Raw genomic sequence first — 71,487 nt, forward strand, 5'->3', positions numbered from 1 at the left:
ACAATCTTCAGCGCTGACCAGTTTTTGATGCTCCAGAGTACAAGGGCATTCAGTCTGTAACTCTGGCATGCAGAAGGAGTCTCACCAGTTGGCATGGGGATGTCTTGGCAAGAAGTTTTAGAGATGCAGAAGAGGGCACTGCAGAAATTGCAAGAGGTAGAGTGGAGACTCATAATGCCAGAGTCAGCATGCACCAAAAAGGCTGGTGAGGGTAAACACATGGATGAGTTGTGCTATAATCAAATTAAACCTGTACCCCCAGTGATGCGAAAGTGTTGAGTGATGAGATCTAAACAGCAGAGCCCATTCAATATGGATCCAGCCCATAAGGATATAAATATATGGATGAACTGCTAGCCTTGGAGCAAGTTAAAGGGAAGTAGATGCTGCAGTTACAGATCAAAGCAGCAGAAAACTCCTGACATTTTTTTTTTTAGATGGAAAACTTCAACCACTGTCCAGTAAACCGGTCAAACTGCCTGTAGGAAGAAAATTTAGAGAAATTATTTCTCACCACTTTAATGTTCTAAAATTAGCATGTCAAGAGGAGAGATTATTCTTGGCATAGAGTTAAAACACAGTAGATAATGTTACCTGAACCATTTTACTGACTGCAAAATAACTAAAATATGTTTGGTTTTGGTAGGGGTTTGGTTTTGGTACCAAAAAAGGACCTGCTAGCAGTCTATTTGAAAACAAAAGACATGTCAGCAAATGAACAGGAAAATATCCTGAAGGTTTAAAGGAAGAAAATTAAATCCTAGGAGGTAGCAAGAATACATCTTTTCATGAGATTGATAAGAAAATCACCAAGGCATTTATATTGCTGAACATAAAAATAAAATTTAAAAAAGAAGGATGAAACACAAAACCAAGAAACTAATGAACACAGCTGCCTGGCTTGGCTCAAGGGCCTCTTTGAACCAGTCAGAAGCCCTTCAGCACTTGGAAATCCAACCAAAGTGATACCAATAACAAGAAGGATAAAGTACAGCAAGGGAGAGGTAAGGAGTGAAAGAAAGAGGCTGAAAGGTTTTCCCAGAGAAGCTATACCTAAAATTCATAGAAGCTGCTTATGAACAAGAACTCAGCAGGGGAAAATGCAGTGTCTGTTGGATTGCTAAGGATTACAAGAAGTGATTGTTAGGCAGAGACAGAGAAAGCAGGAGCCATACAAGGGATCTCTATGTTATAACATGACTGTTTTTCTTCATAGATGGATACTTTTAGCATTTCAAGGAACAGTCTTTTACTGTCATATTTTAAATGGCTTTACAGATTACATGCCCATCTCCAAACACTTGGACGAAGTTTACCGAAACCAGTTATTACTTATTATGATTGTTGCATGCACATATTTCCAAGCAAAAAAATAATTACCATCATGTTTCCATGCAGAATATTTTTTAGCAATCTCAAAACATAATGGCACCAGACATACTGAATAGAGAAATGTATTTTTGATTATGTCTTGGTAATAATTGCCTTCACTGCTGCATATGAATTGAATATTTAAAATATCCTCACAAAAATAGCAATCCTTCAATAGGTATTATCCTCTTCCATAATGGAAGTACAGTGCTATATGCCAGGTTGGTTCAGTTAGGGGTTTTAATAAATGTTAGTCGGTTCTCTGTACCGCCATTTTCCCCCCACAATGGTTTGCTCCAAGTTGTCTAACACAGGAGCTCCTACATGTCCATCTTGTAGCCACTCCCGAATTCTTCTTGAAAGTTCTGTTTCAATCACCCCACCTTTGTATTCCCATTTGTCCCATAACACTGTACCCACCTCCGTCACGTTTCCATAGGTTGTTGTAATCCACGCCACTCCCCTGTTTTCTGTCCCTATTGGGAGAGGGGGATTCCCACCCCTGTCTGCCCGCCCCCTATTTAACCCAATGCTCTCTCTGTCCCAGCGACATTTTGTCCTCGCACTGTGCCTGGGAACAGCCACTCCAGCCACAGCGGCCATGTGGGAAATAAACATTCTCAGCCACACATGCAAGGTGTGCCTTCTCTCGTCCCTTTGCTTCCTCTCAGCATAAGGCTACGAAAGCTGTGTACCCATGCCAGAGCGCTTAGCCCTAGAGCCTCCGTGCATGCAGCAGCTTTGGTCTCACCAAAAGGCAGCGCCTAGCCAGGCACCCCAGCTGCCCGAAACTGGAGAAAAGAACAAAAGCCACAGTACAGGTCATAGAACACCTTCCTTTCCTCATTATTGATTCTGCTAGAAACCAGGTTGATAACTTCATTGTCACTGCAACATTTCTGAAATATTTTACAGGTGTCTAAAAACGCAGATATTAACTGCCGCTTTAAGCAATTGCTCACCAGCATATGACTAAGAACCCTCTCTCTAAGAACTCCAGATAAGGTGTTTGGCCTGAAATAAAAGTTTTTCCAGTTTCTTGGTAAGAGAGAAAACGAGAGTTCTTTATTGAAAGCATAGTAGCATATTTTACCTCATTAATAACTTCACTGCAGCATTAATTTGCTTAATTATTGCACTTAGAATTCAACATGGTAGCTAATTAATTCAAAGGCTGCAGAAAAAAAAAATCATAACACATACACAGCACTGTTTTGGGAGCACACTTTTTGGGAAAATATTTTTTTTTTGTTCTGTTTCATGAAACACTAAGTCTGTGGATACAGTAAGTTAAAAGTTATCTTTTTCATTATTTATTTTAATTCCTTTTCCCAGCTTTGCCCATTTAATCTTCTCTCCTGATGAATCTTCCTATAACAAATGGAGTTAATGCACCTCAACAGTGTACTATTGGGACTTCCAACTCCATTACCCACTTTTAAGATCTTGTTTGCTTCCTCTGAAAATCTTTCTGTCTATTTTACTGACAAAGGTCAAAAGGCACACTAAATTCTTAGGAGGTCATTTGAAAACAAGAGCTCACTTCTGTCCAAACAGCCTCAAAAGGGACAAAAAATTAAAAATCCAACACCAAAACACCACTTTCCATTTCCTTAAGTCTTTCATTTTAGTTGAAAAATAAAATCTCATTATATATGGATCATGTGTAATATTCTCAACATCAGAATCAGGAATGATATCCCAGTATAGCATCTTCTAAACTGCTTGCTTATCAGTTTAACCACAAGACAAAACCACCAGAAACCAGCTGATGCTCCAGACTACTCTGAGCTGACTGTCTCTCAGATGATGCTACAAAAGGTGCCCAGTAACTCAGGGGATTCTCACTGTGCTTCTACATTGATGCTCACAGAGGCATATGGTCCATAGCTGTGTTAACAGAAAATCTCAACTGAATACAGCTACATCAGGAAATAACCATATCCATCCCTGCTACTCTACCAGAAGAAAATAATTCTCTATTGGTAACAAGCTGGTACCACTGGGCTGATCACCATGCCCATGTTGCTGGGGCAGCTCACCTCCCACTACAGGCACTTTTCTGCCTTAGTCTCTTGCTGTCTTCATCCATTTGTACTTTGTCACCTACCAGCTTGGTGATTCCACAGAGGATTTCAAGGTGCTGGCCTCAACTGCCCACACTTTCATTCTCTTGGGTTGTTTGCATTTATTTAACAAGCTTGCTTACCATCACCTGTACTTTTTAATGAGAGATAACAGGAATGGGGATCGACAGAATCTGCTAAAGGTAATTTGGACCTTTTGAAGCCTGGTGTTGTAGCTAATGTTAGGCTGCAAAATGTTGTATTTAATGAGTCTCTCTGCTGTACTGGCAATATTTACATAAGGATCAGAGCAGTCCACTGGTGTAGGGGTAATTTTATTAGGGATTTTGGTGCCCCATTCAACATCTATTTAGCCCTGGAAGTATCTAAATTCAGTAGTCATTCTCTTTCCAGTTGAAAACATTCTCTCTCCAATGGAAAACATTCTAAAAAATTCAGAGTTCTGGTTCCTGGAAAGCCTAGATCTGCTCCAGGTGTAGGGAGCTCAGCCATACAGACTAACAAGATGCAGGCAAAATATACAACAAACTAAGTTCCCTGTGTAGCCCTCTCCAAGACTTACTGTCAAAGCACACCTAACAGTGGTGCAGTCCCAGTGCTCACAAAATGCTCCCTGAGGCATTCTACTTTTAAAAAGCATCTGGAAAAGGAGATGCTGAGGGTGGTACCCTTAATCTATAGAATAGCTTGAAGGTGCTTTTACAGAGGGTGACAGAATTACCTTGTTTTTTACAATTCCTATTCCCTCTTCCATCCCTTCTCCCTGGAATCATGCCTAAGGCTGTTTATTTTCCCTGCAATGTTCCTCCTCACCTCATAAGCCCATCACCTGGTAGTTGTGACCAACAGATTCAAACCCTCTCCATGAGAGCAGAGAACAAACCTGGGTCTATATTTTGGATAAGTGTCATAACCAGGAGGCCACATGCAAGAGACAGCTCCTTCATCATGTTCCAGATGTCTCTTGCAGAAAAATACTGAGACTTGCTCCATCCTTTAAGAAAAATAAAAATTGTTGTCTGAAAAGGTAAAGGGACCTGCTCCTTTACTGCAACCAGGAGGTGGGCATTTGGAGCTGCAGGCTGGGAGGGTTTTGAACTTGGCAGCCCTTTGCCACCCATTCCCAGCTCACAGGTTTGGTCAGCCCTGCAAGCCATGGAAATCCCTCTGAGAAACTAAGCCCATAGCCATGTTTGAGACCTTCAGCTTGGCAAGTGAAAGATGGGCAGCAGACCAGCCACATGGGATTGGAGCACTTCTTCCAGATCTTGCCTCTGTTTCTTGGGTACTGCAGTGCCCTGGGCTGGAAATTCTGTAGCATTCAGTGTCACATTCATTACAAATGTGATGCTTCTAAATTAAACATGAGGATGAATAATGAGAGCACACACACCATTATTTATCTGACTTTTTAAATCATTTTGCATATTTTATATATCAGACCACTTCAAGAACAGAATGAATCATAATTTTTTGTGTGGATAACTCAATCTGCATCACCAAATTTTCCAGTTCCTTCTGTGGGATAACCTGGTATCCAGGAAAGAATGGGGTAAATTTGGTACTACCTGGATGTCCCTGCTAAGAAGTAAGCAGCAAAAAGAGACAGTTTTGCCATTGAAATGGTAACTTTCCTTTGTGGCATTGATCCAGTTTGTGAATGAAGCTGATCAAATCCCTTTAGATGAAAACTATGGCTTGAGGCTATCTACAGTCACTTACAGATAGTCTGCTTTTGGGGCATCTTCCTTTTCTGCTGATTCTGAGGGAAGCTAATTCCCTGGTCACGGTTCTGTCCCAAGCTATAGCATCCCCAGCAAGTTCTTTATCAGGGGAATTACAGACTGGACACCCAGAGCAAGCAGAAAGCCAAAGCTGAGCTGAATTAGCAAAAGAGTTATTTAAGGAAACATCTCTAGCATCTGTTTTATTGAGCATATGTACTCTGCTCATTGCTGTGCACCATTAAGACTTCATGCAGAGATCATAAGGCACACGTGAGCACTACAGAAGCTCTGAGATTGCTATTTTTTCCCTTCTTTACTTTGCCTCATCAAGATTTCATTCAGGATCACTCTAGCCTAAAATTACCTCAGTAGTAAAACTAACCCCTCCCCCGATAATGTTCTGAAGGACAAGGAGGCTTTAAATACAGAGGGAGTTTTCAGAGTGACTAATACACAATGGGGACATGACCTTATTTCAGCTACAGGAGTCCGGCTAACTGAGGACAGATGCACCACGTTACACATGAAAACACATCTTTAACCACTGTTAGTAATGACAGGATCTAACAAGACAGGATGCTCTGTCCTCTGGCTGTGTTGATCCCAGCAGGAGAATGTCCCGAGTCAGCTTACCTTCCCACAGACTGAGGGAGGACATCCACTGGAAGAACAGTCACCTGCTCCACTATCCCATGTCCACTGGATAGCCATTTTCAGGAGCACCTTCACCAAACACAGAGACTCCTCCTTACCCTACCATTTGTGACGGATGGGACAGAGAAAAACCTGTGGAACAGTCCTCTGCCATATGCTTCTGGTCCCTGACTCTGCACACAAGGAGAACCTGGCAAGGAGCCGTTCTCCAGAGTATTCCCAGACGAAAGCATCCCATCTACATTATGTGGAGTCTGAACCAGAAGGGAAGAAATAACCCTGCTCGCTGCCTTATTTCTGGTGTTGACCCCCCAAAAGGCTCACAGGCCAGGAGGTTAATCTAAAATAACAAGAATGTTCAGAAGCTGGCAGCTGGATCTCCTCGGGGTTACAAAGGGCAGATCAGCCACTTGTTGCTTTCATTATCTGGATTACAATAAAAAGAGAGAAGAGAGGCTAAGAGGCAGTCACTTCCCTGCAGACTTCTTGCCCAGATGTTAAACCAGCTGGCTACGAATCCCACACAGAGGCTTTGCTACCAAAACCAGGGTTGACAACAGAAGATGGAAATACAGCCTCTACGTTTGCCTCTTCTGAAAAAACAGATCAAATTATCTGTATCACAGCCTGAATCTGCCACAGCAGATGCCACCTGGGATACTGCTCTGCAGAGTCACACATCCCCATTTGTAACATGTCCCTCAGGATTTAGAGAAGATCTTTGTCACATGCACCATCTCTTGCCAGTGGGCCTGGAAGGGCAGTTCCATGAGGATCACAAGCTGTGGGACCATGGGCCCCACACTTTGCCCAGAACTTCTGCAGCTCCATCCCTATGTGACCTCACAATGTCTTACACTTTACACTTCAAGCTGTTGCAGTGACCCTCCTCCTAAGATTTTTCATCCTTTTTCTGTTAAATACTCACCTTCCCATTTGTCCAGCACACGTTTCATGTTTGTTTCTAAAGTACACTGCTCATGACAAATGCACTTAGTCCACCAGGCGGGGCAGGAGAGGTAGCTCGAACAGACACCTGCATTGGAGAGAGAATAGATCTGCCTTCTGGTAATTCATCATATTCTCAGCCATATGCAAGAAATTCAGCAAATCCTCCTTTGGAAAACACCTTGTGTCTCTGAACTGAAGGGCTGGCACTCTGCACCCTGTTCAGCCACAAAATGCTCCTTGTTTCAAAAAAAAAAAAAAAAATTAAAAAAAAAAAACAAACACAACGAAAAAACACCCAGCAGTCTGCTGATAAAAAAAATTGATTTACATAACTATCAACAATCAACCTGATAACACAGAGCAGTCAAGACTGATAAGCAGAAACTGGGACATTTACCAGCTTCAGCATACTTGAAATCCTGTGTTGTCTCTTTAAAAACAATTAAAAACCATTCTGGATAAAATCTTTCAGAATGTTTTATTTCCACAAGAGAACAGATCTCTGTTCTTGAAAAAAAAAAAAAAAAGACTCACTAATATTAAAATATACTTAACCTGATAGAACAGAACGTCTCCTTTGAAGTTGCTTCAATCTTTTTAAATATCTAAAGGACCTAACCCACACAGGGCTTGCATGTTTTCAGCTTAAAAAAAAAATCAAAGTTTTCTCCCCATTTTTCCCCCATGTACACCCGCTTGCCAATTATGGGAATTAGAGAAAAAAAAAAAATCAGTGTATGAAAGAGGTAGAGCTTTTTACACTTTTGTAATTATACACAGGATTTAATCATTTGGGGAGAGGGAGTGCTTGGGGGGAGAGTAGAGTTTTATTCCAAGTGACTTTCATCCTGGACCAAGTGTCAGCCACCAGGTGATTTTTCACAGGGATTGCCACACTCCTCTGCTTAACAGCTCATCTCCAATTTGCTCGAACAATCAACAGCTCCTCATCTTCTGTATTAGTCTCTCTGTTTATCTGCCCAGCAATGAGCTCCAACTCCTGCAGCCAGAGAACAAGCCAAGAATAGCCAGATCCAGAGCTGCGAAAGATATTCTTCCAGCATCATCTGGCTCCTTGGCAGAGTCTGCGGGCAGCTGTACTCACAGCCCTGTCCCTGCCGCTGGGTATGTCATATGGCCATGCCATAGCGGTACTGGCTGAGCATCTCTGTCCTCCTGGACACAATTTTCCTTTGATTCACCTTGAATTCGAGAAACTCGTTATATGACCATTGTCTCAGATTTGATAAATAAGGGCTTTTTTTTTTTTTTTTTTAATGGCTGTCCATAAAAAATAACCAACACCTCTTGTTTCTGCTGTCATACTTTATAAATCTACATGCTGCCTTTCAGGACTATTCCCTTTGCCGTACAGGGTGTACTTCAGTGGCGCTTTTTCACAGCACACAAGCAGGATTTTTTCCAGCTGATTTGTAGCACAGGGGCTGGACTTCTTCACTGAGGGATAAACAAAAAGCCTGAAAAAAGAGGCATGGAGCAGAGGACAGGAGGGCTATCTCACAGCTGCTGTGGAGATTAGAGCTATATTAGTCAGTCCAGGATTTTCAAAATATATTTAACTCTTTTTTTTCAGGAAAACACACAAAAAAAAATTAAAATTAGTAAAATATTATCCCTTATTTAAAGGATGCAATCCTACACAGCTATTGCCTTGTGCTTTTCACTTCCTTCTTTCCTTCTTCCTCCTTTTCTTCCTTTCACAAGAAAGACCAGTAAAATCTCTGTGTATATTAGATACAAGCCTCATCTATAAAAATACTGTCTTAAAATATTACTCATATCACACTGTTGCACAGTCAAATTTCATAGGGAACAAAACACTAAATGCAACATAAATTACATCAGCATTACAACTTGGGCATAAATTATCTGAACTAAACAAAATCTGACCTTGCTTCTACTAGTTTGGCCAGTGTCTCCATTTTAGATGCTGCAGGCTATCCTTAAACATAAGTTTATCCTTTCAGTTGATTTTTACATTATAATTGATTTAATAAATCATGACATAACAAGCATTAAAATATAAGCATTTTAGACCTAAGGAACTAGCTGTCTGTCATCTTCAGCAGTAGATGTGACACAGCTGAACACTTCAATCAAAAAAACGAGAGTACTTCCATGGACTGCAACCGATTCAATTGCATACAGGCATTTATTTGTCTGCTTAAAGTTTCAATCCCGATAGTTTTTTCCTTTCTTATTGTATTTGTCTAAATCCAATTGTGAGTTCTTCAGGGCAGCAATCTGTCTCCTCATATGTTCATAATGCACCATGTACACCTATGGCACTCTGTAATAAGTAATTTCTGATCTGTTTAAGATTAGAGAGGGATTTCAGGTGAAATATTGTACATTGAAATAGGCAATGGGGACAGCTCACATCCTTAGGTCGGACATGGTCTTCAACACAGGATGGCAGCCAACATTCTATGCACAGTTTGAGCTTGCCCATGTGCAGCTATAAATGCATTTTGAGAGCCACCCTACAACCATCCTCCATGCCCTGACCCCATGCCCTTAAACAACACATTCTGCAGCATGGGAGCACTCTCCGTGAAATGCTTTGTGCTACGATACACATCTATTTATAAAGATTTATAAGGATATCTACTGTTTTTTCCAGGGTTACTCTCTGAGGGCAAGCCAGACATGCTGTGGAGTGACTGGAAAGACAGAGACTGCACTGTCTCAACAGGAGGTGGAAAGAAAGTGGGACAAGCCACAGAAGGGGGAGTAGAGGGAGAAGGTGAGAATTTATTATATTAATAGGATCACCTGGTGACTTGCTCAAGGGATGAACACATCCAGACCAGTCTGTTCCCCACTTAATGGCAGTTGGTTTGTGCAGGTGATATATCTAATGTGAGAGTCCAGCTGCCTGATGCATGCATGGATAAAGCTCCCAGCATGCTTAGGGTTACCATATTTATGATAGCAAGAAGACATGTGATAGCCTTCTGGAAGCAAGCAGCAGATCAGGCCTTTGCCTGCACCCCAGGACATGATGATGCCTATTGGTGGCTATCCTAAAATCCCCCATCTTCCAGAAACTCAGCCCTACACATGCCCTTGCTGCCCCCAAGGGCTTTTCCTCAGCCCTTCCCAGTCCAGATTCCTCAGCTTCCCACAAAGTGCCTATACCCAGCGTTTGTGATCCCAGACCTCTTAAACCATCTCAGAGCTCAAATTCCCCAGCTACTTTCAGACCTAGCCTGTCCCACTGCAGCTGCTGTCCCCAAAGCCAGCATTTTCACCATATCTTTCCCATCACTTTCCCCACCAAGACCTCAGCTCCCCAGGCTTCCCCAAACCCCATAACATTCCCCAGCCCTGCACCACAGACTTCCCATCTCACAGCTCACGCTCATCCCTCCAGGGTATACCCATATTTCCCCCCTTTCAAATAATCCCACCAAGTCCCTTTACCACCCAGTCCCCCACCTGGTCCTCCCTCTCCCACCTCTGCTCACAGCCTGAATATTCCCATCACCCCATCTCCCTCTCTATACAGAGAACCCTACCTGTCTGCATCCCTGCCATTTGTATCTGCCATACTGTTGACAGGCCCGATATCCCAGTGGGAGCAGACCTCCAGCTTCCAGCTTACCCTGCCAGATGAAACCCCACAGCTCCCTTTCCCTGCCCACTTCTTCTCCAAGAGTCAGTCTGAAGGAAATTCCCATCCATAAAGACTTCATTGGGATTGTAGGTGTCTGGAAGGGTTTTAGAAAAATAAAATCAATAGCTTTGATTTTTTTCATTTCAGGATTTCAAAAGGACCTAGCTACAGGCTGAACCCACTGCCCTCTGTGGAATGCTATTTTAATGGCAGCACAAGGAGATGTCTTGCCCAAGAACACACACAGAGCCCAAGACCTGAACCTTCAAACTCACAAGGCACACCTTAACCAAACTGTGCCTGTGTGTCATTTTTGGCTGCCCAAAATGCGTTCTACACAGTTCTGCTTTAAGGCTCACCTCAGTCTTCAGCCTTTTTTCACCCCAGAAGACTCTTTTCTTCCTGAAAAAGCTGCAGCCTCCAAATAAAACTTTGCTGCTATTTATTCTCTAAAGCCACATTCCCAAAGCAGCAAAGGAAGAAAGTCCCATGCAGAGGTTTCCTCCTCAAGGTGGGAAGAGAAAAGAAGGTTTACAGCTGCAGGGCAAAGGAGACCAAGAAGGTCACTGTATACCTGGAGGACAGTAACAAAAGAAGTCACCACCTGGGCAGCCAAAGTTTGTAACTTAATAAGCAATCACTGATCTAAATCTCCATCATGCCAGCTTGTGTCATTACAGGGCAAACAGGACAGGGTTTTTCCTCCACAGACCTATATATTTCCATGGCTATGACACCCAAGAGAACTGCTCTGGAAGTACATTGGTAAGACTGCAAAGTCAGGCACGTAAACTAGGAAATATGGGGCCTAAGGTGGTCTTTGCAACACCAGTCACACTGTGATGCAATCCTTATTTGCCCAGAGAAGTGTCACTTCTCCACCATTCTCCTACTCTGCTCCACAGACCCAAGAGCTTCAGTGGCATATTCTGGGTCCTTGCTCCTTGGTCATAATTTCCTCACATCACTCAAGCCCTGCTCAGGATGGGAGCAATAATTTACTCATAAACTTTTCTTTGGCCTTCCCTGCTCTTAAATTAGAGTGATTCACAGATGTTAATTATCTTATTTCCATAATGAACCTGTGGAAGGAAGGTGTATCATTAACTCTGCATTACAGCTGGTGAGCTGAGACACAGAGCTGTCAGTTAGTAGATTAATATCTGCTAATTTTGCACACCTAAGCTGAAACACTCAAGACTGGCTTTCCTTTCACTCTGTGGGACCTGACATCGCAAAATCCATGATGCTTTATTCACATCTCCTTGGACTTTAAGGCACAGATCCTGGAAAAGAGAAACTTCACCACCAGGTCTCCTGCAGTTGTCCCCAGAGTTGCAAACCTTAGGTCTATAATACAGACCATATCCTGTTTGAGGAAGCACGGAGCCAAGACCAGTATTGGGCTATCATGGCCAACCATTCTAGAAATCAAGAGCATTAGGGATGTTTTGCTAGAGGGTTTTGATGGCTCTTTCCTGATACCAGACAAATAGCTGGCTCTGATTCAAGTTTGTGGCAGACCAGGAAAAAAGAGGGGAAAGTTACCTGTTTAATCTCTAGTCAACTCCTACAGGCTGCACCATTTAAAATGTGTAGTCCAGTTTGATTGAATGCTCGCCGAAGTGGCACAAGGTGCCTGCCTGCATCTTCTTGCAAAATGTCAAATCCACAAATGAAACCATGAGAACTACATCATGATTTAGGGGGAAAAATAAAAAAGAAAAATAAAAAGGGAGAGCCTGGATATTTATCCCACAGGCAAAACAGCCATAAAGAAGCCTAGGATAAATTTACCCTAGTTTCTGTTCTGGGGATAACTAACCTGCTTCAGCTGAAACTTTCTCTTAGGAAGAACCTACAGCCTGAAGTCAACATCTAGGATTGAAAATTTCAGCTTATAATAGTTAATACATGGTGAAGAATAAGCTCTTGTAGACAGACATCTATCCACTGTAAGTATTGTTACTACAGGACATACATTGAGTCCCGAGTGTCTTTCCCCAACAGTGCCTGCTGCGTCTACCTCCACCGCCTTTGCCTGACTCAGCTGCCCCTTCCCAAGTCAAGACTTACATTGCCACCCACTCTGACACCAATTTCTCACCCTATTTTATCTGGGGTAAGATAGCACAGCAAACCAAATTCTGGGGAGTCACTAATCCAGAACCTTCAATCCAAGCTACAGCTCTCCTATACATACTTGCAGATCTATATATTTTGTACTTCTTACTGTCCTTATCTCCTGTGGGTCTGCCACAGGTTTTTTGACTGGTTAATGGCTTTATCCCCAAGCTGAGCACACAATCTCCAGTCACTAGTGAGCTGCATTTGGATGTGGAATATCATTCTCTTTGCAATGCCAGGGGTGTCTTGCACAAGCCTCCCTTACTCTTTTGATGGACTGTAGACAGCTTGCTCATTAGTTTAGTAAGACAGCTTGCTCATTAGATCAGACCTCAAGCATATCAGTCACACTCTCAAGCTCCTCATCACTTCACTTACACAGCTACAGTAATTAGATTTCACATTTCTTTACACTCTCATGGCATTGTTTTAGCCTACTGAGGAGGCACTCATATATAATACACATATATAATACACACATATAAATTATCTCCTGTAAATATCATATTCATTATCATATATAATACATGCATATACATACATAATGTTGCTGAGGCAAACTCAAACCTCTTCAGTTCTAAATGTTCAGGATGCTCCAAGAGCATCTCCAACTGCTTGTTTGTTAGTTTTAATTTTGGCAAGGCTTCACCCATCTGTGACCCTTTGCTTACAAACTGTGCCTGATTGCATCATTTCCTACTTTTCCCCCACCATGTACCTCTCTGGAAAAACAAAGCCTTCAGATCTGCTCACTATAGAGATGCAAATTCTTTTTGGCAGAAAAACGAATTTGATGTTTAGTACAGTAGCAAACAGAAAAATCACTTAAGCCGCCAGCCCTTATCTTTTGGGATCACATAGATTTTATGCCTCTTTTTTGGTCTAATTTGATGCATTTCTTTAGCACCTACTCTCTAAGCCTCCAGCTTTTATGTGAGATCATTGCATACATTTATTATGTCACTTAAGAAGTGATAATAATTTATTTAACTTTTCAGAACAGAATTCTTCAGACTTCGGGGGCAGATGATTTTTTTTCCTGGGGATCGTGTGTGGAATATGTGATGGTGTCTGTATTTCCAGATGCAAAAACCACAGACACAGGGTAGCAACATGTGCCTCTTTTTAAAGCGAGTTAAATAAGTGAAGGCACCAAATGGCTAAACTCAAAAAGGCAAACAGGTAATTCCCCACAAATTGTAAAAGGGCTATATCTTCAAAGAATATGTCTGCAGAAGTAAACTAAGCAGAGCCAGAGTACGGAGCATTTCATTCAGTGTTGTAAATGTAGCCATAGAGACTGCAGTGGTTTCCAAATTGCCTCCTTGTCTTGCTGTGATGCACATTCACAGGTGCAGGAGGGATGGGTGACATTTGGGGACTGACTGGCTAACTCCTAAAGATGGGCAAACATGCCCTTCAGGGTTGTGGTACACATGCATCCTTCAGCCACGGAAACAGTTCTAGTCCTCTCCACTCTGTCACCAGCTCCAGTCCCAGGTCACATCACCCCAGGCCAACATTCTGCCTCCTCAGCCAGACTCCTTCAGTGAAGCATATGTGGAGAATGAGCAAATGCCATGCATGAAAGACAAACTGAGTACAGGAACATTTCATAGGTCCGGAGTGAAATGAACAGGGCTAATGCCTTTATTAATGTTCAGCTCTTTATTAAAAAGATCAGCTGGGCAGGGGGCTCGACGCAGAGCTTGCCCCCACGGTCGTAGCTTTCCCAGGCAGCCGGAAGGAAGGCAGCGTGCAGAGTCGGTCACTGGAGTCCCGAGCAGCAGCTGTCCTTTCTCCTTTCCTTGTGGCACACCGGTGGCCCGAGGATGAGGAGGCGTGGTGTGCAGAGTCTGTTGCTGAAGTCCAGAACAACAGCTGTCCCCGCTCCTCCCAGGGTGGCAGCACCAGGGCTCCTGTCCCTATCTCCCTGCTTCTCAGAGCCTAATATAGTCTGTTCTCTCTTAGGTGATGGCAATGGTTAAAAGCCAGTCAGGGGATGTGTTTCCCTCTTCCTCAGCTAGGGCATTTGTCTAGACTCCTCTATTGTGTTCAGTTTTTGATTTATATTCCTTTTTATCTCCTAAAAATACTCCCATGATCCTAAGGGGTTTTTATTTGCATGTTAGTCCCAGAATGGCAGCATGGAGGGGTGGGAGGCCAGGTAGTTTAGAGAAAACAAACAGAGCAATTAGCTAATTAGCATTTCAATATCGGTACTTAGCTAGAGTTAGTAGTTTTATTTTAGTGTTGCTATGGGAACTAGGAAAGCCCTGCCCATGTCTCTGGGGAACACCTGGAAACTGTTCATAACACGGAGGTGCTGCAGAGGCGGATATGGTCCAAAAAAAAAAAAAAAAAAAAAAGTCACCCAGTGTCCTCAAATTGCAGTCTGATCTAATCCTGAGCAACACCCCAAACTCATGAAATGCAGCAGAATGCAGTAGCAGAAAACCTTAAAGCAAAAATCTTGGATGAAACGCTCAAGAGCACTCAAATGATTTAAGAATCAGATTTGCCAAGCTTCTGAAAAGCTTGCTTCTCTTCAACTTAGTAGGAATATCTAAAGTCTTTCCATCTCTCTTGTAATGGGATGTGTTTGCTCTCCATCCTCCTCTGTACAGCTTTGTGCTGTTTTCCTGACCTGCTCTGCCTGGAGCTGGCTGCATGTCAGGCAGCAACACCCTGGAAGACATCGAAGATAAAATCTATCACCCAACATGTTATGAACAGTTTCCACGTGTTACCCAGAGACGCGGGCAGGGCCTTCCTAGTTCCCATGGCAACACTAACAGAAACTACTAACTCTAGCTAAGTGCCCATATTGAAATGCTAATTAGCTAATTGCTCTGTTTGTTTTCTCTAAACTAGCTGGAGATACTGGCCTCCCACCCCTCCACACTGCCATTCTGGGACTAACATGCAAATAAAAACCCCTTAGGATCATGGGAGTATTTTTAGGAGATAAAAAGGAATAAAAATTAAAAACCGAACATAGTAGACGAGTCTAGACAAATGCCCTAGCTGAGGAAGAGGGAAACACATCCCCTGATTGACTTTTAACTGTCGCCATCACCTAAGAAAGAACAGACTATATTAGGCTCTGAGAAGCAGGGTGATAGAGAGACAGAGAGCCCTAGTGTTGCCACCACGGAAAGAGCGGGGACAGCTGTTGTTCTGGACTTCAGCAACAGACTCTGCACACCATGCCTCCTCATCCTTGGGCCACCGGTGTGCAAGAAAGGACAGCTGCTGCTTGGGACTCCAGTGACAGACTCTGCACGCCTCCTTCCTTTTGGCTGCCTGGGAAAGCTATGACCGTGGGGGCGAGCTCTGCGTTGAGCTGCCTGCACAGCTGATCTTTTTAATAAAGAGCTGAACATTAATAAAGGCATCAGCCCTGTTCATTTCACAACACATTAAGAGTGGGGCCAGAGAGGGACATTTAACACTGAGCCCTTCTGAACATTGGAAAGGGAGATGATCCCAAAACCAGGTGAAGGAGGGCAGCCTGATGGAACTCACTACCACTCCCCCCACATCATTCAGCTGCGGGGTGCTTCTCCTGGTGCTTCTCCTGGTGCTGGGCAGAATCCCATCCCTGGAAGTAGCCAGCTGAGGGAGGATGCTCGCAGTGTGCTCCTGCCCTGGCAGGTAGCCAAGTGCAGCAGCCGCCTGCATCTCAGCTCTTGCCCTGCTCTCACAGCCTCTTCAACAGAAGTGACACGAGGCACACTCTTGCTCACAGCCTGCTGCCGCTCAGGAGCTTGGGAGAAGAAGAGACTTAGTCCTTCACAGCTGGGGGCTCTGGCTTTGCAAGCTGAGGCATGATTAAGATGGAGGACAAGGGGAGAAGCAGGGGGGAGAAGGAGAGGAGAGATGGAGGAAGGGACTCCTGGCACATGTCTGAGTGCCTGATTCTCTGTCGCATTCTTCTCCCATGCTGCCTCTCACTGTAATCCTCTGAGAAACAACCAGGAGCAGACCGGGCCTAGAACCTGCAGGTGCCCTCAGCCTGGGAATCAGAAGCTGTGGCACCGTGCCCAAGCCTATTTACCCTGCTGCGATATTGGGCTAATTAGCTCCAGCACGGCATCACACTAATGCAACTTCTCTGTTTCCAGGACCTTAGCTTCCCAATGTCCTCTCCTATGCCACAGATGTATCAGTGGAGGGGGTGAGAAATCACATGTGCAGGGTGATACTGAAAACATACAGACAGCAGAGAAATAGGAAGGCTATTTTTATGGGCATAGTAAAAATATACTGGCATGTATGTAACTATCCTTGTGCTTGTATAAGGATATGGTCTTACTGGGAAGGGCTTCCAAAACTTTAGGAAGGTGGCAGAGACCAAAGAGTGACCAGGCCATACTTGTTTAGTGTGGCACTGGGTGGGTGACACTGGCTGGCCAGGGGCAGCAGAAGGACATGCAAAAGGGACTTTGCACGCCAAATAGCCAGGGAGCTGTTTCTCAGAGAAATCAGTGGAGCCTATCACAACCACCACACGTAAGTATTCACAGAGGACTGTCCATCTTTCTGGGAGCTAAGAGGTGTATTTCTTACACCCATTCATCATTTGTAAGAGTCTAAAATTCCAAACAGTCCTTCAAGGAGGAGAGTGTGAATGAGACCCAGGAGGAAACAAGGAACTGCTGGAGGAAAGCCAAATATATCAGTGCGGACACCTTCAAAGTGCTATGAAAGACATCCCAACCAGGCATGTAGCAGCAGCCATGGAGCAGGAGCAGCAATTCACAACAGCCAGGGAGAGAAGCTGTGCAACTCCCCTCTTTAATATCCCAGTGATCTGATCAGACCTCAAGCTACGGAGAAGGTAAGCACTTCTCCTAAAGGTCCAGACTGGGGACAGACATGAATAACTACTCTGCTACCTGCATTCCCTAAAACCAAAGGCACCAAGGCAAAATAGCCAAAGGGATGTGTATAATAAAGGTAGTTACTTCTGAGGGCATCTCTGATCTCCTATCAGTCCTCAGTAGTAGGCAAAGAGCAGAACTTGGGATGTCACCTGTCCAATGCACCCACATATGTAGACATGAGGGGTTGAACCTGAGAGAGCCTCAAGCCCTCAGTCAAGCTAAAATTGTCCAACTTCCACAGCATTCAATGACAATTGAATACCTAAATATACCAGACCTTGGTGGGGCTGAGCCTTCCTCCAGATGAGATACTTGAGAACTGAACATGAGAACCAGCTTCCTTGTTTAACAGCTTAAAAGCCTCATTTATCTCTTCTGGGGCAGAAAACATAGAGGGTAAAGAGAGCTGGAAAAAGGGCAGGCAGTGAGAGGGTGGGTAGAAGAGCAGAAAAGGAAAGGGACACCAAGGAGTAAGGTTATATGGGAACATAAACTGGGTAAGGAGGCAAAACCTCATATTCAGATATCTTGCTGGCAAGACAGACCAGGAAACACCCCCAAAAACCTGCAGTAGACCCTGCCTAAGGACAACATGGGGAGACCTTTAGGAATGCACTGCCCCGAGGATACCTCCAGGCAGCTTGCACGAGGCCCACGTTGTGTGGGGAATGCAGAAAACTGGTCTTTTGTTTCATGCCCCTTTGTTTTAACCTCTTGTATCAAAGACCCCAGCTGCTACTCTGGGAGAGGCTAGAAATTAATCCAATTAAAAAACAAATTCCCTTTGGAATCAAAACTGCTTGCCGGATGGGGGGTACAGGCACGCAATTTCTTTCTTCTGCAAAACAAACTCCTTCTTCTAACTGATGTTTCACAGAGGGGAGATGCAGGCAGGGTAGCATTTGAAGCAAATAAGCAAATTATCAGAATGATTTATAACCCTGGTCCCAACCTGCAGCTCATGGGAAGGTTTGCAGCCGTGTCTTCCTATAGCCCGCATGGTCGGAGACAGAAGCACAATGCCGCATGCTACCCTCCAACACAAACAGCCAGAGAGCAACAAAATCCTTCACTGCTTCGTTCCACTCCTTTGTTTTCCAGAGGTTTTGGTCAGCCTGGGCTTGTGGAGCTTGACAGGTTAACCCACACTTCCTTAGCTTCAGCAGAAATGATTAAACAAGGGGGATTGTTTAGACCCTGAAGCAGAAGGAATTCCTTTGTTTTTGTAGATCACTCCAAGGCAGCCAAGTCGTGGGGATGCCCAAGAAGGAGGCAGGCCTGAGCATGGAGATGAGTTTCCAGCGAGGGAGGGCCATGTCACTGCTATGCAGGCTAAGAGATAAGGGGTGAGGGGACATGTTGCACCTCAACTTCATGTCTAGAGAGAGGGTCAAACAGATCCTCTGGTATGTGGATGAGCAGGACCAGCTGGAGACCATCCAGGTAGCCTGGCTTCTCCTGAGAGGCAGGTATACCACCGTAGGGCTTGTGCCACGAGGGGGTGCCACCCCATCACTCCCAGGGCATGCACTCACCATACAGCCTATGTTGAGAGGGCCAGAGAGGGGCACTTTCAATAGCCAAGGCTTGATACCCTTAAGATCTCCTGGGAACAGGGAAGCACGTATATTGTGCAACAGGGAAGCACACTGCCCCGTGCTTGCATGAAGCTGCACACTCTCCCTCAAGGTACATGTGGTCCTGAGATACTAGATGGGAGTTCAATGGGAACCTTGCCTTCTCTCACACCTCTAAAACACAGGACCTTAAAGCTTATCTCCATGAACAGAGATCCCTGGGCAGGATCCCAGGCACCTGTTGAGAGGAGGGAAGTCTTACCCTGTTGCACTGGGACACCTGACACCTTGACACATATGTGAACCTACTGTGCTGTAAGTGATGGGGAAAAGCAGTTAAGTGTCATCGCTCAGCTGGAGGAGTGAAGAAGAGGATGAGATCCTGGGGTTTTGACACCCCTTGTAAGGCAATAACTACCTGGGGAGAGGGAAAAGCACCCACAAACTTTATTTCCAAGATCTGAATTGGGGAAAAAAAAAAAGAAGTTTAAAGCTGAAAAGGAGAAACCTGGAGTGATTTGCTGGCAATCACTTAACTTGACTGATATTGACAACAGGATGGTGGTCCAAGAGTGCTCCCCCTCCTTGGGAGCAACACATTACCCAAGATCCCAGGTTCACAGAGGTGCGTGGGGAAGCCTTGCTTTTTCCTTTGCCTGGCACCCATCTCTCGGAGCAGCTTTGATTTCTGTGTCTAAAGAGGTACAGAGAGCAGCTTGGCAGCAGAGATCAGACCTCTGGACAGCGCAAAACACCTCCTTCTTTGCACGCTCTGAGTCTCCGCAACAACACTAAGTGCAAGAGAGCTAGTAAATTATTAAAACAACCTTGCAACAGCTCCAGAGAAACCACTAGTGCCTCAGATTCAAAGGAAAAGCTGTGGTGTGAGAATCCCCATTAGTAACAATACGCACAGTTTGCAAGAACATATGTCCTCACATGGAGCAATTAACCAATCTGGGCTGTTTAACCACAATATTTCAAAAAAGTGATTTTAATGCAGCTGATCCGTATGTTTATTTTGAGCTGTAAAACAGGATTCTTCACTAGCCTTTCAGAACATTTCTGAGGTGGGCTCTATTGGGGAGAAGGCAGAGAGACTGATACATTGGGTTTTTTTTAAAAATCAAAGTCAAAACAGCAGAAAAAGAATAACCCAAGCAGGCAGAAAGTATATTTGAACTCTAAAACAAAATACACCCACACATTAAAAAAAAAAAAAAAAAAAAAAAAAAAAAAAAGAAAATGCGTGACGAGCAAGACCCCACTGTGTCCCTCTTAAAAATGGGTTTGAATAGAAAGCATGTGAAAGCAGGACTGGATAGATGGGAAAGGGAAGGATTTCCAAGCCTCCCCTTCTGATTCAGATACTTTCAGATACTTGAGGACACATTGAAAATGCAGCCCTTTTCACCCTTTTCTCCTGCAAAGTGCGTGGGAGGTCAACACAGGTCCTGGTTTATCGATTAATTGGCTTTTTTGTAAAGAATAAGAGCTCCTCGTGGAATAGCCATGCCTTTGCGGGGAGGGGGAGGTGGAGGGAAAGGTCTGGTCTCCTTCCCTGCTCGATCTAATCCTAATTAAAAATAAATTACATGCTGTATGGAACTTGAAATGGCAAAGATAATCTTGTTACACACGAGGGGCCAGCGGCCCCGTTCCCAGGCAGCCCGGTTCCAGTCTCTACACCTCGGACCTCTGCCCGGTGCAGACACCGGCCCGGCTCTGGGCGGCCCGGCCTGAAAGCTCCCCGCCCCGCCGGGCGGCCGCCTGCGGAGCTCCCGGGGGCAGGAGAAAAGAGCTCCGCGGAGGTTTGTTCGTATGGAAACCGCGCATTCGGGGAGCTTTTGTTGGCGGCGGAGCGTGCCCCCCTCCCCGCGTCCCCGCAGCCAGGGCCGAGGCGCGATTTAAATCCCATTTCCATAAGCCGGCGCTGCGGGCAGCCCGCCGCCCCCCGCTCGCGTGCCGCCCCGCGCAGCGCCCCACGCACCCCCGCACGCAGCCCGGGATGGAGCCCCCCGGGATGCGACAGCGCTCCGTGTGCTGAGCCGAGCGCTTTTATCCTAGGTTTTCAAAGGAAACCGGCGCGGGGTTGGACGAGACCGCATTCTGTTTGTCACCCTCCTCCTTTAAAATGAATCTCTTGGGTCCCCTGAGATATGGGGAGACGAGATATGGGGAGAGGAGAGGAGAGGAGGAGGAGGAGGAGGAGGAGGAGGAAGAAGAGGGAGAGGGAGAGGGAGAGGGAGAGGGAGAGGGAGAGGGAGAGGGAGAGGGAGAGGGAGAGGGAGAGGGAGAGGGAGAGGGAGAGGGAGAGGGAGAGGAGAGGAGAGGAGAGGAGAGGAGAGGAGAGGAGAGGAGAGGAGAGGAGAGGAGAGGAGAGGAGAGGAGAGGAGCAGTTGCCCCTCAGGACCCCTATCTTCCTCCCCGTCAGGTCTTCTCCCTGCGGGCCAAGGCCGGCAGCCGCCCTCCCCACGGCTTCTGAGGCACTGCGGGGCTGGGAGGCTGCAGCGGGCTCCGCGCAGGGCCTCGGTGCCTTGCGGGGCAGATGGTTTCGTTCCCCCCGGTTCGTGCCAGGTTTCAGCCTCATGCTGTTATTTTGTTCTTCTGGAACGAGACTGGTGTTGCTTCCCAGAGAGGCCCTATTAGGACAAAAAGAAAATCCTGTGAATAGGCATAACAGGACACCAGGAGGGATAGGTCTTAAATGTATTTTAATATGAGCAGAGCATTGTGTGTAATTCAGTGCTCATCATCGTTTAGTCAAAGAGTTATGGCAGTGATTGGGAATGAATAGAGGGACATAATGGATACATGTGGCGTTTGCTCATTATATTCAACTTAGTCCAACTCTTCTGTGGAAACTGTTCAACTTTCTCTCCCTTTAGCCTGTCATAGTGAAATAATACAGACATTGGTTCCTCGAATGGGATAGCCTGCCATGCTATTATATTTCTACAGCTAACGAGGGCTTCATAAGCCTTTGATACTGCCTGATCTTTGAAACCTTTCCAAATCTTCTCAAGCTTATGCTAAATCCTATTTGGAATTTTTTTTTTCTTTTTTCATCCTCGCCTGCTAGTGCCCCAGGCTTAAGAAACCCGGGCGGTGACATGCATACTAAAGCATGCGGGGACACCTCCTGAAAGGCGACTTACGGCGCTGATCACAGGCTCTCACGCGAGTGACACACCACTCCGGGCGCAGCTGAATGCCGCCCCCACCGCTTCCCCGCACCCCGCTAATGCGCGCCCGCCCCGCGCTCCCGCGGCACGCCGCGACACAGCGCGACATGCTACGGCACGGCATATCACGGCATGCCACGACACGACACCAGTCCCGACTTGTTGGCAGGATTAACAAACCCCACCGCGCACTGCATTCCGTGTTCCCCGCGCCACCTCCGCTGCCGCGCCTACGGAGAGAGGGAAGAGACGGGAGCGGGAGGAAAGGAGGGAGAAAATGAGAAATAAATAAATGGGGGAAAAGAAATAGCGACGGTGCGGGGGAAGGGGAAAAAAGGGAAAAAAAGAAAAGAAAACCCCCAGACCCCGTATAGCTAAGGAAAACAAAGGCGAGCGCCCCGCGACCCCGCTCCCGGCCCGGCCCGGGGAACGCCGGGTGCCGCCTGCCGCCCGCGCTGCGCCGCCTCCCATTGGCTCCGCCGCCTGCTCATTAGCATAGCGCCGTCTATGAAAGGCGGCGCGGCGGGGCGGGGGGCGCAGACCGTGGTGGAGTCATCCCGGTCCGTTCAGCTCGGGCCCGCGTTCATCCCGCCCGCTCTGCGCCGTCGGGCTGAGCCCCGCGCCGCTGCCATGAGCCCTCTGCGGCTGCTGGCCGCCGCCTGCCTGTTGGCCCTGTCCCGCTGCAGGACGGTGAGGTATCGCACCGACGAGGAGGGCGCGCCAGGCAAGGTGATCGGTACTCTGGCCGACGAGATGCCGGTGAAGGCGCCGGGGGAGATGAGCTTTCGCCTGATGCGGCAGTTCAGCAACAGTTCGCTGGTGCGGGTGCGGGAGGAGGACGGGCAGCTGAGCATCGGTGAAACGGGGCTGGACCGGGAGCGGCTGTGTGGCCAAGCCCCCCAGTGTGTCCTGGCCTTCGACGTGGTGAGCTGCTGGCGGGAGCGCTACCGCCTGGTTCACGTGGAGCTGGAGGTGCGTGACATCAATGACAATGCACCGCGCTTCCCCCATGCCCAGATGGCGCTGGAGGTTTCGGAGAGTGCTGCACCTGGCACTCGCCTCCCATTGGAGGTGGCTGTGGATGAGGACGTGGGCTCCAACTCCATCCAGAGCTTCCAGATCTCCCTCAATAGCCACTTTGGTGTGGAGGCACAGACACGGGCGGATGGGGCACGCTGTGCTGACCTGGTGCTGCTCCAGGAACTGGACCGTGAGCGTCAGCCCTCCTACACCCTGGAGCTGGTGGCCAAGGATGGTGGCAGTCCAGCACGCTCAGGCACAGCCACCGTGCATGTCCGTGTTCTTGATGCCAATGACAACAGTCCAACCTTTGCCCAGAGCTCAGTCACAGTGGAGTTGCCTGAGGATGCACCGCCTGGCTCCCTACTGCTCGATCTGGATGCTGCTGACCCTGATGAGGGCCCCAATGGTGAGGTGGTCTATGCCTTCAGCAGCCAGGTGCCCCCTGAGGCACGGCGGCTCTTCCGCCTTGACCCACGCTCGGGCCACCTCACATTGGAGGCTGCCGTGGACTACGAGCGCACCCGCACCTACGAGCTGGACGTGCATGCCCAGGACCGTGGGGCCAGCCCCCGTGCTGCCACCTGCACCGTTGTCGTGCGCCTCACCGATGTCAATGACAATGCTCCATGCATCAGCATCAGTGCCCTCCGTGGTGCTGCCACTGCTGCTGGCGTGGCCTACGTCAGTGAGGCGGCAGCCACTGAGAGCTTCGTGGCCCTTGTCAGCACCACAGACCGCGACTCAGGTGCCAACGGGCAGGTGCGCTGCAGCCTCCGTGGCCACGACCACTTCACCCTGCAGCAAGCCTACGAGGACAGCTACATGATTGTCACCACAGCAGCGCTGGACCGTGAGCGCATCCCTGAGTACAACCTCACTGTGGTAGCTGAGGACCTGGGCTCACCGCCCTTCAAGACTGTCCGCCAGTACACAGTGCGAGTGAGCGATGAGAATGATAACGCACCACTCTTCGCCAAGCCCCTCTACGAGGTGGCTGTACCAGAGAACAACCCCCCGGGCGCCTATATCACCACAGTGGTGGCTCATGACCCTGATCTTGGCCACAATGGTAAGGTCACCTACCGGCTTCTGGAGACACAGGTCATGGGGGCCCCCATCTCCACCTATGTCTCGGTGGACCCCACCACTGGAGCCATCTATGCCCTCAGGACATTCAACTATGAGATCCTCAAGCAGTTGGACCTGAGGATCCAGGCCACTGATGGTGGCTCCCCACAGCTCTCCAGCAGCACTACTGTCAGAGTGAGAATGGTGGACCAGAATGACAACCCTCCTATTATCATCCACCCAGTGCTCACCAATGGGACTGTGGAAATTGGTGTGTCCAGCAAGACCTCCCATGACTCCCTGGTGGCCCAAATCAAAGCTCAAGATGCAGATGATGGGGACAATGCTGAGCTCACCTTTGCCTTCCTGGAAGAGTCCCAGCAAGACCTCTTCACCATCAACCCAAGTACTGGGGACATTGTGCTGAGGGGTGACCTCTCTGAAGAGCTGGGACAGCTATTCAAGGTCATCCTCACTGTGACAGACAATGGCAGACCTCCCCTGGCCACAACTGCCACAGTCAACTTCCTGGTGACCGCCACTGCTCCATCCAGTATCCAAGACAGAGCCAAGCCCAGCTCCTGGGAAGGAAAGGCTTTGCAGTGGGACATCCCTCTGATTGTAATCATTGTCCTGGCAGGCAGCTGCACCCTCCTCCTGGTGGCTATAATCACTATTGCCACAACCTGCAACAGGCGCAAGAAGGGGAACAACATCAAAAACAACACTGCCCTGAAGGACCAAATAGACATCTCCCACCTGGAGAAGGGCCATCAGGAGGAGGGCAGCCAGAGGGGGAACATATTTGAGGTACGAACCTTTCCCAGCAAAACCTCTTTCACCAGCCCTGACCCCTCTCCAGCGGCTGAAGAGATCTCCACCACTGAGAGCGGCAGCGACAGCACTTGCCTCTACGAGGGTCAGAAGAGGCTGAGGGGACAGAGTGGGGAGGTAAGGTCCCACGCAGGGAAGTGGGGCAAAGGGTTGGGGGGTGTCTTGGAGGATGTGAATTGCAGAGGTGCAGTTAATGTTGGTTTACCTTTCACCACTTCCCTCTCTCATGTCTTTTTGATTTTCCTCCCCACCAGCAGGGTTTTGCTGCCACTCCAAGCTACAACAAGGAGCCTGCTCCCCCCGTGGCCATTTGGAAGGGACACTCCTTCAACACTATCTCCGGCCGGGAGGCAGAGAAGTTCAGTGGCAAGGACAGCGGCAAAGGCGACAGTGATTTTAACGACAGTGACTCAGATATCAGCGGAGATGCCCTGAAGAAAGATCTCATCACACACATGCAAAACGGTAAGGGCTCTGCCCCTGCTCCCCACTGGACCTCAGACAGAAAGATGGGTGGATGGGGAGGTGGATGAAGGGACCCATTCGTGGGGCACAGTGATCAGGCAGGGCAGCTGGAAGGGGAAGCCAGACACTGCATGGCTCAAACTGCCCATCTCCTTGTAGCAGGCTGTTAGGTGTTGGTTCCTCTCTGCACTGAGCACAAATTAGGATTTGCCAGAAGTGCTGTAGGATTGGATTTTTTTTTCCCAAAAAAAGGTTCCCTTAAAGCTAGAATTGCAAGGAGTGTCCCTAACAAAACAACATTACCTAACCAAGCCTGGATTTTTGTTGTGCTGTTAATTATCGCCTCCTCACTCCTACTGTCCATGCAATGAATCATCTTGTGACTGGTAACTCTAAGGATTGTGAACGGTGTGGATTTATTCCTGCAGTAGTGACAGGTTTCTCCTCCCCTCTCTCTAGGTCTGTGGGCATGCACAGCTGAATGCAAGATCCTGGGGCACTCTGACCGCTGCTGGAGCCCCTCCTGTGGCCGAGCCAACCCTCACCCCTCTCCATATCCTTCAGCACCCCTCTCCACCTTCTGCAAGAGCACATCCTTGCCCAGGGATTCCCTTCGCAGGGACAACTTTTATCAAGCCCAGCTGCCCAAAACAGTCGGGCTTCAGAGCGTCTATGAGAAGGTGCTGCACAGGGACTTTGACCGGACGATCACACTCCTGTCCCCACTGCACCCTGCACAGCTCCCCGACCTTCAGGAGATCGGGGTGCCCCTGTTCCCAGCCCCCTCGACTAGATACCTGGGCTCCCAGACTGAGACGACTGAGAAGGCGTAGCCCAGCGTGCTCCCCCTCGAGTGCACCCCTTCCTGCACACACAACTAGGTCATTCCTGAGAGCCTTTAAGTTATTGACCAGATCCAGTGTCATATGTGTAAATATGCAAGATGTGCCTTAAAAATGAAGTCATTTGGGAAAGATTTCCAATCAGATCAGTACTGTTTGATATTTGCAAACAAAAAAAATTGTTTGTAGTTAATGTAATTTTTATGAAATGTGCAGTATTTACATTTCTTTTCATGTTTTCTACATTGGGGTTTTTTTCTTTTGCTTTTGGTTTACCTATGGCTGCCATTTTTTGTAGTGTTTTTAACCTGTACATTGTGTAATGTAATGTTTGTACATAATGAAAATTTGTTATATTTTTATATAATAAATACTTAAAAATGGGAATTCTTGCCAAAGGAGCTGTCTGAAAGACACTGTAATAACAATTAATAATAATAATATCCTGAATATATAGAATCTTGTAAGGGAAATTCCTCTTTCACGGTGTAATAATAACCTAAGCAATCCAGTGTACTGAGAAGTTTGCCTTGCCAAATGTGACTTGTATTTCTTGAGTCTGTGGTCAGCTTAAGTGTTATTTAATTGCTTTTGGTTTCTGTAATCTGTATCACTGATAAACACTAATAAAGGTTTTGTGATGTTCAGAGGATTCTGTTCATGGATTTCATGCTTCAAGGCATAGAGGTCTTCACAGGTCAACAAAAGTATTTTGTGCTGGAAAATACAGTGGGAAGAAGCTACTTTTAGTCTTGCCCATCATTGGTCTCTGGCAATACCTCTTTAGAGCTAAACCTCCAGCTTTTAATGCTGGGTGGCAGGGAGGCTGGGGTGACAGAGCTAGCCTTTGCTTGTCACTGTCTGGTGTGAGCTTTTCCAGCTCGATCCTTCACCAGTGGGGAGCGGTGTAATTTTAGTGAAGCAAGTGAAGCTCTGTTCATCAGTGGAAATGCTCGTGCTGTGCTAATGTCTTTGCATCAGCAGCCACCCAAGCACTTTGCTTTCTGCTCTGTCTGAGACATTGAGTCAGGCTCTATGGGTATGTGCTCAAATGTTTACCTCTTGTTAAAGCAGCCTTACTAAAGGACAGTAGCTTGTGTTTATGTACATATATTTATACATCAAGGGAAAGGTGCATAAACAGGAATCAAAAATGTTCATTATATTGACATTTTCTATTGTACATATTTCTCTTCTCACTGAAATGACTGTCCTGGAAAAAAAAAATTATAGCTTTCAAATCAGAGCTTTGAAATTCCTTCCTATGAGGGTTTCAAGCTAAAAGTAGATATCAAATCCTTCTGCTGAAATTAGGTATAGAATAGCATTTAATGAAACAAAATGAAGTATGAAGGTTTCCTCCTGTGTTCAAAAAATGCTTACACCAGAAGTAACACTTCTACTGGAGTTTTAATATTTGATTGAAGTTTTCCAAAAGGGAGAACTGCTCCTTATATATGGACTGTATAATTTCACATTTTGTACAAATTAATAGTCCAAAAATCTGTATAAGGCAAAGTTTTGGGGTTTAATCATTAATTCTTTAACTGTTTATCTAATTGGTATGGTACATATCTACAGAATATGACTCACCAATATAAACTCAAGAAATATAAAACTTTCTTAGATATACGCAAAGCTCTATTTGGCTTTGTGTCTCAAAATGTAAGCAGAAAACATCTCACTTGTATGTCTCTTAACCAACAAAAATCCCCTTTCTCCCCCAGCTTCCAGCTTTCTCAAGCTCATGTAGCAAGAGTGGCAGAACCCAGTCAAGCTTTTATGTACATGGGGTCTGAGTTTTAACTGGGGCTTCATAAAAGCCACGGTGTGAAGATTTGTGGTGGGCAAAGAGTTTCAGAGATTGAACTTGAAGGGAATTTAAATTAGGCTAATGTAAGACTCAGTTGGGAAGCTACATTTGTGATATATCTCCTATGGTCAGGAAAACAGGTGAGCATTTTTGGTGATTCCTCTAAAGTCTGGTAGTAAAAATCATGATGCATCTAATGAACATAGAGGGTCATCTTGGTTAAATTTAGGGCTGAAGTTGTGGCTGAAGGATGGGTGCTGAGAAAAAGCTGGTAGCCTCCCTTCTGGCTAATCACCAGTGATGCAGAGCAGCAATGCTTGCATGGGAAGTAATTAGTCATAACTGAACTCAGGGAGGGAAGGCTCTCTGTCAAAAAAAGCAGGGCTGCCTGATAAGCTGGTTCTTCCTCATCTAGTTCAAAAGCCTGGATTACATACCCCAACACCTTCACAGCAGGTTCCTAGACTCCCCTGGCAGGGCCAGTAAGGGACGGTTCATCATACTGGGTTTTTGCATCAAATTCATGCTGTTTCCTGCAACAGAGTTCGTGTCCTTCTGGAAGTGGATTGATGCTCCTCACTGCCTGATCAGGAGTTTGGGCCACCCCAGTGCAAGGCAACCTTGAAATGGCAGGAAACTAAAGTCACTTGTTCCTTTTCCCGAAACAGCTTTCAGCAGCAAGCAGCTACAGTCTCATTGGGGTTTGGGATCTGTCTGTTCTGGCATCCCACATGCTGTAAAATGTGGGATTTTAGTATTAAATACCACTCAGTGTTTAAATCTGAGCCCATCATTTCACAGGGACTCTCTGGTTAGTGGAAAGATACAGACTTCTTCTGAGAGCTTCTCATCTTGGCCTGGGCAGGCAATGGGGACTGTTCAAGTGCATCACTGAAGCTCCTGATCTCCCCTTTTCTTGTAAAGACAAGGGGCAGCAGTCTAAACTCCTAGATGCACATAACTTTTAGATGCCTAAAATTAGATGAGGGAAGTCTCCAAGCTCCATCAGATAAGAGCACACAGTACCCAAAGAACAGCTGAATGCAGAGGGGAGTCCAAAACTTAGTTCCTGGGCTAAGTCCCTGGGATTTGCTCCATTGATGCTATTTCAGTGTGTATGTCCTAGTTTTATTCTTTTAGTTTTTGATTATCCGATTATCCTGAGATTTTTGCTAACATACTTCATAAATTAATACAGCATTCCTATCAGTTAAATTCCATTTATTTGCCAAGCACGGTGTGACATCAGCCCTATGTCACATGATGAGACTGTATGACCACAGAACATCTTGCTCACAAAGAGCTACCTTCTCCTGTCTGCCTTTCCCTGGCTCAGAGGGCAGAGGTGAGGAGGGGGTGCCAAGACACAGGAATGGAGACAGCACTCCTTCACTGAGCCAGCATTAATTCCATAGCCCAAACTGACTACAGCAGCAGGACATCACAGAAGCATTGACACTGAGCTTGAGCCTGCTTCTGCTGAAATCTCTGGTAGTCACCTACAATGGAGCCAAGTACCCTCAACACCCTCCACAGTCACTGGGGAGAAACAGGTACTTTTAGGGCATGAAACAGAGAAGTGGGTAATTCCCAGAGGCTCTTTTCCAGGTGTACCTTCACAGCCATTAATGCATAGCTGCAATATGTCTCCTGAGTGCCCCAATGATATTCTGGGACTGTGGGCTTGCATCTGACACCCTGGAGACCTTAGGCAGGCCTCCAAATCTGTTTGAACTCTCAATAATTTAAATTCACTTTCCCAAAGTCAAGTCTGTTTCACCCATGACAGTAATTGGTAAGTGATCTCTGTCTATCTCGACCCATGAGCTTTTCTCATCTGATTTTCCACCCCTGTTCTACTGAGGAGAAATGAGGAGGGGCTGAGTGAGAAATGTGGATGGGGTGAATGAGAAATGGGGAGGGGGTTTGGCTGCTGACCAAGATCTACCCACCACATGCACCAAGGAGACAAGATCTCAGAGATGCCTTCTCTGGTACTTCAGCCAAAACATTAGTGAAATTCCCACTGACCTGCTCTTCTGTCCTGTGCCACTTGAACGCCTTCAAGGATGCTTTATGTATTGAGATATGTGATGGACTCAAACACCACTGAGGTGCCTGATTCTGGTTCCTGCAGTGCATGCTGTAGGAGCAGGACTCCTCCTAAAACAGGGTGGCAGCACCCATGCTTATAAGTGGACGAGTCTGTGACCTCTGGGGTGGGGGTTTAATCCTGTGTCCTCAACACATGCAAGACGTGTTGAAAATGTGTCAAAAAATGCTGCTGGGACCACGCCCTGAAGGCAGAGAGACACCAAGTGGGGTTTAGCTGAAGATTCAAACAGATGTGACTTCTGTGGCCAGTGTGTAGAGTCTACATGAATGACAGGCATCTGCACTCCTGTAGCAGACAAGGAGAGCTAGTCAGGGGGGGCTAGGGGGGCTGACATCTCACAGTAGCCACCTGCATTCTCTTTTCACAATTGCTCTCTAGTCTCCCATAACTGTGTTGACTACCTCACCATTGTACATGACAGCAGACTAGGCACCTGTCCTAAACACAGGCACAGACCTGGATATAAAAATTCAGGTGAGTGCACTGTCGCCTAAAGGGATAGTCCATCATCTCTAGCTCCAGCTTCATTTTCCCTTGACTCCTTTGACAGCACCACCCAGGAAAGTCATCTACTCATGGAGAGATGTACCAGAGTAACAAAATCAGGTAGATTGCTGCACATTTAGCTCATCTAGATGTCAAGCATATGTTAGGAAGGGGGCAGAGAGAGAAAAGGGCCCCAGGGCCTGGAAAGAAGATAGGATTGTGTTTTTGAGCAGCAGCCAACAAAGTAGATCAGCCTATATGTAATGTAAAACCTCTGGAGGTTTCTAATCGATTTCAAGGTTGGTCAAGGAGAAAACATTTCCTTTTGGATAATTTGAAGGCTTAGCATCACTAGTGGTAATGCCCACTGACTCTTCAACTGTCACCTAAGCCCAAATTTAGCTTGAAGAATGTGGACTAATAACTGAAGTGTTACTTCCCACCACATACACCAAGGTCTTCAAGTGTTTGTTATTTAAACGGATGGATAGGAGAAGCTCCCTGGAGTTGGTTTCCCCCTCAGCAGTGATACAGAACCCTCCTGCTGGACACACAAAGTTGATTTCACACTCATGCCCATGATGCCCATAGAAAGGAAGCAGATGGCCACCAAGTTGAGAAATGCAATTACTTAAGAAGCCAGTGGGTTCATTCAGTTGATAATTATTAATTATTTTTGAGTGGGCATTAGAATCCTCAGGGTCACAGGCATGAGCACTCAGCCTGCAGCAGGCAAATCCCACTTGCCTGTCAGCTCCTGCTGCAGTGGATGGCTGGCCACTATGCCTAGAGGGTACTTTTTGAGTAAGGAGGACCCACCAGCCCCACATCTGAGGTAAGGAAGCAATCCTGTGCTGTGCTCTAGTCAAATACTGCTAAAAAATGCAGAGGTATTTGTGGCAACTTCATCTTTCAGATCTGAAAACTGTTCTAAGTTGTGTGTTTGCCTTAACCGACATTGGATGAACGTGCTGGAGGCCAGAAGTGGAGGCTGCCTCCTATCCATTCTCCTAAGTGGATGGCCGAGTGCCGGGTGACAGGAATTACATTTGTCCCTGCAGATGTCTGCTAGGCAGCCCATCTTTGCAGACCAGTATAGGCTACCCCGGACTGAGTCCCGCAGAGTAACCCTCAGTTAGCTGGTCAACGGGTGCCTGGATAGCGTAATTAAAATCTCCACCAGGAAGACAGAAGGACTCTTGAGCTGCTGGAATCCAAGCGGGTTTATTGAAGATTGATCAAAGGAGTAGGGAGGCAGAAATAGGAGCAGGGAGACAACCACACTCAGGGGAGGCAGACTCTGAGAGCCTGGGGAAGAAGGGGCCAGAGTATATAACTGGGGAGGGAAGGAGTAACTCGGGTACAAATGATCCAATGGGAAGAGGGTGTAAGGGATGGGGTAACATAAACTGGGCCAATGAGGGAAAAGGGAAGGAGTGGTTTAAAGAGGGAACCATTAGAAACAACGAAAACAGGGAAACTTTCCAGAACTTGGGGAGATGACTCTGGGGAAATGCCTTATGCTAAATGACTGTAGTTTCCCATGGCATTCCCACACTGTCCTCCCCATGGGCAAATCCCACAGGCCAGCTCCCAGGACCTTTTACCCCCCTGACTGCTGGCTGCAGCCTTCTACCAGGGTGTTGAGTTCTGACCCTGTCCTGGTTGGCTGCTCTGTGGATGATCACTGTACACAGCCTTGTACTCCACCCCCTCAGGATGGGGCAACTTACTGAAGAACAACCAGCCCAGAAGTCCCTGCAGACAAGTTCTCCTTTTTTTTTCCACAGGTTCATACTCTGTGTAGAAATACTCCTTTGTGGTTACAGCAACATAGCTTCGGGATAACTTAAATTTGGTCCTGCAAGAAGAGGTTAGTTTTGCAGGATGTCAGCAGAGGTCATGATGATAGAGAGCTCAGAGGGACAGAGAGACAAAAAGAAGAAAGGGCAACAATTTCCTTCCTTCACCTGGAAAACTCTTCTCCCATTCACAGTGAGAAGACAAAAAAAAGCAGGGAGTTTGGAAAGACAGGAGAGAGGGACCCACATGATGGCGGACTAAGCTGTCTAGAGGCTGCAAACACACAAAGGTTTGAGAGGATGATCCCAAGTTAAATAAGCAATTTCATTATGTACAGAGGATCCTCAGCTTAATTCATCCTCTTTTTCCATGCAAAACATGTCCACTGGACTTGGAAGAAATTCAAGAACCTTGACTTTCCAAAAGTCCTACATCAGGCACTAAAAGCAGATTCAGTGGACAACTAGCTAGAGAATAGCATGAAGAGGCACCTCTGCAAATCAAAATCTTAACATTGCTTTTGTCTACAAATTTCCTACCTGAATCTCCACATGTGGGAAAACAGTATACAGTGTATTTGGGGTGTGACCCCTAAGTGAGAGCATTCCATCCCCAGCTCTCTGCTGCAGCTCCTAGAAAATAATTCACCAAGGTCTACTCTCTCCCTAGAGTTTAATTTCACTTCTGTGCCAGACTTTCATCCTCCCTCCCTCCCTTGGGGGCTTGATCACTAAAGAAACGGGATCACTTCAGGGCGGGCAGCCTGCTGTGACTTTGCCTGTTGGAGTAATGTACAATTACAAGAGATCCAAGATACTTCTGAACACACAGCTTGGTAGCATCTTAATTAAAACAGAGCAATGCTACATCTACGCTTGACAAGGCCATAGATGAGAACATTTTATGAAGCTCTAGGAGGTAAAGGAACATGTTCAAGGCTATGCCACATATCTGTGAGAGAGCTGGGAGTAAATCCAAATGTGTTTTGTTTACATATCAGCATACAGCGTGACACATGCAATGAATCCAGGACAAGACCAGATGGATGCACCAGAGACCAGTGGCATGAGAAGGTAGAAAAAATTTCTTCCAGTCACTTCACTTGAAAGAGAAAGAGAGTCTTGCCTCTGTCCTCTCTCACCCACACCAGTAGCAAGCCATCACTGTCCAAATCACCTTTGTAGAAGTCGCCATGATCAGATGATAACAAAGAGGTTCAGTCGCTTCCAAATTCATGGCTCCTTTGGGCCCCAGGATGGCCGGGGTACTGCTTTGTTTTACCACCCTGGCACGACCTGGGTTTTCTTAGCAGTTATTTATTTTTATTTATTTAACTCTGTAAATTGATTATCCATGTAACAACTTTAATCAATTATCTGTGGCAAACAACTTCTCTGCAAGTTAATTTGCAAAGTTCTTCCCTGACCTAGCAATATCTGATTGCATCATATAAGAGCTTAACTTTGAAATGGCAACACATTTCATTAAAAATAACTAATAGCTGCAGGGTTTAAAGATGTAAATGTCAATTTTCTTAATGAGGAAAAAAAAAAAGGGCATGCAGACTCTACCTGTCTATATTCATTATACTGTGTCCACATGGGATGACTTACATTTGCAAAACTCAGGTTTAATTAACATGCTTATTTTTACATTGATATTTCTCATTATAATAAATTAAATGTTTAAACAGCCAGTACAAACATTTTGATCCAAGACAAAAATGTTTGCACAGTGCTAGTTGAAACATTTAATTTATTATAATCCTTTCCATAACAATTGCCTTAGAAGTTGATATCTTCGCTGTGAAAGGCAATTAGTATTATTTCCTCTGGTAATGTTTAATCCAAGACAATCAGAAGTGTAAGGCGTGAACGGAACGGGGCTGGAAGGGATGATGCTGGATGCGATAGCGCGGGAACCTGCCCCGGCCGCAGCCGCACTGGAGCCCGCAGCGGGTGCCAGCCCCACGCGGAGCTGCGCCCGGGCAGCCGCACTGCCACCGGCAGCCCACACATGGACCCATCCAAGCGCATCCATGATCCAGAGCGTGTTTGATAGTCCAGGGCGTCTACCCCATCCACCCCATTCACCTCTCCGCCGGCGCACCCAGGGCGGGCGGTCCCTCTGAACAGGACCTTCCAGTCAAGGTCTGCGCTCTTTTAAAGCCTCGCTCCGACATGTCCCAGTGAGATCAGGGGTGGATGCGGTGCCTGAGGCCGAGACGGAGCCGCAGCGCTCGCGGGGCACTGCCGGCGGGTCCCGCCAGGGGGCAGTGCGGGCCCGGCCCAGCCGCTGGGGCCATGTGGGGAAGCGCGGGAGCGGTGGGGCCGGGAGACGCCAGTGTCCCCTGCCCGGAAAACCGAGAGGCAGCGGGATGTGCTAAAATCGTAGTGTCTGGTGCGACTGAGGAGCTCTCTGGTGACCGAGCTCCTTATTTCCTCGGGGTTCCCGGCCTGGTTGCGAGGCAGGAGGCCTGAGCTCGGCGGCTGCGTTACACCCACGGCAGCAGGGCTGGGCTGCAGAGGGAGCGCCGGAGTGCCTCTGCTGTGAGGGCAGGCTGGGAGAGCCGGGCCTCCTCAGCCTGGACAAGAGAAAGCTCCAGGGTGACCTTGTAAGCACCTTCTTTTAGTTCCTTATAGCCCTTCTAAAGGGGCTACAAGAGAGCTGGGGAGGGACTTCTGACAAGGACATGTAGCGTCAGCACAAGTGAGAATGGCTTTAAACTGAAAGAGGCTGGGTACAGATTATATATTAGGAAGAGATGAGGGTAATGGGGCACTGGAACAGGTTGCCTACAGAGGTCGTAGATGCCCCATCCCATGAAGCAGGCCAGGTTGGATGGAGCTCTGAGCAACCTGGTCTAGAGGAAGGCATTCCTTCCCATGGCAGGGGAGTTGGAACCAGATAATCTTTCAAGTCCCTTCTGACCCCAACCATTTTATGGTTCTATGATTTCTAAAAAGCTTCTGATCCAGCTCCTGCATGGCCACGGTCCTGGTGAAATGAACAGGGCTAATGCCTTTATCAATGTTCAGCTCTTTATTAAAAAGAGCAGCTGGGCAGGCAGCTCAACGCAGAGCTCGCCCCCGCAGTCATAGCTTTCCCAGGCAGCCAAAAGGAAGGAGGCGCGCAGAGTCTGTCACTGGAGTCCTGAGCAGCAGCTGTCCTTTCGTCTTTCCTTGTGGCACACCGGTGGCCCGAGGATGAGGAGGCGTGGTGTGCAGAGTCTGTTGCTGAAGTCCAGAACAACAGCTGTCCCCACTCCTTCCGTGGTGGCAGCACCTGGGCTCTCTGTCACCCTGCTTCTCAGAGCCTAATATAGTCTGTTCTTTCTTAGGTGATGGCAACGGTTAAAAGTCAATCAGGGGATGTGTTTCCCTCTTCCTCAGCTAGGGCATTTGTCTAGACTCGTCTACTATGTTCAGTGTTTGATTTAGAGTCCTTTTTATCTCCTAAAAATACTCCCATGATCCTAAGGGGTTTTTATTTGCATGTTAGTCCCAGAATGGCAGCGTGGAGGGGTGGGAGGCCAGTTATCTCCAGGTAGTTTAGAGAAAACAAACAGAGCAATTAGCTAATTAGCATTTCAATATGGGTACTTAGCTAGAGTTAGTAGTTTTTTTAGTGTTGCCATGGGAACTAGGAAGGCCCTGCCCGCGTCTCTGGGTAACACGTGGAAACTGTTCATTACGCTGGGAGCAAGCTGGGTCAGGGAATCTCTCCTTTTCCCCTTGCTGTAACTTCACCAAAGGCAGTATTATTCCCCAAACAGATGCCAGCTGTCTGGGCTCTGTCAGCTTCCACTTGGGACTGGGACTGGGACATGATGCCCTGTGAGAAGTAGGGAAAGGAGAACATGTTAGGGCAGAACAGGGACTCTCCTGGGGCATGGGAAGGAGCAGGTGATGTTTCCCAGCCTGACTGGGAGCAGTGAGACAGCCTCCATCTGACTTTCCTAGGGTTTGTGCTCCCAGGAGACATCTCCTTCACCTCCTCAGGGGAAGTTTCCACCTCTGAGCTGGATCAGTGTCTGCAGAAAGAAATGAGCCAGGAGGCAAATTCCTCTTGAAGTAATCCAAGAAGAGAAGTCTTGTATAAGAGCTAAAGCCAAGACAGGGTGGTGCAATCAGGTGAGAAAAGCCCATGTGTTCAACCCCCCCAGCAGCCAGAGAAACACAAGGCAGGGAGCTGCCTGGGCTGGGAATAGGCACACAATGACCACCATGGGTCCCCAGTGTAAAGCCACTGCCATCCCCTGTCACCATCCCACCCTTGCACCCAGGAAAACTTCCACCCCAGCTTGGTGGCCTGGAACCACTGTCAAATAACCATGGCTGTACAGGGTATTTCAGGGATGCTAAAAAGTTAGTCTGCAAGTCACTCCTGTTTACTTGGTAATTCAAAAGTATATAATTTGAATTCATAAATAAAACCCTTTAGGGGATCTTATTACTCCGTGAAGAGCATTTGCAAAACACAAGTTGTCAATCACTTTAGCCAGCTGACAAGCTGGAAACCAGATGATGATACAGGCTGAGCCAAATCAGCAAAGGGGAAGAAAAATCTCTCCTGGATTTACCTCCCATGAATGATCAATGACAAATGACCAGTGATTTTTTTCAAGAAATGGGCATTAAAACATTCATGGACAAATCACCAAATCTCCCCAGACCACTGAATTAAGTTTAGGGGTTACTCATTGTCTGAAAAACGTCTGGCCAGAAGGCACCCATTTATGTTCCATTGCTTGCTGCCTGACAGATCTCTGGGCTCACAAAAATTCAGCAGATTAATAAGCTGATCCCACTGCTTAACTAATTGCAAAAAGCAAAAAAGTGATTTGAGTAGCAGTGCTATGGTCATTACAAAAATATCCACTGACTTTGGAAAATTGAGGGCACAACATTTTTACCTCAGAGGGCAGATTTATGTAGGCCACAAAGTGCCTTGGGTGTTTCTTAGAGTTTATTCATGTATTATTTCCTCCGAAATTCAGTATATTTTTCCAGCAGGCAAGAAAACTGGGGCTTCTGTGTACAAGTTTCATCTGCTCAAAATGTGAAAAATATAGATCCCCTTAACACATTCGGCTACAGTAGAAGCAAAGTGTAAAAGAAAAATTCCAAATATGTAGATTTAAAAATAAAAACACAGAACTCTCCTCCCTCAAAGAGATTTGAAGGAAAAAAAATCCAAATCTATCAGCTACAGATAGGTCTAGACTTTAATTGTGGAGCTGCCTAAGAAGAATTGTTGGCCTGAGGTCATTTTAATCAGGTTGCATGTCAGCTTGCAAAATCTCTAAATTAGCTTACAGCCTGGGGAGAGAAAGATGTTTTTCTTTCCTGAAGAACGCAAACAGATTGTTGTGACATGTTCTCAGTCATCATGACAGATCAGATCCCTGCTTTGCACTGCAAGCCGAGAAAGAAGGAAGCCTCTTCTCCAGCTCCTTCAGAGATATGGGCATCTCCCAGTTTGTCAGAGCTGGAGATGTAGTTTACAGAAATCCTTATGAAAGTGAGGTTTATATGCAAAGATTCTGATAAAAGAGATTGACCTTAATTGGGAAGCAAGTTTCTTTCACATTTTTTAACAACCTCCAGGCCTTGCTATCTGTCTGATGAAAGGGAAGTTCTGAAGAGAAACAATCTGTATTTATGCAGCAGAAACTATCATATCCTGAGCCACGCAGAGAATGACAAGGAACTGACTCATCCTTTTAAAAAAGGATTAATTTGCCATTTTCTTCCCGAGGTTGTAAAAAGCAAGGGTGTGGGTGGATTTCAAAACAGGCTGAGTACTTTAGTTGGATTTATAGTGAGCTCTGAGCCTGTGTGAGACACTGCATTGTGGTGTGGAGTAGCTGACCTGGGGTGATGGCCCTCCCAAGGTGTCCATAGCTTATGTGTCCAATTTAGTCCCTGAGCTGTAGCACATTTGGATACTTTTTTAAACTTTTTTTATTTCTCCATGTTCAGTTTTTCATCAGCATCAGTAGATGGTTCCAATGGGATCACTGGGGAAAGAGAAGCAGGAGAATGGGACCTGGGGCAGTGACTTGGTTTCATCTTGAAAGACTCCCAGAGGGAGAGGCAAATGACAGCTGGCTGGTAGTGGGACACGTCTCTTTGGCCCCCAAAGGTCTGCATCTGAGCCAGTACCCAGCAGTGTCTCATTCATAGGAGTGAAAGAAATGGGTGTCTCGAAATGGTGATTTCTCCAACTTCTATCTCCTTCTCTAAACTAGTTCAGGTACCCTATCTAAGGAAAGGGATCTGTCCTTGGTAGCTGCTGAGGGTTCAGTAGTGCCTGCTGCTGAGAAGAACTGCAGACAGAAGCCCAAGTCCTGCCTCGAGACCCTGGCATGCCACAAACAGGTGCATGCCTGGATAGAGATGGACTTGGGACCCCTTTGCCAAGCCAGGAGAAGATGCCACATGCAACAGGCACCTGTGCATTTGCCATGAAGGCATCATCCTGAGTAGCTGACATAGAATCATAGAATCATTTAGGTTGGAAAGACCTTTAAGATCATCAAGTCCAACCCTCAACCCAGCACTGCCAAGTGCATCACTAAACCGTGTCCCTGAGTGCTACATACATGTCTTTAAATACCTCCAGGCTGCCCACTTCCCTGGGCAGCTTTTTCCATGTTTGACAACCCTTTTCATGAAGACATTTTTCCTAATATCCAATCTAAACCTCTCCTGGAACAGCTTGAAGCCATTTCCCCTTGTCCTATTTCTTGTTACTTTGGAAAGGAGATCATCCCCCACCTCGCTGCATCTTCCTTGCAGGGAGCTGTAGAAAGTGGTAAGGTCTCCCCTGAGCCTCCTTTTCTCCAGGCTAAACAACCCCAGTGCCCTTAGACTCTCCTCATAAGTCTTGGTGCTCCAGACCCTACCCCCAGCTCCGTTGCCCTTCTCTGGACTCACTCCAGCCCCTCAATGTCTTTTTTGTAGTGAGGGGCCCAGAACTGGACAGAGGATTTGAGGTGTGGCCTGCACCAGTGCTGACTACTGGGGGCAATCCCTGTCCTGCTCCTGCTGGCCACACTATTTCTGATCCAGGCCGGGATGCCATTGACATTTTTGGCCCCCTGGGCACAGCTGGTTCATGTTCAGCTGCTGTTCACCAGCACCCCCAGGTCCTTTTCTGCTGGGCAGTTTTCCAGCCACTCTGCCTGTAGCGCTGGCTGGGGTTGTGACCCAAGGGCAGGACCCAGCACTTGGCCTCACTGTACTTCATACAATTGGTCTTGGCCTATCAATCCAGCCTGTACAGATCCCTCAGCAGAGTGTAAGACATAAGACCTTCAGGCCTTTAAAACTGGATGGGAAAAAGACAGTGGGAAAAAGACACTCCTGGTGTCAGGAGAAGAGCCTGTATTTCCCTGCTCCCACTCTTTCCTTAGGTGGCTTTGGAAGCCAAGAGAAATCACACCCATATGTCTCAGAGTAGAAGCTGCCAATTTATTTCTCCCAACAGCCTCCACATTGACAGCATAAAAATCTCCATCTTCCCTGTTGTAAGAGTTTGGGGAGTTATTTTTCTGTTTTCTGGCTCCCTGCCATCAGCCCTGGTGGGACCCAGGGCAAGGCAGCAGTGCCACGCAACTCAGATGTCAGGGATAGATCCCTGGGGTGAGAATCCCGCTGCAACTTCTCCAATTAGACAGCTTACCTCCTGCTTTGCCTCTGCTCTAGCCATTTCAGACCGAACATATTTTATTGTTCAGACTCCTAGTTAAACGGCTGGGAAGCTCTGGATCTAAGCACACGGAGATTACTGATTCAATAATAGAGTCAGGCACATTGGTTTTACATTGTTTTGCTAATAAAGCTGCAGAATAAAGCTGTTGACTCTTCTTTCATCAGCATCATCCTCATGAGGTTCTCCTGTGCCTTGGCTGATGATTAGAGCAGAGGACTGGGAACATGGGTCTGGAGTCCAGCCCTTATGAGCCTCCTATTCGGTGTGTTTCACTCAGGGCTCTTGACCTCTTTGCACCTCAGCCAACTCAGCTGTAAAACTGGCTGAAGGATGGATCTCGTGGAAACCATCCACCATGCCTCAGCTGAGCCTTGAGTCCAGATTCTGTGGGTAAATACAAAATAAAACTCAACAACAATTTGAATCTGTGGTGACCCAGCTCAAATGCCACAAGGATGTCAGGCCTTGCCAGTGTAAACAGTGCTCATTCTCTGGGGTCCCCTATTACAACATCAGAGCAAATCTAAGAGCTATCCCTACAATTTGTGCTGCAGTGAAGGAAAGCAGTGCTGCAGCCTCCAGCACACACAAGGCCACATAGTGCCAGCTCCAGTATCCAGGTACATCAGCACCTGCCACACCGAGCAGTGCTGGGAAAACTGGGTCCCATGTGCAGTCCCAGCTGACGGAAGCAAGGTCCCATTTACTCTCTAAATCTCTGAGCTGCCAGACAGGTGGCATCTCTTCCCTCATGGAGAAGTTGGCATGAACCATGCTGAGGACAGGAAAGCCTTAGTGCTTTCTCACACCATATCCAAAATGTTTCCAAACTGTCCCGCAGTCAGGATGGCACTTCTGTCAGCACCCATGGCTCAGTGCAACAGAAGGAGGTGAAAGGAGGTGCTGGCACAGCTTGTTTGCTGTGTAACACCTTCCAGGTATGACGGTGATGGTCAGGAGAAGCCCTGTCTCACCACCTCAGCCAGTCCAGTGCACACACACATCTACTCACATAAAACAGTGTTTTCTCTCAAAGTTGAGAGCAACTGAGAGCTTTTTCCCTCTTAAGTGGGAGGTTGCAGGGCAAACTTCTAGGTGGCATAAAGGAGCCAGAGCTTCCAAGCTGTCATTTAAAGGCAGGGAGCAATGAAGAAGAGAGAGGCACCATCCCTTGGGATTTCAGCAGTGTGGATTTCTGCTTTGCATGTGCCATTTGTCACAGTAGGCTTAGTAAAACTGAGCAGGAAACTGTTTCCAGACAGAGCAAGAGCACCTGGGATCCAGTTAATTTAGTTCTGTGGCAAGGCCATTTGCTCCCAAACCTGCTCTGCACCTTCTCATACAGTCCTGCACTGTGCAGCCATGTGGAGATGAGATTCCTGAACCACAAAGCTCTTCCTTGGACATCAACAAGAATCTCAGGTGTACTTCTCTGTCTGTCTTAATATTTATCCCACCTTGAACCATGCGGACATACCCAGCCAAGCACAGGCTTGGAAAAGGCTGAGTTTGAGAACTATCTTTCAAAGCCTTCTCCATATTAAGTACCTACACCTTATAATCTTAGCTGCCCCACAAAGTGTCCTTTAGTGACTGGTGTGAGGAAGAGGCTGGAATGAAGCATCCTCTGGAGCTGGGAAGGTGGTATTTGCACAGCATGATGGGATCAGTGCTGGTGGCTGGGTGTGAGCACAAACCTTCAGCGTACAATGGTGACCTGTGTTCTGGTGTAAGGATCCTTTTGCTGAGGATTTTCTATCCCTTGAGGAAAATATGTTAACAGGCTTTAAATAATTAAACAAACCACATTGCAGGCAAATCCAAGTTGATCTTTAACATGCGTTATCCTCAGAAGGCACTAGAAACCCTCAGTGCTTTACACCCTCCTCAGAGCTCTTCACACATTAACTAATTCATCACACAAGGGACCACCCAGCTGCATCTCGACCACAGAGCAAATGCTGTGCCAGTTACTTCCGCCTTTAAAACTGCGTCGCCACAGCTGGAGGCCAGGTTTCTTCAGCACCAACAAGCTGAGGCAGTGAGGCAACAAAGCTCTTTTCATCAGGCCAAGTTTACAAAGAAGACTTTTCTCCCACAAAGAGACTTGCTGATCCCAGATGGAAGGCGGGTTTCTCTTGTGGCCACAAGACACTCTGGGGCAGATGCAACCACCTCTTTGCAGGAAAGGGGAGTCATGTGCTGTAAGGACCACAAGTTTGGCTTTCCATGGGCAGAGGCCAGAAAATGAGCTAACTTTAACATCTCCTCTGGGCCACCAAGGCCATGGATGGTGGAGAGACATTCGCAGGAGAGACAGGAAGGCAGAACAGCTGCAAGGCAGTTCTGTCCACCTAGTATGATGCTACAGAACATATTTATCTGGCTCTGTGTAAGCTAATTGTTCTTATCCCCCAAACGAGCCCCAAAACTGCCCTGATGATAAGTCCTTGCTGTCCCTGACACACTACGCAAGGACAGGTAAACAGCTTGAGGCAGCAACCAGGAGGTCTGTCAGCCACGAGAAAGCCTGGCTGGTGAGGAGCAGGAAAAGTCCCTGCCCATCCCCAGCCCTCACCAGTGTTCCCCCAGCCAGGTGTGCTGGGCATTGCCCTTGCACTCACAGGACCCCATGGAGGACAAACTGGTGGACAAAGGGCACTGCCACACCTTCTCCAATCAGAAAGGTTTACTGTGGTGGTGTTTGCCACCCTCAGCTCTCCCCCATGCCATGCATGGCCCAGAGCAGATGGGCTATAACACATGGAGTTTAAATTATTTGACAGTTCTCCTTTTGGGATTTGGGAACACCATGGAAATGGCTGCTTGTGGTGCTGTGGGGCAAGCCCTGATAATGTGCTGGGCATTTTGGAGGTAGCTGCAGCTGTGAGCCCCAGAGCAGCCAGCTCTTCCCAGCAGCTCATAATTTCTTCTCCAAACTCACCTGGCCTCCAGGGCCACAGATTGCCGTTCCTCCCCCCATCCCTCACTCTTCCAAGCTGTCCAAGGTGAAAGGTCCACAGCTTTTTTCATGCAATTTCTCAAGCATTTGTTCCCCTCAGCAGTCCACACTGGACACATACAACAACCTTGCTGCCCCAGGCTTACCAAATAACATCTTTGAGATAGGAGATTTGGCCCCAGACAGGCCAAAATTGTTGTTCTTGCTAGTGCTTCATTTCATAAGGAAATTGGAGTCATAGCACTGTCTGCTGGACTTTCCAGCAGGAACTCACCCCTTTTATAATCCATGTTCCAACCTAAGCACAGAGGTCCTTAGAGGCAATGCAGCTGTCACAGCCTTCAGTGGGGAACAGAGGTCGTGGTACACCTTGATGGACGTGTTGTAATCTCATGGTCATTTCTGAGGGCCAGCAGGCTCAAGAAAAGGGTTGTGAAGACAAAAAGCCCCAAAGCACTAAAATTTCTCATGGTTCTTTCACTCTCTTAGGCTTAGTTTATGAAATCTGATGTGAGGAAGGCATTTTGGAAAAAAAAAATTTAAGTAAAAAGATCTAATCTGGGGGAAGAAGTATTATAGATTGACTAAAAAAAATCAAACAAACAAACAAACAAACAAAAAACCTGATCTAAGAGGCAAAATAATAGAACACAGAATAGGTGAATAAGGATTAAATCTGCTGGAATGAACTCCTTCAAAAGTCTCACAGAGGTGATGAAAGCAAAAAAAATGTTTAAAGTGTTATCAGAAAGATGAGTAAAATACACAGTTCAAGAGATTGGATTTGTAAAAAACATTCTGGTGCTGCAGACACTTGTGGGACAATCTCATTGGAAGTATTCTCTAAATCAGGTCATGAAATTATTAAGAGAGCAGCCCATAGATCGAAAAACAGAAATATAGTTGATTCATGGGTGCTTTTGGGTGAGGGAAAAAAAAAAAAAAAGGAAGCTAGGCTCTGCCTTTGCCACAAAGCAAAAAGAGACTTAGCAGATTTCTCATCAAAGTGTAAAGAAGCCTCTGGGAAAGAAAGAGATTGATGCTACCAAGTTGTTTAAGATAATAACAACCTCCAAAGCATGAAGCTGTGGTTGGAGGTTAAGAAAGACAGTAGCCTATGAGCAATTTGCACAGAACAGCTACAAAAGAGACCACATCGTTAAAGGCAAGAATGAAAGCAAGTAATGACAGCTAGTTATTTTATTTTATTTCTTTAATTCCAGGAAAACAGAAGACACAGCCACTAGCTAAATTAAGAAGAATAAGATGAAGACATATGAATAGATGGCAGCCAGCCCTGAGGAAAAACAAATCAGCCTTTAATGTCCTGGGGTGAGGAAGAGCAAACCATGACGGGCCATATGTCCTCGCCCAACCACAGGAGAGAAGAGGGAGGATTGGGATGAGCAGGATCCTGCACCAAGCATGCTTAAGGCCATCCTGGGGCCAGCTCAGCTGCACTGGATTGTCCTGCTGGAGATGCGTCCCAAGCAGGCAAACAGGGATGCTCATCCTCTCCAGAGAGTAGCATTAGAGCATGGACTTTGCAGGGCTTTCCAGTGAGAATTTCACAGCCTACCAGGAAAAGCAATGTATTTGGTGTTTAAAATTTCATGAGTTGCTGGTCAGAGAAGGGAGGACTATGTCAGCAGGGAAGGAGAGGAGGAAAAGCGAGCATCCCTGGAGCAGCAGTGTCCAGGGACACCACAGAGATGAGAGCCATGATGATGACAAACATATGTGGGTTTTCATCTTTTGGCCTCACTGCCAGCAAGAATCTTTAGAGTTTATCAAAATTCTTAGGCTGTCACAAGTTAAATAACTGGTTTTAGGAGCAGAGGAGCTGTGGGGTGGCTTCTGTGAGAAGCTGCCAGAAGCTTCCCCAGTGTCCAGCAGAGCCGATGACAGCCAGCTCCAAGACAGATGTGCTGCTGGCCTTGTCTGAGCCCATCAGGGACAGCAGTAGCACCTCTAGGGTAACACAGTTAAGAAAGGGGAGGAAAAGCTGGCAAAACAGCAACTGGAGACAGGAGTGAGAATATGTGAGAGAAACAGCCTTGCAGACACCAAGGTCAATGCAGGAGTAGGAGGGGGTCCTCCAGGAGCAGATGGATGCCAAAAGGAGGCTGTGACCATGTGGGAAGCCCATTCTGGAGCAGGCTCCTGGCAGCAGCTGTGGCCCTATGGAGAAAGAAGCCCAGCTAGAGCAGGTTTGCTGGCAGGACTTGTGACCCCATGGGGGACCCAGCCTGTTCCTGAAGAACTGCACCCTATAAAGGGACCCAGGCTGGAGCAGTTTGTGCAGAACTGCAGCCATGGGAAGTACTTGTGCTGGAGAAGCTCATGGAGGACTGTCTCCTGTGAGAGGGACCCCACACTGGAGCAGGGACAGAGTCTGAGGAATCCTTTCCCTGAGGAGGAAGGAGCAGCAGAGCCAACATGTGATGAACTGACCATAGACCCCATTACCTGCCCCCCTGCACCACTTCAGGAGAGAAGGGAAAGAAAATCGGGAGTAAGTTTGAGCCTGGAAAAAAGGATGTGGTGGGGGGAAAATGTTTTCAGGATTTGGTTTAACTTTTCATCATCCTATTTTGATTTGAATGGTACTAAATGAAACTAATTTCACCCTGTCCTTATCATGACCCATGAGCCTTTTGTTATATTTTCTCTCCCCTGTCCAGCCAAGGAGAGGAGTGATGGAGCTTTGGCAGGGATCTGGCATCCAGCCAGGGTCAGCCCACCACAATACCAAAGCTAACATTTTATTTTTCTCTAGGATTTTTTCCTCCAAGGACTTTGGTTATTATTGAAGAGACATGAAGTATGTGGAACCTGAATTGGCACCATGTTATGGTGGTGTAAAGCCATATAAAAGCAGAGCAGTGAATCAGCTGCCCAGTCTCAGTAACCCTCACACATTTTCATTCAGGCCATAATGAAGCTCAAACAAATATTTGGACCACTTAGAAAATGAAGATGAAATGCATAAGGCACCACAAGAGACTTTCAGAAAGGCACACAGCATGACCAAATCCTTCTCATTTTTAATATTTCTATTTCTTTTTCTAAACTTTTTCCTTAAACTTGAAAATAATGAGAAAATGTGCTTCCTTGAGACAAGCCAGTCCTATCAGCTAAACAGCTTCACATTCTTCGTAGCACTCCAAGTGCTCTGGAATGCTTTTCAGTCCGGAGGATAATAGTATTAGATGACCAGAAAGGCTGTCCTGTAAAAGACTGTTATTATGATTTCCAGTCTCAGAAGTTGGCTTAATCCAGCTGAGCACACACATGTGATTTAGAGAGGAGACTGAGCTCAGACACTGCTATCACCATCATCTTTATTGCAAATGAAAGGTTCAGCCAGTGAAAGGCAAGTCATGGTTTTTTTTGTCCTAAGCCCTGCAAACAGAAGCTGTTGCAATCATCTTTGCACTCTGCAGCCAGAGTCTGGAGCTGCTGAATGCGGAGCTGTTTGCACAGATTTGCATCTGTCTAAAAACTATTTTCTCTCTTGTCACCTAATCAATCAAACGGCAAAAGATGCACTCCCTTGCACCCTCCAAGGAAAACAGCTCTGTGCCCACACAAAAAGCAAAGCATGAGCATAGGGGTTAGCTAGAGGTGGTAAGCTGTGAACCCTGTAACAGGAGCAATTTTTTTCACTGCTTGAAATTTCATGCTGCTCTTCCTCTATCTATGGAACAAAAGAAGAAAAGGCAGTGATGCTCTGAATTGGGAAAAAATAATCTGGGATTGTTCCATGCATTAGAAAAATATGTTCGGAGGATTACTCGGGAAATTTGCACCTTGGCTTGAGGAGGAAATGCTGCAGAGCTTCTCTCCCAGGGTTTAGGCAGAACAGCTCCCTCCCAAAGGACTGGCTCTCCCACCCACACCTCCCCAGGCGAGCAGGATCCATCTCATACCACAGGCTGCCAAGGACCAGCAGCCAGGCACCAATCCCTGCAGGTCAACTTGCAGCTGGCACCACTGATTGGAATTGCTCAGATCTGCCCATGCCAAAACCTGTCAGGGGCACTGCTGCCCCATCTGTAGGGTGGAGGTGAGCCTTCCCACTCTATCTTTTTTGCTCCAGGGGGGATATTGCATTTCACCACACAGCACTGGAGTGAAGCCCCCTTTGTGAATATCCAGCACAGAATTCCACCTATTCATTCTTACACTGTCTTTGCTAACAGTCCTTATCAGGGCAGCCTCAGCCACACTTTTGCAAGACAAAACAGCTCGGCCTCCCTCTGTCCTTTCAGTCACCTCCCAAGGAGCCACTGGGCACTCAAATTCATGCCAGGATGGGAGGGACAGCAGCTTCCCCTCCTTAGTCCCAGGAAAGCAGCTCAAACAAGCTGAACCCCAGTGAGCAGCAGCTCTTCCTGGGCAAGCACTCCTTCCCTGGCACATTTTCCCATGCGAGAGAAGCACAAGGGCCTTAAAATAAATCTGTCTTTTTAAAAGACAATTTTAAAAATTAAAGTTTGAGATCAAAGGCTGGGATTCTCACATTTTGCCAAGATAGACATATCCATTCACGACATTTTTGGTGTAACAAAATACTTGCTAATGAAGAGAATCATAATCTTATTATTAGCCCGAACTACCACAGTATGTCATTCAAGAGCGGGTTGGAGTATGTCCTAATTTAGGAAGTGGCACAGTGGGTTTTGCATTTGATTTAATGAGCTGTGATTGTGTTTATTTTCAGCAGCAACTATGCCCATTAAATTTTGGTTGAAGGTCTGATTGTTAACGACAGTAATCAACGGAAAAAATGAATTTAGGTTGAAGGGGAGGAAAATGGGAACTATATGTCTCTGGGATTCAGTCCCCAAGCAAGCAAACACAAGGTGGTCAGGAGAGCCTAAGCTTTCTCTGCTTTTGCAGCGCCTGATGATGGGTTTTCAACTACTGGTTAACTCAGTTAAGGGGATTCAGACATGGAAAAACAAAGATTTTTGCTGTTATGGAATGGGGTGCAAAGGAGAGTCAGGTGCAGGCAATCAACAGTGGGGGCCAGATTTTCCTTTTGTGGGATGGTGGGACAAGGTCATCAGCTGGCTTCCACTATCAAGATCCCAAAAATTCTAAGATGGGGGGGACATGTCAGTTGTGTGTAACAACTGAACAACCTGCCAGATGAGCAAAATGGAGAAGAAAGGGGAAGAGAAATATAAATAGAGACACATACTTTGAAAAAAAAAAATATTACTGCAGCAGAGCTGGTTGGTGTAGGCCCTGCTCTGGAGTGAGATGAGGCCCCATGTGGCAGGGTCTCCCTGGACAATCCCCTCCCACTGCTGCCTGTCTGAGTAACTGGAGCTGGCCCACTGAGCAAGAAGGGCAAGGCAGGGCAGGACGGGGCACAACTCAGACCCACCCCCACATCACACTCCTATTGCAGCTGGTGTCTGAGTCTCGGTTTCCAGCCTTACGAAGGATGCTGTCCTTTGTGTTTGACACCATCAGCCCCAAAGGGGTCCAGCACAATTTATTTTCCAGCATCAAAGCATGCACACACAGACACATGCATGTGCATGTATGTTCAAGCAGGACATCCAAAAGGGGCATGAAGGAAACACAAACATGGACAGACACATGGATAGACACACATAGCCCTTAAAAGCTTGCCATGTACAATGGTCGTGCCCAGCCTGGACACGGGGCTCAGCCGGAGGCTGCTGGCTTGTCCCAGTCACCAAGGTGTTTTGCGGAGCAGTCACTGACCAGCAGCTTGTAATCTCCAGCACCTTTAAATTCCTGTGGCAAGTGTAAAAAATCAGTTAACACGTTGTTCTATTTTTTTTTTTTTTTTTATGACGGCCGTCTGTCTGACGGGGCACCCCTCTTCTCCGCCACGGCATGCGGGGGTGCATGTCCCCTACACCCCCGACCCCTGCTCGGAAGCTGGAGACGACACCCAGGGGCCGGTTGGAGGGGAAGGCGATGGGGCAGGCGGGCACAGCCCCAGGGAGCCCCGCCGGCTGCTGGGCAGCTCAAGGGGCTCATTGTGCCCGGGGCTGGGCGGTGCTGCCCTCCCCGCGGGCCGGGGCCGGGGCTGGGAGCGGGGCGGGCCGGGGCGGTGCAGCCCCGCCGGGGCCGGGGCCGCGGCCGAGCCCGGGCAGGTCTCCCTCCCGCGGCTGCCATGGCAGAGGGCTCCGAGAAGGTGCCGATCGCCCGAGTGGGGCCCGATGATGTGGAGCTGTGCCTGCCCCCCGTGAGGGCTGCCGGCAGGCACCGGGCGGGACAGGGTGGGTTCGGGACAAAGCGTGTGGGCATGAGTTGGGATGGAACGGGACCGAGCGAGTCGGGACGGGATGGTTTGGGACGGTACGGAACGGGTGGGGTCGGGACAGGTCGCGATGTAACGGGACGGATCGGGACAAAACGGGTCAGGTGGGATCGGGTCCGGCCGGGGGTCCCGGGGCGGGAGTCCCTGACCACTCCCACCCGCAGGCGTACGCGGCGGCCGCGCCCCCCGGGCCGGGGCCCTCCTGCTGCTGGCCGGGGCCATCGCCGCCTTCTACTTCTGGAAAGCCACGGAGCGGCAGGTGAGCGTGGCAGGCCGGGCCCCGGGGCGCGTCCGCGCCCGCGGCCGGATGGGCGGGGAGCTCTCACACTTACGGAGAGGCACGGGCTGGAAGTGCTTCTTGCGAGGTCTATAAAGAGGTCTTTAAGCAGACCTGTAGGTTTTTTTCCTTTCAGAAATCCCAAACACCTAAAAACCCAAACCCATATTTGCTGTCTTTGGTGGCTGTGTGGATGGAGCTTCCTGGAAGTACATTTATTAGCAAATACAAAACACATCTTTGGGAGCACAGACTCTACATTGATCTCTGCTCACAAATCCTCAGTGAACTCAAACCCCAACAAGTCCCCGGGGATTCACATCCTGGGCAAACTCCAGCTCTCAGGACAAAAAAAAAGCCATTGAAATGTGTAAATTCTTTTTTCATAGCATCTGCATTCTATGTCCAGATTCTACCTGGACCCTCAAGTATGTAATGATATAATTAACTCATTAACAGGCAGCGTTCGATGTGGCGCTTTGTATAACTGTGCATACACTTAGGTGTATGCAAAGAATGAAACCGAGAACCTGGTGATCTGTTGGGGAAGATGAAATAGGAAAGCCCTATAAATATGATTGCCTGGTAAAAGATTTAGAAAATACAGATATTGAGATGAGAACAAGATTTGAGATACCAAACCTTAATTACTGAGCAACTAGAAAACAATAGTTAGCCAGATTGAAAGCAACCCCCCCTTCTGATTAAACAATGCCCTTTACCTACAGATAGATCCAAAGGTCAAATGGAATGTTCTGTCTCACCCTCCAATGTATGGTTCATCCCACACCTGTAACCCTCCCCTGAAGTATCAGATATCTGTAACCCCATTGGCCCAAGTCCTGTTCCAGCCCACCTTGAAGCCCCCTGATAAGGTGTGGCCCAGGGACCGAACGCTCTCTTGGACCTTCCTCTTGGGACACTCACCTGGAACCCTCTCTCCCTCTCTCCCTCTGGGTCTGCCATGAGTTGCGTCTAGCAACTCCAAGCAGGACCCTTCACCCTTTATAATAAACCACATCTTCTAAGATCTGACTTCAGAGACCCCTCATCTCCATCCATCCAAACCGTCCTGGAACCCAGCATTCCCCGCAGTGATCAGTTAAAGACCCAAACTTCAGACCATTAGAACATGTTTACAGATTAACTTTCTGTTTACACAGAATTTGCGTAAACAGAAAGAAACGTATTTGAAACATGATGGTACACACATGAATGTAACGTTCTCCATAAATTAAATTAGTACCTTTGAATTTACTTTGGAAGAAGTTTTGTACTGCCTCTGGCCACACGCCAGCCCTCATCAAGGAGAGCCTTGTTCCAGGAGCCAGAGCAAAGGTGGCCCTGTGAGATACACCCCTACACGTAAGGATAATTCAGATAATCAGAAAGAAAATTACAAGGTTTTACTGCAAAAAGACAGGACACATCGCTGACCTCTTAAGACATGCTGCAAGAACCATGTGCTTCTCCAGGCTTTTGAAAAGGGAGAGGAATGCACATGGTGACATAAGCAGGGGACAGTGCTTTCAGGTCTGAGCAGGTAGGTGAATTTGTGGAGTACAGGACAATGCTTCCCTTTTTTAATGCTCCTGTCATCTAAATTCAGCCTTACAAAATATGTCACATTCATAGTTTCAATTAAGGTTCAAAGTTGCTCTCTAGGTGAAGATACTGGGAAAGCTGAGAGTTACTTTTCCAAGTTGCCTTCAAACTCAGAAAGCTGCACTTGAATCGCAAATGTTTAGGAAGCAACTGCAAAAATTATATCCAGAGTCATTCAATTAAAAAAAAAAAAAAAACTAATGCAATTTTTAAATTCTTGGGTTTATTTCATATCTTTAAATTCTTCTCTAACTGACAGGGGTCTCAAAATCTCAACTGTAGCTCAGCCTCTATCAGGGGGAGACCACATATACTGGTCAGGTGTTATGGCTGACACATTCAGCAGGAGTCCTACAAAGCAGAAATATGGGAGTGGCTGTGTATAACTGAGGAACCATAAATCTTTAGCACCTTAGACTTCCCTGAGTGAAGGTGAAAGAAGAAGAAATTCGTCTTTAGCTGCCAGTCTAAATTTTTCATTAAAATGCTGTAAAGGCTTTTTTAAGACCCAAAATAAACTGCTTATGCAGCACTTTTAGCAGAGCTGCACAGGAGAATCACAAAAACCCTCCACAGATTGTGGTCCTCCAGCAAATACAAACCACACTGTAGCTCTCCTCATTGAAAATAGGATAAGGGCAAATACGCTGACAAGGAAAATACGAGCCTATACAATTTCACATCCAATTTAAACAAAGTTCGCATCCATTACAAGCTGGGAAATGTGTTCATATTCAAGAGGAACCTGTTTTTCTGTGCCTCAGCAGAACATCCTAAGAGAAAAATAGGGGTTGGCCTTCTTCAGAGTAGGACATTCATGCCTGCTGTCCTTTGGGAATCATGCCAGCATAACAAGCATTTCCTAAAATGTCCTAGAAGAAGGTTTTTAGGTCAGAGTGAACATGGGTGTGGACTCACCCCACATTGTTTTTGAAGTAGAACTATAAGCACCCCCTGGAAGGGGAATCTCAGGTCTCTAGTCCTACCTGATGCTCAGAGCAGGGACAGCTGTGGGGTCAGAGATGGTTGCTCAAGGCTTTATCCAGCCAGGCTGTGAAAACTTCCAAGGATGGAGATCGAACAACCTCTCAGGGCTGGCTGCCCTACTGCCAGCCTGCCCCAATGCTGAAGGAGCGCAGTATTGGTTGTTGGAGGGTTATCAAATGCCTGCAGCAGCAAAATTTAGGAGCAAAGTAGGGATATGAGAGTCAGATTGACCCATTGCCTGGTGTAGAAGGAAGGCAATAAGTAATTACTGGCATGTGCTACCACTCTTTTATTGATTCCAGGTGTACAACGTTCACTATACTATTGTCGGAACCCAAGGTGTCCCTCAGACACTCTTGGATGTTCCGGGTCCAGGGCAGAAGCCTCTGAGACCCTGGCAGGCAGCCAGGAACCCCTGTGGTCTTGAGTTTGACCCATGGAACAATTTACCAACCTTGCAGGAAGAACAAGAAATCACAAAAGTTTAGATATTATAATAGAAGTAGTCACAAAGTGAAAGGTAGGATTTTTGAGTGCTGTACAGGGGGGTTTTAGGCCTTGTACAGAGGGGTCTGAGTTTTGTACATGGGGGTCAGAGGTTCTAAGATGGAGGGATTTGGGCGTGCCCTGTCCTCCTTCTTTCTTCTTCCTATTCCCCATGTTCTTGGTGGTGTTGGCACTCACAGATTGGTTTAGAGTAGAAAGTCACTGTTCAACATAGGTAATAGGCATTGGGGAAAAACTATAAACATCTAATACGTAATGTGTGATATAAAAGATGGCACCAGCCCCTCGAGAGAGGAAGAGAGACAGGGACAGAGACGGAGACAGAGAAGAAGACGAAGAGAGACGCAGAGAGAGACGCAGAGGGAGAAGGAGTCAGGGACAATGTCAGGGAGTCTGTGTGCCTTGAGATAACATGCAATAAACTGCCTTGAGACCACACGACTGAAGACTATTGAGTCTTTCTTTGAAGGCACGGGTTGGAGGAGAGACTTTACCACCACCCGGAGTCACCCCAATCTGGGGGAAGGCTCTGGCATACTATGAGCATTAATGGAAAAGTACAAGATGGATCAATGGAAATAGATGCTGGAAAAAACTTAGAGACATTCAAAACAGGAAGCAGGAGTGAAGAGGCTGTTGAAGTCCATGATTTTCAGATCGTAAGTAGTGCCACTCTTGTCCTTCATGTAACACACTCCAGCACTGGACTCTTAGGGACACCTTGTTCTGCTCTGACTTCTCTGCCCCGGTCAGTCTCAGGTTCCAGCCTCCAACCATCCACACAAGCATTTTTGCTCTCCTGGCTTGCTTTCACAAGGAGACAGGCAGTTTCCTCCAAAACAAAAATCTAAGTGCTTTTTGGAGATCAGCTGTGCCAGGCACCACTCCAGGAAGTGGTGTGGATTAGGCTGCATTAGGTTTGACTCCATGTAAATACGTTGCATTTTCAAACCACTGAGCAGAACTGTGACATGTGACCTTGGGGTCTTACTAGAAAAACATTCTGTCAGGCTGTGACGCAACCATCACATGATTTCAAGTGGTTTGAACTGGCAGAAACACCTCTCCCAAACATCCCTGTTTGAGGAGCATAGGCTCAATACAGTAAGCCAAGAAGAGACCACTCTACAGTGCTTGACTTGGGGAGCTTCCTCTGCCCTGAGGTCAAGGATGGGAGCTGCTTTCCACAGCTTGGCCTGGGTTCATCCCCATGGCAGAGGATGGAGGCATTTAGCACAGTTTATGTATACATGCACCAAATGCCAGGTGCTGGGCCACTTAAGCTGACAGCAAACACACTTGGGCACTCCAGCTCTGTGGCTGCTCAGCACAGAGCCTGGACTAACAGATGACAAACCTCAGCAGAGCTCAGCAGCTTGGATAGAGTAGGTCCCTGAGCTGCCCTGAGCTACTAAGGCACATCTATGTGATGCTGCAGAAACCCATCTACAGGGCCTGCAGTTAAATGTTCTCAGGGGCAAAACACTCAACTTCAGAGTTCAGCTCTCTGTAAGTCAAAGCAGCACCTAAAACAAAGATGCTGCTGCTAGGAAGCATCTCTGCTGCTGGAGCAGCCACGTTTCCCTTGCTGGATCTAGAAAGGCAAGGAAAACCAGCTCCTTGGCTTTTCAGCAAGAACAAACGCTGGACCTCAACTTTCCCAACAGTTGTGGTTCTGCCTTTATGCAACTCTCATTAGCATCACCATAGCATCATTAGCAGCTGAGTAAGAGCATCCACAGCAAACTCTTCTCATTTGCCTTTGACATTTCACACCTGTACAAAAGCACCAGTCCACTGGAGAGATGCTGAATTCATGTTTCCTCCACGTGTGTTGCTGGTGAGATACTGCCTGTCACCATCAGGTTATGAATCAGCTCCTAACACCAGCCAGCTCAAGGGACCTCCCAGGGATGGTGCCTGCTTGTAATTACAGAGGGCCAGGGACAACCTCAGCAAAGGGATGATGCCACTTGGGTTTTCAGCCAAGAATGCACACAAAGGAGAAAGCAACTGACGAGACGTGCTTCCAACAGACTGGTATTTACATTAGCAGTTTTGGATTGACTGGCACTGCTGGAATGACTGAATGGTCAGAGAAGGCTTGGATTTGGCAATATTAGGGTATTCCTAGAGCACCTGGTACACCATAGAGCTTTACATTCTAATGCACCCATCCTTGCATAGCCATCTCATCTCTCACTGCTTTTTGTAGTCATTTTGTTGTGAAGGGGGTGTATCCAGCTACACAGGACCTGCAGACACACAGGACATGGCTTAGGTGCCCCTCTACCATCCATCTCATGCTGCACTAGATCACAATGTGCTGAGTTGGAAGGGACCCACAAGGATCATCGAGTCCAACTCCTGGCACAGCACCATCCCGAAGTGTCACACCATGTGCCTGATAGCATTGTCCAAAAGCTTCTTGATATCTGTCAGGATTGGTGCTGTGACCACCTCCCTGGGGAGCCGTTCCAGTGTTCAACCACCCTCTTGAGTGAAGAACCTTTTCCTGATATCCAACCTGAACCTCCCCTGACACACAACCTCAGGCCGTTCCCTTGGGCCCTGTCACTGTCACCAGAGAGAAGAGATCAGTGCCTGCCCCTCCTCTTCCCCTCACAAGGAAGCTCTAACTGCAACAAGGTCTCCCCTCAGTCTCCTCCAGACTGAACAGACCAAGTGACCTCAGCTGCTCCTCATACGGCTTCCCCTCAAGGCCTTTCACCATGTCCTGTGCCCTCCCTTGGATACTCCCTAACAGTTTAATGTCTTTCATTGTGGCAGCCAAAACTGCACGTGAAGGCATCCATGATACCCCTTCAAGGCAGATGAGAGGGGTCATGCTGACACCCACACCCCTTTTTCTCCTGGCAGCTAGAGGCCAGGCAGAAAACCAGCACAACTTAAAGGGCACTAGGTAATTATATTTAGGTGATTGACTGGAGCTTGTGCAACCACATGAAAAACACAAAAGTTTTGCCATTTACAATGAGGTATCTAAATGTATAATGTAGAAGAGAGCTCTTTCATGGATACCCAAAACCTACAGTAGAAACATAGAAACTACAGACAATGGCAAAATGTTGATGCCCAAAGTTCTGGCACAGGGCTGGAAGGTACATCCCAGGACTTACAGGAGACTTGCTCCTTCTCTTGCTTAAAACTAGACATCTATGGTTTATGCAACTGCATTTCATCCTAGTAGGCCAGATGAAGTCCCACACACAGATTTCTGCACCAAACTGCCTGTCACAAACTTCCCTTTGCTGTCACAGTCACTTATTTGTACAAACTGAACTAAACTGCCCCCACATTTTTGTAAAACTGTGTCACAAGGGTGACACAGCTAGCACAATTTCAAGACTGCCTATGTTAGGTGCCAAGTTACAGTTCAAATCATGTCAACTAATTCCTTAACAGAGGTACTCCAAGTAGTCTACAGCCTGCATGGAAGCACTTACATAAAACACCCCCCCACTTTCAGAAATGAAGCAAAAACTTCCACACCAATTTGACCAAAATTGTGAAGTTAAAATGATGAAGGGAAGAGTGTTTTATTGCTTCTGGTTCTAAATAAGATTAACCTTCAGACTGAAAATTCAGTAGCAATTTTAGCAGAGCTGAGGCACTTTCTTGGAGGTGGTGAGGAGCAAGAGGGCTGTGCACAACCTCTTGCCTTCTGCTTTTGTAGGGCATAACTGGGATCCGTTTTGCTGAAGGAGAGAAGTGTTACATCAAAGCTCAGCCAAAAGCTCACATCCCTGAAATTGACACTATGGCTAAAGCAAGCCTCTCATCTGAGCTGGTAAAGGGTAGTTTGTTGGTTTTTTTAACTAATCTTTGTATAGAGAGAGCCTAAACAGAGGTACTTAAATACAAATAAATATGGCATTTGAAAGGCACTGTGGCTCATGGTAGGGTTGTTGAATGTAGGGTAGGATAGCAGAGGATTCATTGACTGGTTGCAAGGAGTCCCTGAAAGGTAAGGAAAACAAGATTGGTATCAGACACGTCACTGTGTCCAGGGACATTGTGAGAGGCTGCAGATTAGTGACTGGGGAAGCCACAGACTGATTTCTGCCAGATCCACAGGAGACCTCTGTGACGAGCACCAGGCTGTGCACAAGGCTGGAAGGGAGAGTATAGAAGAAGCAGCTGCTTTAGTCAATGCAAAGGAGGACTGTGGTAGATCCCAGGAGATTTCTATCAATGTTCTTGACCAGAAGCATGAACTCCATCATTCTAGTCAGTAAAAGGGAATTGTGGAAAACATGGCAAAAATTAAAATACCTCAGAAGAAATAATTTATTTTAAAAAATGTGACTTTGCCTTCATAGCATAAAACTTAATTTTACATGTTAACTAGAATTTGCATCACAACCAGCACAGAAGCTGCAGTTCTCACCCAGATACCACTAAACCTCACATTTGCCCAAAAAGCTTTATGTGCTCAAAGCCTGAGTTTCCCCAAGCTCAGACCCCCAAACTTATTGCCCACACAGGAGTGGCTCCAGTGACTTGAGTCCAGCTGAGCCTGGATGCTGCTGGGGGCTCGGTCACTGGCAGGAGAGCACAGGAGATCCACAGCCCCTTTCCCTGGGCTTGCTCTGCTCCTGGAAGAATAAAATCAATATACAATTAGTGGGGAATTAAGTCTGTTAAGGCTGCACCCCCCTGCATTGGTGCCGTGACTGCTGAACATCTGCTTTAAAATTAAGGGGAAAAAGATCTCTCCTAATAGAGTCAGAAAGGCTGACAAATGTTACAAAGCCTCCTGAAGCTGGTAGGATTTTCCCCATGATGGGAAGGAGAACTTGCAGGAGAAATTCCAGAGAGAGAGCTCCATCTTTCCTGCCTTGCCTTATTTTAAAGGCAGCTGGCCTTGACTTAATTAGCACTATTGCTTGAAGTCAAAGTTTGAATTTTTCAAAGTTTGTCTTTTTGTAAAAACAAAGTCACAGACCTGAAGACATTGTCCTAAATAATCAAAAAGTTATTTCTAATTCTACCTGGTGACAGTAAAACTATTTCCTTGTCCTGTTTTTTGTGCATCTTCTCCAAAGATGCATCACCTATGTCACTGTTGCAATGAATCACATGCACCAAGCAGCTTAGTGCTACCACTAAGACATTAACTTTTCCCTGTCACTCGATTTCCCAGGCCAGATGTACTACAGGAATGGCAAAGTAGTATTTATTTTTCTAGGCCAAGTCATCTCTCTGATATGGAAGTATTTAGGAGAAAGTATGCATGTGCTCTTTTCGTACAATGGGCATCATAGCACCACTACCTACAAAAATTGTTCAGTAAAATGAGTTTTATAGATACCCAAGTTCTGGCTGCTGACAAGTCAGGATCATTTCAAACAGAAACAAAGAATATTTTTATTTCTGAAAATTAGAGTCAGATATTTCTGATGTTGATAAAAGCTTAAGTGGGATAATATAAATAAAGAGCAGTAGACAGATTGGATAGCAAACTTAAATGACTTGAGACCTACAAAATAAATCAATAAACACTAAAGAAACAACTACTCAAGGGAATAAATTGATCTAGTCAGTTCTATAACAAGTCTTGATGACTTTTATGAAAGCATTTTAGAATTTTAACTTTGAAATCATGCTAGTTTTCATGATTCAAAAGGTAGTTTTCTTTTAATATTTCATCATTGCTATAAAATACTTACACATTTTATGTAAAATAATACTTTGAACTAACAACTTTAAAGAATCAATCACTGGCATTTTCCTACATTACTTTGAAGATATGAACCAAAAACCTTCAGGGTACACTTCAAAAAGGCAGGCTCCTTTAACTTGCACTTCAAGCTTTTGGTCAATTGAATTGCTTTTACCAAACAAGAGATTTAATCAGACCGATCACATTGACTTAAAACTGGAACCTGGAGCAGTTCTCAAGCTATAATCCTCTCTAAAACTTTTGAACAAGATTCCACCCCTCACCCCCCATACACACACTGTAAATATAATTATATATTGGGAGTATGTCAAATGAGAACAGGGCATAAGAAAAGATTAGGGACTTGGGTTTTGCTGGTATTTCATTGCTGCTTTGCTGAAGGTGGTAGAACTTTGGTTTCTACCACCTGAAACTCTGGTGCTTTGGGCTCAAAGACGTCTGACACCCAGCCCTCATGCATAGGGCAGAAGCCTTCCACGAGTAAGATGGGTGAAATCACAGCCCCAGCAAAGCTGACAGTGGCTTTGCCCTTCATTTCAGTGGAGGCAGCCTTTCCCCAGGCTTTCGCTCAGCAGGATTCCTTCACTTTCATGACGTAGAAGGATGCTCAGTATTAGTTGCAGCAGATAATTATACAGTTTGGTGCTCAAGAATTAACAGTGAATAGGCACATGACTGCTCACTGAGCAGCAAAGGATTTGTGCTCTTCTGTTTGCAGGAAGATGAAATCATGCCTGTGAGATTTGACAAAAACTCCCTTATCTGGGTGGCTGCAGATGAGCCTATCAAGCATAACAGCTTCCTAAGCCCCAAAATTTTAGAGCTTTGCAGGGATCTTCCAATTTTCTGGCTGCGACCAACATATCCCAAAGGTAACATTTATTTTATTTGTATGTTATCCCTCCCTTCATCTAAATGCCTTCCTTTCATCAGGTTTGCTACTGAACCTAGCACATCTGGGAAACCAGACTCCTTTCCTCCCTTGCCTGTGCCTTCCTGGGCTTGTGCCAAGATTGTGGGTTTGGAGTTTATCCCCTAGATATTTTCCATCCTTGTATTTACTCAGACAATTTGCATAGCCCAAGTGGGTGACATGCTAGGAGATGAAACAGTTCCAGAGAGGTCAGCCTCCTTCTAGAGAAGGACAAGACAACAGCTTACACTAGCCCCCTCAATGTGTAGGCAGCTGACACCAGGTAGCAGGAATACTGGCCAGGAATTTGGGACCATAGCCTGTCCTGTTTTCTACCCTGCTTCCCCAGAGGAATTCAGTGGAGTGGAAGGAAGATGCTTTAAGCCAGCCAGCTGGTGGATGGTGTGGATATTCTCAGCTCAGTCAGAGAGAAAGAGAAAGGTTTTCTAACCAGGCAAGAGCCTGGGAAACAGTTGAGAAAGAATGTAAATAATTCTCTAATCTATCTTGTTATTCACATTGTTTATAGATATGCTCTGCCACTGTGCATCATTCACTGCACACCAATGGTATGACATGTTTTTACTCTAAGACAAATGAAATTAGTCTTCTCGATGTTCTCTATATATAGAGTGGTATATTTGAAATAAATCAGAGCTCATTTTCTTTGCCTTCTGATCTGAAGTTCTCTGTTCCCGTCCTGCTCGACAGCGACAGATGAGACCCTGGGGCAGTCCCAACTCTGAACTTGGGGCCCATAGGAAAGCTTAGCAAAGGTGTTCAGGAGTCACCATGATGGCGACTCCTCCAGGTAACTTCCAGGCTTAGCAGGAGAGAAGGCTCAAAAATATTTATCCCTCCTTGGTCCAGTTAGTATCAGAACACTTGGGTGGGACAACATGTGTGAAAAAAACAATGACCACATTTTAGAGCACCTGTGGAACCAAGCTACCAGTATTTTCCACTTCCCTTCATGATCTTGCATATCCCACTGGGCAACAAAAGGTAAGTATCAAAACTGTCCAGAACCAGATATCCTTGAGAGCAGGGCACCATCCCGTCATGAAAGCATTTTTAAAAATAAGTGAGATGTGTACAGCTGGTCTTGCTAGTGCTGTAAACTGCTGCTGGGTTAGTATCAGTGACTACAGGCAGGGTCAAAAAGCCCCCAGCAAATCTCCTCACGCACATTTTGCCTCAAGGAGAGAGGAGGGAGAGGGGAAAAGCAATCACACTGCTTTGGACTGGCATTGGCTGCAGACACAACATAGGAAGGCAAGCAGCTCCCATGGCAATGCACTTCAAGTTTGCCAAAGCACAGTTTTGGCTTTCTCTCTGCCCTCCATCCTCTATTTTTTTAGTATTTAAAGAAATCGCTGAAATATTAGGTAACTACAATGACACACCCAAGGTAAGATTGTCACTTGGTCATAATTTCTTCAGATAACCAAAGGAGAGAAATTAAGAGCAACAAGCACCAATCAGAACCAAACTTTGATGAGGAAGACTTGGAAGCTGCTTCTGAAGAAGTAAACCCCAGATCATGCACTGTGCAGCTGACTCAAGAGCTTGGCCACCAGACTAATGAAACCAGGCCAATGGGACAAGAAACTGATCAAACATTTAATCCAGACAACCCATACAACGTAAGTGTTTGCACTGTAATCTTCCTTCAGAGCCTGGGACTGTGTTGGACAGGTAACACTGGTAATATGGGACTGTCTTTTTTTAATCTGCACAGTCTTTGCTTGTTCAGCTTTTCTAGGAAATAATAGACTGGTAAAACACCTAAGAAGCTCAAAAATGTCTTCCCTCCCTCCTCTTCTCCCAGTTTTGGATTTCAGTCTGAAACAAGCACAAGTGCTTGAGGTCACAAGGTTAAGGCAAGTTGATGCCAAGTTGCTTGTTGAGATTTCCACATCCATATGGAAACAGCACTGAAGATCTGACAAGGGTAGCACCTTGTAGAAACAAACCAAAGCTGGTGTTGATCAGACAGCTGAGACCCATCATTTACTATGTGAAGAGAGTCCAGTAGCTAGAAACTGCTACAGGGGAACACAGCAGAAGTGTCGGGGTGCAAAGAGATAAAGGTTCAGCCAAATAAATTTCTTTCTCAGCCTCTTCTCTATGAGGGTAAGCAATCCTAGACTAGCAATAACCTGACAGAGAAGAATCTGTTATGAGACATCAGCAGTGGGTGGAGAATGACTGTCATAAAACTTGTTCTCACCCTTCAAGAAGCAGCAGCCCCCAGAAAGAGCAGAGGAGCCACCCTGCTGTGTCCCAGCACCTCTGCCACACTGCAGGAATGCTGACTGTGCAGGAGGCACCTTCCAGTCTGCTGCACCAGCGCCAGACAATTTATACCCACAATTTGGTGCGGCAGGAGTAAGTCATTTTAATACAACACTGTCACAAGATAAATGCCTCCTGCTTTGGAAGTAAGTCCCAGCTTTGACTTGACATTTATGCAACAGCAGGAGATCATTATACTGTGACAGCATTCTGCCAAGTTGACATCCCTTAATTAAACTTAAATTAATCACTCCAAATAAAGTGGATCTAAATCGACTCTCTCACGAGGTCAGTAAAACAGCAGTGGCACTGGAATGTAGCTTCTCCTCACAGCCACTAACGTGACCATCTCTATGAGGTCTGAGCTGCCCTGCCTCTGGAGGCACAACAACTGCTAGAGGTCTGCTCTTCCTGCCAGGGTGCAGCCGGGTCAAATGGAGAATGGCCAGACAGATGCAGCCATCAGACTTCCCTCAGCCTGCAGGGCGGGGTTCACCTTCACCAACAGCTACTGCATGGTGCCTATCACCAGGCTTTCTTAGAGACCGAGTCATTGGACTGACAAGCATCATTAATTATGCTCCAGGCCTTTCCTGAAGGATGAAATGAATCTTCCCCTAGAGCTATTTACTCACTGTAAGCGGAGCCTGGACAATGAGCTCAGGTGGTGTTCATGGTGCAGGTATCTGAATTCAAGGATGATGAATCCTGACCAAGAAAACATATTCCCTGCTCTCAGGACTGGGAAGGAGTTGCTGGGGTCCCTAAAAACACCCAGCTGTCACTGTCACTAGGGTCCTGCACAAGCCCAGACAAGGGGTGGCACCTTTCTGTGTCACTTTTTTTTTGTTGTGCTGCTACTTTTCGAAAATGAATGACAAATGCTCAGGTAAAAAGCTGACTGGTACTTCAGCATTTGTGCATTACTGCTGCTTTTCTTGAAGTAACACCAATGGGCAAAGAACAATCCAAGTTACCAAAAGCAGAATATCTGGTTACCTTTTTTTCCCCATAAATGAGGAAAGGAATTTCGAAGGGTAAAGGCTTTTAGGTATTTTGTGCATGCTTTGCTCCATTTAACTCCTTACTGTCAGCTACAGAACAGGCACAATTCTCACTGTCCACAATGCACCTAAGTGTGGCAGGGTGGGAGGGAAGGAACCAGACTCAGAGATGAGAGCCAAATCCTCAGAAAACTGCAGGGGACCAGAGGAATAGTTTCCTAAAAGTGCTGTAAAAAAGTATTAAATTACAGAATCTAAAACTAATCATAAAAATCACATCATATATTTCAGGAATTCTCACCTACATGAAAGATTCAGGTAGCTATCTTGAAATCTTTTCCATCACTAATATTTAAAGTTTGGGAGGAGCTTACTGTTATTGGAGCTTTTGCAAGGACTGTAGAATAAAAACAATGAAGTTAGAGCTGCCTGTTGTTCTTTCCATTTTACAACAGTGATTGCACCAATTCTACACTTCTGCCAAAGAGAGCAAGTCAAAAGAAAAAATAATAAAGCAAGATGCATGGGACACTTAGTGGGAGTTTTGTCAATTTCCACAGCTCAAGACTGCAGGTTTTACCCTTGTGGGGTTAACGGGAACATGGATGTATTCTGCTATTCAATGAGAATGAGAGCACTGGGATGAGATTTAGTATTTTTCATTCCAGCAGCTGGAAGGTGAAGGGATGGCTTTTGACCCCATGCTGGATCACCTGGGAGTGTGCTGCATTGAGTGCCGGCGAAGTTACACCCAGTGCCAGCAGATCTGCGAGCCCCTCATGGGCTACCACCTGTGGCCTTACAACTACCAGGCCTGCCGCACCGCCTGCTGGATCATCATGCCCTGCAGCTGGTGGGTTGCTCGTATCATGGGCGTTATGTGAGAAAATCCCTTGACCAAAACAAACTAAACTGGAGCCTTGACAAAATAAGCAGGAATACAATGAATTGGTAAAAGACTAAAGCAGCGGTACCGATCCTGCCTTACAAAATCAGAGCTTGTTTTTCTGCACCAAAAGCAAGGTCAGATATTTGAACTGCAAATTAAAATCTCAAGTTAATATTCTATTAGCTTTACAAGAGGCAAGGGTATATTAGCACTTGCTGAATTAAAAAACTGAGACATCCCAAAAAAAGACAATATTACACTTTGCTTACAATTGGTTTAGCAGTCCAGAAGCTTGCCCATATATCTAAATAAAGCCTTTCAAAACAAACCTCTCTCTTTCCAAGCTATATGTGAAAATTTACACCCAATTAAGCAACTAGCTCAACTTGTACACTTGGGAGTGCCTTTAATCCATGTAGCTTACTTAAATAAATCACAACTTAAGTTGCTCCCTGTTGCTATTCAGAGTTGCCAAGTCATTATAAATGGTTATAAACCAATTACAGCATACCTTTCCCACAAAGCTGCTCCAGGGGACACGGGAAAGCAAACATTGTGTTAAATCAGAAACAAACAGCAGGAAAAGTAGCTGTGGAAGGGATTGTGAGTGGCTGCAGAATCCAAACCCTTCGCACATCCCAACATCAAAGAAGCCCCAGCATCAAGAACCCTGTATCCATGATACCACTGTGGTGTCTAACAAGTATCTGCTATCCAGCTACTACAGCAAAAGTATTTACATGCAGTTGAAGACCAAGGAGTCTCAAGACCCTTCAGAATCTACAACAGCCTCTGTTATTTATAAATCCTTGAACTAGACACTTTTGACACAAGATTACAACCCCTCTTTATTTCAGATGGATAGCAGCCATTCACACCAGTTCCTTTAGCTTTGCTGAAGCTCACATCCCTTCCCCACAAGAGAAACCATTTAGTGGAAGGGAGGGGGAAAAAAAAAGAAAAGCTTTTTTTTTTCCCCCCTCTCCTTTCTCACCTCACCCTTTTTGCTAAGGCAAACTCTGCACTTACTGGGATTAATCCCATTACACATTAAACCTCTAAGGAAGGTACTAAGCTGGAACACTCAAAGGTGGAACAACTTAGTATTTCTAGCCTTGAAAAACAAAAATAGTGGTATTACACTGTCTTTATCCATACTATGTATCTTGAACCTTACCTCCAAGTTTATGGAACCATCTACATCAACTTTATTAACAAAATGGCTCAGCTTTTCTTGAAGTCTGCTTCCTGGAGCATTAATTTTTGTGACTAAACAGCTCTTGAGACGTTGCAAGCCCAGTAATGTTATTAATACTGCGTGACACACAGAAAAGAGGAATGAATTTGACATAATTGTGGCTTAAGGAAAATAAAGACAACCTCATGTGGAATGCTAAACTGCATATCTAAAAAGCAAAGTGTTGAATGAAAATGAGAGCAGAATTCAGTAGTTTGTTCTATTGTAGCTTTTTAATATAATATTCACCTTCCCTTAATCTGAAGGACAGACTTGCTTTGAAATATTTAAATTATAAACTTCTTAAAGGGGGATTTCAAGGCCTGTTAAATTTGAATTTCTGCTTTTTAAACTGAAAATTACCTGATCATTATGTTGTTTTAGAAGTACATCTATCATATGCTTAGAAAAGTCAGTTTTCCTTTTTTTTTTTTTTTACTGCAGATTAAACAAACACATTAGGAAAACCCCAGTTGCTTTCTGTGCTTTTTTCAATGTAGAAAGTGTAACAATTCTTTCACCTACTTGTTCAAGAACTGTCTGAAGAAGAAAAGAAGGGCATCAGCAAGTGAAACACTAGAGGCAAAGAGAGAGAAATGTGACTGTCTGTATGTCTGAACAAGACTGTTGCTCCGTTTTGCATCTTGAGGCAACCTGTCACCTGCTTCTGTGTCCCCCAATAAAACAAACGGCCTCCTTCTGAAGAAACAAAAACAACTTTCTTGTGGGTGATTTCCATGTCTACACATACTTAACAAAATAAATTTTTAACAAAAGCTTGTAATCATTTGCTATCTATAGGCAGTCACAAAGCATGTAAGAAGTAAAAAAAAAACCATCCTGCTCATGGATATAGAGCTGTCACATATGGCATGTATGTCTCAAGAACATGTCTGTACACACCATGCCACAAAAGCCACAGTGAGGATAATATTTATCTATTTCCAAGGGGTAGGCAACAAAATGCCTTCTCCATCTCAAGCTTCAAGCAAGCAAATTCCTATTTACCTTCATGTTGGATGCAAAGAGAGAAAAGTAAATATCTCGTGCTGCAGCAAGGTTGGAAAAAACTAAACTTTCCTTCAAAATCTGATTTTGACAGAAAAGTTCTGAGGGAACACAGGGATGTCAGTAAAACCAAAAAGCCAACAGTATGAAAATATGCTGTGATATTCCCTGCTTTTGTGGCTTAGACTCCAGCTCTAACCATCCACAGCGATCCTTTCAGTACTGACTGTGCTTGTGAAGGACCAGCTGCTGGATTTCTGCAATTGCCTTCACTGCGCACAGAAGCCAGCTGCTCTGCTGCTTCGTTTTTCGCCTACTGTGAATCGCACACTACTGAAGCTGAGCCAGGCTATTCAGCTTTGCTGCTTTTCAGCATCTGTGCTCCACTTATGCACTGTGACATCTCTGGAGGTTGTTTGCCTTCACCAGGCTGGCATGTGCAACATGCTACAAAGAGCTGGGCAGGAGTGGGCAGAGAGCACGGCCATCTGACAGAAGTTTGCAGGTTGCCCAGGAAAGTGCAGTGTCCTTAGAATGTCCAGCAAATCCAATTTCTTGGCAAAATCGGGGTAAGTGAGCACTGCTGGTAGGCTTTCTCCTTCCAAAATGTAGTGGAAAAGCTTTTCGCTAAGATGTAGACGACTAGAGAGGCAGAACACGGCGCTCCGGAGCTGGCCAAAGGGAAGCGCCGGTTGCTGGCGTCTTTCGGCAGAAGTGTCGCTCCAGAGCGCACCGCTGCCGTTCCAGTCTTCTGTGCGCGAAGTAGCCGCTTCTCCGCCTCCGGCAGCCAGAGATCGCGGTAGCTTGCAAGAGGCGAAGAACGAAGCCGCAAAGAAGCAGGCTTGTGTGCAAAGCTGGCAGACTGCTGGAGGATGGTGGCTGCCACTCTCCTGCCTGCTGAATTCACTCTTGGCATGCGAATGGAAGGCCTTCCAGGACAACTTTCCTGGGTTTTTACGTAGTCCTGATGCTTGACTCCTTGGAAATTTCTGCTCGTCCCCTGAGGCTCCCAGATGCAGAGAACACGATGGCAGCTGCTGAAAAGAAGGGCTGCAGTGAGTTTGTCAAGAAAGAAGAACATAGGCCGCTGACTGTGCTTGTGAAGGGGCAGCTGCTGGATTTTTGCGATTGAGTTATTCAGTGCAAACTGCAAGGCTTCATTCTCTTTAAGCAGGTGCTCTAACATTGCTTTTTTCAGTTGGCCCGATTGCAGTCCAATTGGCATGTCAATGCAGTCAAAATCGCACCCTGCCAACTTCCGGATCCGAGTTCTTGCTTTTCGGATCAGTTTTGGCACCAGCTCCTGTGGCTTTGTCATTCTTTTGGACCTGTTGTGACTGAGGAGTACCCATTCTACAATTAAGAGTGGGTCTCCCAGGTCCCAGTCCTCCTTTCTTTTGTCCCTAGCTTCTCATTGGAAGATTACTCCATGTAGGTGTGGCAATTTACCTAAGACAATAAATTTGAATGGCAGATCTGGCCAGTATCTGTGGGTCTGTTGTGTGGACATGATCTCCTGCACCTTTTCTAGCGCCATCCTTGCCTCCTGGGTAAGGGTCCTAGGAAAACCTAGCTCCTCTCCCCCCTTTCAATAAATGGAAAAGGGGGGCCAGGTCTTCTGTGGAAATACCCAGCCAAGGTCTTACCCAGTTTGAGGACCCACACAGTTGGACATCTGCCAAGGTTTTGATGTTTTTTTTAACCACCAATTTTTGTGGCACAATGGTCCACTTGCCGATTTCCAAGCCCAGGTACTTCCAAGGTGGCATCTTCTGAATCTTCTCGTCCTGGAGCTCAAACCCTGCAGCAACCAATGAATTGATTGTCAGGTCAAGTGCATGGATGAGCATGTCATCACTTGGAGCACACACAAGCACATTTTTCATTCTTTGGGGAAGCACTCTGCAATGGTATCTCCTCCTTGGGGCTTCTTGGTTGATGGTAGGAACCAAGAAGGCAAAGCGTGGGGCATCGTCAGGGTGCAGGGGAATTTGGAAGAAACAGTCTTTTATGTCAATAACGGCTTGATTCCAGTTTTGGGGGACATTGATGGGGATGACATCCCAGGTTGGAGAGAGCCCATATCATCAATGAAGTTGTTTATTTCGTGGAGGTCATGGAGGAGTCGCCATTTGTCCTTGTTTGGTTTCTTAATTCCAAAGACAGGGGAGTTCCATGGACTTGTGGTCTCCACAATATTTCCTTTGGCGAGTTGCTCTTCCATACATTCCTCAAGTGCCTTCAATTTTTCCTTACTGAGTGGCCACTGCTCTACCCAGACTGGTGAATCTGTCTTCCAATTCAGTTTTTGGGTAGGCTGCTTTTCAGTGGCCACTGCCCGAAAAACCTGGGGGTTGTGCGGGTTATGCAATTGTGACCCCCCCACTGGACCATCAGGTCTCTCCCCCACAAGGGTTCCGTGTAATCTAATTCAAATGGATGCAAAGATGCCAATTGTCTATTTGGCCCCTCAATTTGTACAATGCCCTTAGATTGTTTTGCTAATTGCATGCCCCCTATACCCTGAACATGTTCTACCATGCTTTGCAGTTCCCAATGTGATGGCCACTCCTTAGAAGGAATGATCATCACATCTGCCCCTGTATCTAAAAGTCCCTTAAGATGTTTGTATTCTCCACCCCAGTGAAACCCACACCATATTTTTGGTTTTTCATTCCCCAGTACTTGCGACCAGCAGACTGTTGGATGGTTACCTCTGGTTCGAGCTGTCTGTTCTGGATCTCATGATGGCTCTGGTACTGGGATGGCTTGGGCTATTATTTGTCCTTTTGGTAAAAAGAGGGGTGAGTGGATACAGTGCAGCCAGAGAACAAGTTGTCCAGGGTCTGAGGTTACAAGACCAGGGAGGATCTTGATCTCTTGTGGTGTGTACTTGGTGTCCCCAAGGCTGACATACTTAGTGGTGATCCAGTGCCAAGAGCCTGGTTCCTCGCTGTTCACAGAAACAAAATGCCAGTCAGTGTCCTTCAGATGGAGTGGTTCTGTCAACTGCAACCTGAAAGGATCATGGGAATTTTTAGTTGTTCAAATGGGTTTTCTTATGTTGTAATACAAAATATTTTTGGTCAAGTCTGGTGTTTGGTTCAGCAAAACAGGTAGGTCAGGTTGGTCATTATCATCCAATTTTTTTCCCCCTCCCCTTTTTAAGTGGTCAGCCCACCCCATTTCTGTCAGTGCACAGGGAGGGGCCATGATACCCCTCTAGTTTTTTGGCTGCTTTCCCTGTGTGGACTTTTGGTCCTTTGAAACATTGTTCTTGAATTCAATGAATTGTTGTTTTAAGGGGCAACTGAATGCCCAGTGTCCTGTTTGTCCACAAAGATGGCAAGACACATTTGGCACAGTCTATCCTTTCTGCGGTCTCTGTGTGCTTCTGTCAGTTGGAAGGTGTTGGTGGTTTTGGCACCTTTGCTGTTGCAACCCTCCTTGGCTGTCTAGGTCTGGTGTCATAGTCTGCTGATAAGATGGAGACTTTCCTGGCACAGACTTCTAGCATTGCTTGTAGAGTTGGAGGTGGATCAGGGGAAGGCTCATGATCGCCACTTTGCATTTCTGGTTTGCATTTACAATGGCCATCTCTGTGAGCACTTCTTGCCTTGCTTCCTCGTTGTGTACCTGCAGCTCAACAGCCCTGCACAGTCTTTCTACAAACTTAAGAAAAGTCTCAGAGTGTTGTTGTGCTATTTTTAGATAATTTTCAGCAGGGCATCAGGGCGCAATGCAAGGAAGACCTTTTCAGCTGCCTTTTTACTTTCTTGTAGAACAGCCCATGGAATTTCCTCTGCCTGCTTGGACACATTGGTCCATTCACCTTCACCCACATACATGGCCAATTGATACTGCCAGGTTATTAGCATCAACTGCTGTGCTAGGATCAGCCTCCCACAGGAGAAATTCTGTGGGGGATAGCAAACAGGAAAACAGCTGACGGAGATCTGTGGGAGTTAAGACACTTGCAGAGAGGGTGGCTTTAAAAAGCCCATGAAAAATATTCGTTCTCTCTTCCAAATTCTCTCTGTGCCTTGCACAGCTCTTGGTGGATTGGTAGGAGAAGGGGGTCCATTGAGCTTGAGTTTGGCCCCCCCCCCCCCCCCCCCCCCCCCCGTCCTGGCTATAAGTAACTGGTGGGGCTGAGAGGATGATATTTTGTTCCTGATTTCGGTTCCCAGGCTCCCCTCCCCCAGAACCACAAGCGTAGGAACTGGAAGTCGGGGCATGGGAACTGGAAGTTGGGAGGGTGTGGGAGTAGGCGAGGCATTGGGAGGGGATACCAGACTGACAGATTCCCGAGGGAGTGGGACAAGGGGCAGAGTTGGAGGAGAAGGAGGAGGGGTACCGGAAAAGGAAGTTTCAGGAGAGGAGTCAGGGGACAGGAAAGGGTTGGTGGATAGGAAAAGGATTCTGGGGAGAATAAAGACAAGAGATTCTGGGGAGAAAAAAGACAAGAGGAGGTCTTTGCTATGTGGCACCCACCATCTTGTCCCTCTTGCGAGTCATTTTCTGGGGCGTCAGGGAGATTAAAATGAACAGAGGGTCTGTGAACCGGGGTATTTTTAACTGGGGGAGTAGGGGGAAGGGCAAGGTCCCCAGAAACCTGGCCAGGGCTACTCGGGCCGGGGTACCAAAGCATCTGAGGGGAGCCAGGGAGTCGATAGCAACCCTCCGCTTGAGAGCAGGTTGCTCCCTTTAGAATGCCTGGTTTAGGGAAGGAGGGCTGAGGGCTAGGTTCAGGTGAAACTGGGGATAAACTGATATTTGCCAGCTGTTCTTTCATTCCTAATCTTATGTTCAAGGTATCTCTAATTTGCATGCTCCAAAAAACAGCTTTTGAGGATGATGTGTCTCCTGATTTTCCCAATTCTATTAATTTGTTGCCCATGACATCCCAAAAATGGAGGTCTTAGATTTCTTCTGGAGACACATTGGGGAAATGACAGAACAGCCAGCAAATAAAATTTTAAGTTCCCTTTTAGAAAACTTTTTCCCCCCATCCACAAGGAGACCCGCAACTTGGAGATAAACTCCCCTCTGTGACACAGACAGCCTTGCACCCATTGTGGCTGAGGTATCGAGTTCTGTGTCACAACTGATCACTGACCAAGGGAAAGGAGAAACTGAAGACAACACCCACAACTGGCACCCTGCCAAAGTTGTGGGGCTGGGTAGCCTCTGCTACTGTAGCAGAGGAAAAGTTTGAGCTCTCCCTTTTGAGAGCCTGTAGAACCCCACCTAAAGAAGGGAGGAGAAAATACTGACCTCTTCAGCGTGGGGAAAGGGAAGGGGAAGGGGAAGGGGAAGGGGAAGGGGAAGGGGAAGGGGAAGGGGAAGGGGAAGGGGAAGGGGAAGGGGAAGGGAAGGGAAGGGAAGGGAAGGGAAGGGAAGGGA

General features: G+C 46.5%; 2 protein-coding genes and 1 long non-coding RNA gene across 3 annotated transcripts; 2 read left to right on the top strand and 1 right to left on the bottom strand.

Annotated features, from left to right (window-relative positions):
* Window positions 1-4,935: 4,935 nt before the first annotated feature.
* On the bottom strand, window positions 4,936-6,584 carry LOC128804201 (uncharacterized). Its single transcript, XR_008435968.1, has 3 exons — window positions 6,422-6,584; window positions 5,819-5,938; window positions 4,936-4,988 (listed from the first exon to the last, which is right to left on the bottom strand). It is a non-coding gene; the product is annotated as an uncharacterized LOC128804201 (long non-coding RNA).
* A 16,254-nt stretch (window positions 6,585-22,838) lies between these two features.
* On the top strand, window positions 22,839-27,092 carry PCDH8 (protocadherin 8). The gene is made up of 3 exons (XM_053970551.1): window positions 22,839-25,250; window positions 25,388-25,598; window positions 26,058-27,092. Exons 1-3 carry the CDS (start codon window positions 22,839-22,841, stop codon window positions 26,429-26,431), a joined length of 2,997 nt encoding a protein of 998 aa, XP_053826526.1. The 3' UTR covers window positions 26,432-27,092.
* Window positions 27,093-49,502: 22,410 nt separating this feature from the next.
* On the top strand, window positions 49,503-63,831 carry CNMD (chondromodulin). Its single transcript, XM_053970997.1, is given in 9 exon segments — window positions 49,503-49,574; window positions 49,814-49,844; window positions 49,847-49,908; window positions 52,821-52,836; window positions 53,560-53,684; window positions 56,723-56,836; window positions 59,451-59,604; window positions 61,089-61,291; window positions 63,616-63,831. Coding segments are annotated over 9 exon segments (993 nt in total).
* Window positions 63,832-71,487: the final 7,656 nt, after the last annotated feature.

This window comes from Vidua macroura, chromosome 2 (genome assembly GCF_024509145.1).
Source record: "Vidua macroura isolate BioBank_ID:100142 chromosome 2, ASM2450914v1, whole genome shotgun sequence".
Taxonomy (NCBI): domain Eukaryota; kingdom Metazoa; phylum Chordata; class Aves; order Passeriformes; family Viduidae; genus Vidua; species Vidua macroura.

Excerpts from the sequence above, each read along its gene's own strand:
- PCDH8 (XM_053970551.1), top strand. The coding sequence starts at position 22,839 with ATGAGCCCTCTGCGGCTGCTGGCCGCCGCCTGCCTGTTGGCCCTGTCC. Across the intron at positions 25,251-25,387 it reads TGAGGGGACAGAGTGGGGAG|CAGGGTTTTGCTGCCACTCC; the intron begins GTAAGGTCCCAC and ends CCTCCCCACCAG. Across the intron at positions 25,599-26,057 it reads CATCACACACATGCAAAACG|GTCTGTGGGCATGCACAGCT; the intron begins GTAAGGGCTCTG and ends CCCTCTCTCTAG.